The 72,089-nt window shown below is 39.9% G+C and overlaps 3 protein-coding genes across 9 annotated transcripts in view; 1 reads left to right on the top strand and 2 right to left on the bottom strand.

Annotated features, from left to right (window-relative positions):
• rtel1 (regulator of telomere elongation helicase 1) overlaps positions 1-38,786 on the bottom strand; it is a 56,994-nt gene extending 18,208 nt beyond the window's left edge. For both annotated transcript variants that reach the window (XM_029124316.2, XM_010875776.4), the window contains exons 1-23: positions 38,445-38,786; positions 37,778-37,976; positions 37,178-37,271; positions 36,842-36,923; positions 36,514-36,574; positions 36,030-36,105; positions 35,558-35,642; positions 34,602-34,667; positions 33,815-33,968; positions 32,665-32,703; positions 32,448-32,523; positions 31,945-32,042; positions 30,301-30,356; positions 28,168-28,251; positions 27,980-28,061; positions 21,432-21,564; positions 21,026-21,139; positions 19,880-19,920; positions 18,978-19,063; positions 7,241-7,318; positions 6,980-7,057; positions 6,613-6,759; positions 6,037-6,152 (exon numbers count right to left, since the gene is read on the bottom strand). In XM_029124316.2, the coding sequence (XP_028980149.1) occupies positions 6,037-6,152; positions 6,613-6,759; positions 6,980-7,057; positions 7,241-7,318; positions 18,978-19,063; positions 19,880-19,920; positions 21,026-21,139; positions 21,432-21,564; positions 27,980-28,061; positions 28,168-28,251; positions 30,301-30,356; positions 31,945-32,042; positions 32,448-32,523; positions 32,665-32,703; positions 33,815-33,968; positions 34,602-34,667; positions 35,558-35,642; positions 36,030-36,105; positions 36,514-36,574; positions 36,842-36,923; positions 37,178-37,271; positions 37,778-37,976; positions 38,445-38,546 (2,147 nt within the window). In that variant the 5' untranslated portion in view covers positions 38,547-38,786. The remainder of the gene's footprint in view (positions 1-6,036; positions 6,153-6,612; positions 6,760-6,979; positions 7,058-7,240; positions 7,319-18,977; positions 19,064-19,879; positions 19,921-21,025; positions 21,140-21,431; positions 21,565-27,979; positions 28,062-28,167; positions 28,252-30,300; positions 30,357-31,944; positions 32,043-32,447; positions 32,524-32,664; positions 32,704-33,814; positions 33,969-34,601; positions 34,668-35,557; positions 35,643-36,029; positions 36,106-36,513; positions 36,575-36,841; positions 36,924-37,177; positions 37,272-37,777; positions 37,977-38,444) is intronic.
• Positions 38,787-44,087: 5,301 nt separating this feature from the next.
• On the top strand, positions 44,088-60,257 carry gmeb2 (glucocorticoid modulatory element binding protein 2). 6 transcript variants are annotated; one of them, XM_010875770.3, is made up of 11 exons: positions 44,088-44,186; positions 44,267-44,327; positions 50,004-50,153; positions 52,927-53,000; positions 53,195-53,319; positions 53,887-53,990; positions 55,743-55,900; positions 56,175-56,249; positions 56,809-56,946; positions 58,566-58,688; positions 59,104-60,257. In XM_010875770.3, the coding sequence occupies exons 3-11, from the start codon at positions 50,023-50,025 to the stop codon at positions 59,697-59,699; spliced, it is 1,524 nt and encodes a 507-aa protein (XP_010874072.2). In that variant the 5' UTR covers positions 44,088-44,186; positions 44,267-44,327; positions 50,004-50,022; the 3' UTR covers positions 59,700-60,257. The 6 variants fall into 6 exon arrangements, with proteins under 6 accessions (XP_010874072.2, XP_010874074.2, XP_019907683.2 ...); XM_010875772.3 differs by lacking the exon at positions 44,267-44,327; XM_020052124.2 differs by lacking the exons at positions 44,088-44,186; positions 44,267-44,327 and adding an exon at positions 44,751-45,060.
• A 9,136-nt stretch (positions 60,258-69,393) lies between these two features.
• Positions 69,394-71,118, bottom strand: pdyn (prodynorphin). Its single transcript, XM_010875768.4, has 3 exons — positions 71,007-71,118; positions 70,577-70,706; positions 69,394-70,173 (listed from the first exon to the last, which is right to left on the bottom strand). The coding sequence occupies exons 2-3, from the start codon at positions 70,697-70,699 to the stop codon at positions 69,508-69,510; spliced, it is 789 nt and encodes a 262-aa protein (XP_010874070.1). The 5' UTR covers positions 70,700-70,706; positions 71,007-71,118; the 3' UTR covers positions 69,394-69,507.
• Between the last annotated feature and the right edge of the window lie 971 nt (positions 71,119-72,089).

Genomic DNA, 72,089 nt, shown 5'->3' with positions numbered 1-72,089 from the left:
TTTATGGTGACCGTTTGTGGACTGCTGTATTCAAGTCATTCCACAGATTTTCAATGGGGTTTAAGTCCGGGCTTTGACTAGACCATGCAAGGACATTCACCTTTTTCTCCTTCAACCACTGTGTGATCAGTTTTGCTGTGTGCTTTGGGTCATTGTCATGTTGGAAGGTAGATCTTCTTCCCATTGACAACTTTCTGGCAGAGAACAGCAGATTTTCCTTCAAGAATTTGACAGTATTTTGCTCCATCCATTTTTCCTTCTATCCTGACAAGTGCTCCAGTCCCTGCTGCAGAGAAACAACCCCATAACATATTACCACCTCCATGCTTTACTGTAGGAATGGTGTCATTTGGATGTTGAGCTGTATTGGATTTTCGCCAGACATATCATTTGGCGTTGAGGCCAAATAACTAAATTTTAGTCTCATCTGACCATAACACCTTTTTCCACATGGCCTTAGAATCTTCAAGGTGCGTTTTGCCAAAGCTCAGTCGTGACTGCATGTGGCCTTTCTTGAGGAGTGGCTTTTTTCTTGCAACCCTCCCATACAAGCCACATTTGTGGAGAATTTGTGATATTGTTGTCACATGCACACAATGACCACTCTTTGTCGTGAATTCCTGCAACTGCTTCAGAGTTGCTGTAGGCCTCTTGGTAGCCTCTCTGACCAGTTTCCTCCTGGCTCTTTCAATCAGTTTGGAGAGACGTCCTGAACCAGGGAGGGTCTGTGTGGTACCAAATACCTTCCACATCTTAATAATAGACTTCACTGTGCTTCTAGGCACTGATAAAGTCTTTGAATTTTTATTTTATCCATCTCCTGAAATGCTTCAGGAAAAGCATGTTTCATGCTGAGCTAATCAAAATGACCACAGCTGATCACAGTTTAAAGTCAACTGGCTTTGTATGCTATTGAGAAGGTGATTAACAACACCTGGTTGGGTTTACAAGTCATTTTAGGAGGGGGGTGATTCTTTTTCCAACTCAGTGATTCTGTTTTTTAATTTGTAAATTTCTTTCTCTGACAAGTTGGTATTATATCTTTCACTTGGATGTTGTAAGTTGTAAATACAGCTAAATGAATCAAAAATAGTTTTTGTCTGTTTTCATTTCAGGCTGCAAAGCAACAAAATGTGATTATTTAAAAAGGGGGTGATTCTTTTCTATATCCACTGTATGCCTCCCCAGACCATCACTGACCCCCCCCCGCCAAACCGTTCTTGCTGGATGATGTTGCAGACAGCAAAACGTTCACCTTGGCGTCTCAATACTCTTTCACATCTGTGAAGAAAACAGGGCACCAATAGCGGACCAATTCTGGAGTTCTCTGGCGAAAGTTGATCGAGCTGCATGGTGCTGGGCTGTGAGCACAGGTCCCACTAGAGGATGTCGGGCCCTATAGCAGCCAATATGTAATAACTGCCAATAACGTAATAAATCTTCCATTCTTAATGTAGTAAATGTCAATAATGAAACAAAATATCTGAAACAATAATTTTACTTTTTGCCCATAAAGTAATAGGTTTTTACATTTTAAGCTTGCTATTACATTATTGGCTGGGTTACTAAAATATAATAAAAATTATAATAATTGGAGACTATAATGTAATACTGTGTTAAAATGTTGTTTAAGTGTCAAGACTTCCATTCCATAACACTTATCCTTACTGTTGCTTCTTGATTATTATCTGAAAACATTAAAATTATGTAGTTGACATTTACACTTGTCATAGCATGTTTTAAATCATACATCAATATCCAATACAGTTAAGATATTGTTTCAGTTCATTTTGTGAAATAGGGTTAGGGTTAGAATTTAGAGGTCTCAAAGAGGCTCTATTGGGATGTAAATAGAAGATTATCGGACAGCAAAACAAGGATTGTAACTGTCATTCACACTTTACATAGTATATAATAGGTTCTACAGTTCTACAATCAACTTTAAACCTATTTTAGAGAAAACACAGTTTAGACAGTTTTAGTTTTCAATTCTGTAAAATAGCATTAGGGTTATAATCTCCGAGATGCCCTATTTTCTTAAATGAAGTTATTTTCACTGTATTTTTCATAACATAAATATCTATAGTTGTTTGTAATGAATAATTGATTTTGTCTATTAATTTCCTGTATCTTTGGTCCATCTGATAGGGCCTCTCTGCTACCTACAACGTATAGGTTTAAATGGTCATAGATCCCAAAATAAATGACAAAACATTGTAAAACTGCATGCAACTAACAGAAGAGACAAAGAGAAATGTCTGACAGCATCAGGTAATGTAAAAACATTATCCACCTTTGCGAATAGCCTTCAAACATCAGATGGATGTACGATCATGCAATCTACCATGATGATTTCCCCCCGTTTATAACAAAAGAAAATTACCATGAAGAGAATGAGAGAGAACAATCTGATTACTAGCTACCTAGTTATAACAATATTCTCTCTTTTTTTTATGTATTGCTAGATAGGGACGCTAGGTTACCTCTCTCCAGTGTTTCCATGATAAAAAATGAGAGAATATTGTTATTTTCCATCTTTGAGGGAATATAAATGTTTTTTATATTTAAAACATTTTTGTACCTCTGAAAATGGAGGACAACAGCAATAGCCATGTGTTAAGTTATACATATTACATTTTTTATTGAAATATCTATTCAAGAAGGGGGGGGGGGGGTTCTTGGAGCTAAGACTAAGATTAAGGGGTCAGGATTGGTCAGGTTTTTGTGAAGCTATTTGAAAGAAGCAACAGTAAGTATAAGTGTTATGGCCGTTTGACACTTAATAAATACATCTTAAACACAGTGATATAAATATATTATTACATTATCTGCTCGAATTATTATGTTGTCCTTTCACATCTGTTGTATTTTCAAATATGAGGAACAAAAACTTTAAAAAAAAGTGAAATACTGTGGCTCTCAAAAGTATTCACCCGGCTTGGACTTCCACATTTCATAGCGGTACAACATGAAATCAAAATTGATTTAATTAGGAGATTTTGCAGGGTCAACAAAAACAAATCCATAATGTGAAAGTGAAAAATAAATTTGATAATAATAATTAATTAATTAATTAATTACAAATACAGAAAATAACTGATAGCATTGTTATATATTTGCAAATTTAACAAGACTTTCAGATTACATTTTTCACTTTGACATTATAAACGTGACATCCGTAACTCCTAAGTAGATCCGGTTTGATTTCACAGTTTAACACAATAACATGTGGAAAACACCAAGGGGCGTACAGTGAGGGAAATTTTTTTTGATTCCCTGCTGATTTTGTTTGCCCACTGACAAAGAAATGATCAGTCTATAATTTTAATGGTATGTTTATTTGAACAGTGAGAGACAGAATAACAACAACAAAATCCAGACAAACACATGTCAATTTGAGTGAAATAAGTATTTGATCCCCTCCCAATCAGAAAGATTTCTGGCTCCCAGGTGTCTTTTATACAGGTAACTAACCAGGTTTGCAGACATCAAGAGAGATTTTGTCCCACTCCTCTTTGCAGATCTTCTCCAAGTCACTAAGGCTTCGAGGCTGACGTTTGGCAACTCAAACCTTCAGCTCCCTCCACAGATTTTCTATGGGATTAAGTTCTGGAGACTGGCTAGGCCACTCCAGGACCTTAATGTGCTTCTTCTTGAGTCTTCTTTGTTGCCTTAGCCGTGTGTTTTGGGTCATTGTCATGGTGGAATACCCATCCACGACCCATTTTCAATGCCCTGGCTGAGGGAAGGCGGTTCTCACCCCAGATTTGACAGTACATGGCCACGTCCATCGTCCCTTTGATGCAGTGAAGTTGTCCTGTCCCCTTAGCAGAAAAACACCCCCAAAGCATAATCTTTCCACCTCTATGTTTGATGGTGGGGATGGTGTTCTTGGGGTCATAGGCAGCATTCCTCCTCCTCCAAACAGTCCTTCACGGCATAGTGTGTTACCAATTGATTTCTTGGTGACTATGGTCCCAGCTGCCTTGAGATCATTGAAAAGATCCTCTCGTGTAGTTCTGGGTTGATTCCTCACCGTTCTCATGATCATTGCAACTCCACAAGGTGAGATCTTGCATGGAGCCCCAGACCAAGGGAGATTGACAGTTCTTTTGAGTTTCTTCTATTTGCGAATAATGGCACCAACTGCTGTCACCTTCTCACCAAGCTGCTTGGCGATGGTCTTGTAGCCCATTCCAGCCTTGTGTAGGTCTACAATATTGTCCCTGACATCCTTGGACAGCTCTTTGGTCTTGGCCATGGTGGAGAGTTTGGAATCTGATTGATTGATTGCTTCTGTGAACAGGTGTCTTTTATACAGTTAAACTGAGATTAGGCGCACTCCCTTTATGAGTGTGCTCCTAATCTCAGCAAGTTACCTGTATAAAAGACACCTGGGAGCCAGAAATCCTTCTGATTGAGAGGGGATCAAATACTTTTTTCACTCATTAAAATGCAAATCAATCTAAAATATTTTTGACATGCGTTTGTCTGGATTTTGTTGTTATTCTGTCTCTCACTATTCAAATAAACCTACCATTAAAATTATAGACTGATCATTCCTTTGTCAGTGGGCAAACATACAATATCAGCAGAGGATCAAATCTTTTCTTCCCTCACTGTAAATCCTTTCGTGAGTCACTGTACACGTGATTCAAGTAATAATATAAGGATGGTTGATTCAAATTGTTTGGTTGATTTCCCATAGAGTTTAAATCTGTTCTGTTAAGACATGATTCACCAAAACCACGTCACACTTCACATTAATGCTGACAAGTGAAGACTTGTACATTCCAGACAATAGCACACGGGATCCTGTAGACTCATAGAAAATAAGACTGAGTGAGTAGGCAGAGATACCGGTTGTCAATTAACCATTGTCTTGCCTTTTGCCTATTGAAGCACCCTCAGGGCAGTAATCTGACAGTTCAGAGCTTGTTTTTGGGAGCAGTTATGGGGATAAGGAGCAGTGAGGTCACGTCTACTTCTTGGTTTACAAAACATTGTTTTGAATAGTGCCAGGGAAACAGAGTGCTGTCAGTTTAAGCCATGCGTCCCCCTTCATGGTTTAAGGTACAGGCCTAAGGGTTTGTGTTGATTTACAGCCATGGTCTTACACAGACAATGTTTCTTTATTTGCATTTGTTTGAACTTTTGTATCCTGTACCAACAACACTATTTTGTTGTTCAAAGAAAAGAAAACGCGCCTTTATTTGCTGAAATACACTGGAAACATGCAAGTCTCTGGTCCCATTCTTTTACGCCGTCCCGCTTGGATTTGTCTGTACAACCCTATCACTGTGACCACCTGACTGAATCAGTAACCCACACTCCTTTCATCATTTCACATCACTCTTTCCAAATACTCTCCAGCTTCCAAGGGAGGATGAGCCCTTGACCTTGTCTATGTTGTCTGTCAACTAATCTTACTTCAACCGCCTCCAGGTCTATGATTATGTGGTCTCCTTGTCCCTCTCCTCCTGGTCAATGAATACTTTGTCTCTTTGTCCCTCTCCTCCTCCAGCAGTACCTACTCAGCCACTACCCTGATAGTCATGCAGCGTCACAATGTTTCCACTGGTTGGCACGGCTACCTGTCTGTGTTTCAAACACCTAACATTTATCTACAAATGCCCAGGAATTCCATATTTAATCCCACTCCTACAGACAGGGAGTTTGGTTAAACCAGCTTCTCGAAAACCATACGAAATCTTTCTAAGGAGTAGCTAAAATAACACCACATACCTCCCAAGTCCCTCCCATCGTCCCCCACAGCTGCTTTCATAAAGAAATGCTGGCAAATCTTGTTATTTGTTTTTATCTTCCTCTTACCACTGACTTTGTTGATAGCTATTGGGTTGAGTGAAGCGTACTTACTATAACTGGGTTGCGTGGCTATCCGACATAGCCATCTTCAGGTCAATGCACTAACGGAGTTGTTCTGGATACTTTTCTTTGTTACGTGAAAATGAAGTCAATTGTCAGCTAGAATCCTGAAAACACCACTGATGGTGTCTTGAAATTACAATCACTGACCTGTGATCACACAAGAAGATAGCCCCGTAGTCCTCTCGGTGGCGAATGACTCTGCCGATGGCCTGATTCACAGCCCTTGACGCCTGTTGTTTGTACCAGTTCTGCCCCGACAGGTACTACAGACAGAGAAACACAAATGGAAAGACAGGCAGAGAAACACATACAAAAAGGAATGTTTGGAGTTTTGGAATCTACTTCCCCAGACTCAGATGAACTTGTGGATAAAAAAAATGTTGCTTAATCCACATGTTCTGTCTCTGGGCTGATCAAAGAGATACATTTGCAATCTAATGGAGGTAATTGGATCCAATCTCGTTGAAAATGAGAACCAAGCTCCAAAGGGTCGTAATATAGCCAGGATTGGAAAAAGTAGTTCTGGAAGGCAGGCTGAATTATGACTAACTTGATTTAGCTTTTTATCCAGCTAAACATTCTGTATCTAAATTAGGTTTAGATACAGAAATGACCTAGTTCTCCAGGAACAGGGTTGGGTAGTCAGGAGTTAATCTTATTTTGGGAAAGTACATGAAAGGCATCAGCGCAAACATAGGCTATGCCTGAAGGCTTCCTCATCACCTGCACCCCAGGGGTCTTTTTCCGGGACATCTCATCCAGATACTGCATCTTCAGAATGACTCGGGGGTCCATGCGGGGAGGAAACGGGAGGCCTGTGATGATAACGCCACGGCCGTAGGTGTCTGCAAAATCCAGTCCCTCGCTGGCCTGGCAGGAGAAGAAGAACAGTAATCATGCAACACATAACATACCACTTTCCTCAAGACTCAGAAGAGACAGGTTGCACAGATTACAGAATGTTTTATCATTTATTTTCTAGAGTAAGTAAATAGGCATACTAAGCCAGTGCTATAAAGCCATTTGGGCAAGAAAAGTATTTTGGATAGGGCTGGTACAAGACAGACTATGACCAACTAACAATCCTTACCTTTCCTCGACAGACTGCAAAGAAGCTGCCCCCTTTAGATTTCGAGTCATTGACTTTGTCATAATAGCCATGGATAATCTAGACAAAAGGAAGTTAGTGTTGCCAGTACATCTCTGTAGTAATAGTACTGTACATAACATTTAACATACTGAGACTACCTTTGTTCCAAGATGACCATTGTTTTATACTAATCTTTTACGCAATTGCTAAGAGGCTCAGCGTTCATGATGAATTTAGCTTGTGACCACTGGCCACACTGACCTCAGTGAATGTCCCTTTTCCTCTTGGCTCCACAAACATGGGCTTGATATTCTCAATGCGGTCGGCATGCCCATTTGCCTAAAGGGTAGAGGATGTTCCTACATTAGATAAGACCAGAGGTTCCATCACAGGTTTACTCAGATAAAGCAGGACAATTCCCTTGCATACTTGAAATATTGGTTGGAGCAAACTTCATCCCGTGTGCTAGTAACAACAGAACTTTAGAGTTGGCTTCAAGACATTCTGTAAGGGGTGGTTATTTTGTAAACTACTGTAACACAATAAACCATAGTGAAGTTGGCAATTGTCATGAAATTCCAACCAGATAAGGGTCTGTTGGGGGAAGGAAGGTTATACATTTGAATTTAAAACACAATTCAGAAATAATGAAGTTAGTAATAATGAAGAGTTACTCTTTATATTAAATGTTTCTTCTCTTGGTGCAACAAAGCAAACAATTCGTTCATATAGTGGTCAATGTTATCTGACAGCAACAATATAAAGCATTACTGCTTTTAATAATGATTGTATTCATTTATTTAAACACTGCCCTGTACCACATTTATCCAAAAGCAGACATGGTTATCCAGAATACATTTTAATAATCATTCCTAAAACTTTAGTCTGGTCAGACCCCATATCAAAATAAAAAAGTACATTTAAAATGTACATTTGCTATCAGAAAAGAGAGCCAGTGTAGGCAGTGTGAACAGCCTCTGAGACAGAGGATAGCAGACTGACCCATCTTAAAACTTGACTCGTAGTTAGGGTGGAAAAGATTTGTTCTGAGAGATAAAAGAAGAATTAGTCAGAGACAGCACCCTTAAGTGTTTTAGAAGTACACATTACTTAGGAACAGCGTCCTGATTTCCAAGTATGTTGAATGGGTATGCCCTACAGCCAAAAATAATCATATATTACAAAGAAAAATAAACACAGGTAAATTCTATGGAAACCACAGGTTTCAGTCGGTTTTAAACCTGACCCTGGGAGAGGAGTTCACCTTTCAGCAAGACAAGGATCATCAAATGGAGTGTAATACTAGGAATACAGTAAAGCTTTCTACAGAAGCCCTGAAGCCCAAGTAGTAAAAAAACAATTTGGGCCAAGAGACTATGTTTATTTCGTTTGAATGACTAAGTATCCCGTTCGAATGACTTAGTAAAAAAAGTCATTCAAACAAGAGAATAATTAGTATGACTAATTAGGCCAAATTCATTATGCAGCAGCATTAAAAGGCCATGTAATGGTTGTTACAGGCCATCGTTCTTTGATTCCGACCAGTGATGGGCCTATTATTGTTCATTAATAGTTATTTGATACCATAAAGCAAGACAACCTTTGAACTCCAAAGCATTAAGTCAGAACAGTGAGCAATCAGCTGACTAGTAGCATATTGGCAAAAGGTGAGGACTCATCAAGTGTGCCATGACATTTTGCTCAAATTATAAAACATTGTATGTAATACAAAACAGGATTGTTCAATAAATATTCAATCCAGGCAACATTACAACAAATACAAATTGTAGTCTTGTTTAAGTGCTTAAGTTGAACTTCTTGCATTGTATAAAGAGAAAGTGTTGCTCACTAGTTTTGACCAATAGCAGCTAATGCATTAATTCACAACCTAACAACCGTCTGCTATTCAAAATGAACATACTGCCGCGCTTATATGAACTGAGCTCAAGTACACTGTTGTCTATAGAATATGCCTTCTGCATAATTTCACCTCTCTATAAAAAAAAATGTTTGGACCTTGGTCAAATATTACCAAATCAAATAGGTTGGTTATTTTAACGGAGCCAATATGTATAACAATTGGAGCTTCAGTTTGTGGAGTCTATGCATGTATTTTTTCGTAATTTTCCATATGTTTGTAGTCAGCACTACTGTCCAGCGACTGTAGGGTCAGGTCCCTATACTAGAAGCACCGAAAAGGGGTACATTTGACAATTATTTTTTAATGTAAACATAACCACTGGAAAAGCGAATTTAAAGCTATTTTGCCCAGATTTCTGACAGATGCTATTCGCTATTTGTATTTTATTTTTTAAAGCTGTAAGTCTCCTACTCTGTAACTAGGTGGCGCAAAGAAATGGCTTAAATACCACCAACGTATTGGTAATATTGATTAGTGAATGCGTGTGTCAGGGTTTACATTAGCCGGCAAATGACGGTGGTATCACGTGCAGTTGTCCAGAAGATGAAAATATCAACAGCCAAAATGTCTGTTGAAATCTATGCCAAATAAATAACTACATTGATTAAAAGCATATTGAATAACCTAATATTGTTATGACCTATGCTGCCATGAAAATGTGTTTCAATGTTTAATATGCAACGGGACAACATATATTTATATCCATATATTTTAATGGGCATTATCTAATTAGGAAATATGGTTGGAAATGACTATGTTCGACATACAATATTTGCCAAAATATTTTAAACGTTTGGGTCTTTTTCTTTTGTCGATCAGAGTTGATGCAAAAAATATTAGCAACTGAAATGTTTTTGTTGAATAATAATGTTGCGAAGTTAGACTACATTAAGGTACATTGCAAAATAATTCTAAACATATAATAATTAAGCATACTGAAATTAAGAACCAAACGAGTTTCAGTAAATTATCTGAGCATAAATTCCCACAGATTATGTCAAACACGCTTCTGCCGGCATGGGCTGAAAACTGAGGTAATTTGCGTAGTATTTGTTGAGATGTTTCTAACATTGACCTAAAATCCCTTATTCAAATTGTTAACATGATTTTGGAATACAAATATTGTGCAAGAAGATCATTTTCTATAAAAAAGAATTGCGATCTGGCTCAAATAATTGTAATCAGGCAGTTATAGGTTATAATATTGCTTACCCCGCAAATATTGTGAAGAGTTCATTCTCCAGACCAATTTAAATAAAAACTCATTTGCTGGATCATAGCGTTTGTGTTTTATTGCTGATTAAATGTTGTCTATTATTGGGCTATTTAAAAAATGTCCGGTGGGATATGGCCGAATTTCTGGACTTGTAAAGCCATATTGGCCGTCAAAATTTGTAGATCATAAACTTCTAAACTATAGCTATATTATGTTCATCAGTATAGCCTACACCTTACAGTAAGGCTTGTTACTAAAAAAGGAACCATAACGCTGTTAAAATTAGAAGTCTCAAATATGAAGACTGTGCTGCCCGGCTGGTTTTATCAATCGAGTTGGATCTATACCCCACATTTTGCGTCAGCTTGGATGATAGGCTACCGGTAGACAAATGTAGGCTACTGATCTACATCGATTGATCAAATCTTTGAAAATGGTTAATAGGCTATATTACGTAAGGTTAATGTGATTTTCTTTCTAAAAGCAGATTAGCTCATTGTGTAAGTCAATGCGGCACAGATGGCAACAATAATTTACTATTCAATAGACTATAACGTTGATTATAGTGTACATACAGTATAGTGTACATGATAGTTAGATGATACAAATGTATTGTCATTGAACAGTGTCACTTGAATAGTGTACATGATAAACATGTTACTACATGCATTTGCAAGGCTATGATTCATCTTTCTCTGTTCCAAGAAATGTTTTTTATTTAAATTAGTCAGCAAAATGGAGTCTTTGCAATCTCTGCGAACTGTGCTTAGGCTAGGACTGGGCTGTGGCCACCGACCTAGCCGCAAATCTGGGGCTGGTGCTAGCGAAGTCTAAAACTGGCTAGTATAGAGAGTACAGAGATATTGTTATTCACATTGGCACCAATGACGTTAGGATGAAACAGTCAGAGGTTACGAAGCAGAACATAGCGTCAGCGTGTAAACTAGCTAGAAAGATATATCGGCATCGAGTAATTGTCTCTGGCCTCCTCCCAGCTAGGGGTAGTGAGGCTCTACAGCAGACTTGTGCAACTCAATCGCTGGCTGAAAACAAAGTTCTGCCCATCGCAGGAGGTAGAGTTTGTAGATAAATGGCTCTCTTTGTGGGACTCTCCCAGAAATAGGGCCAGGCCTGATCTGCTGAGAAGTGACCGACTCCATCCTAGCTGGAGTGGTGCTCTTCTTTTATCTAGGAACATTGACAGGAGTCTCACTCCTATAGCCTCACCATGAGATAGGGTGCAGGTCAGGCTGCAGGCTGTTAGCCAGCCTGCTAGCATAGTGGAGTCTGTCAATAGCATAGCCAGAGTAGTTAGTACAGCTTTACCTATTGCCACTGTGAATCGTCCCAGGCTGAGTAAAGTTAAAGGTAGTGCTAACAAAAACAACCTTATTAAGATAAAGCCTTCCTCCACCTCGGTCACAAATAAAAATACAAATTACTGTATCACCTCGCATCTCAAAATGGGACTCCTAAATGTTAGATCCCTTGCTCCAAAGGCATTTGCAGTAAATTAATTAATCTCTGATCATAAACTAGATGTTATTGGTATATGTAAAACATGGCTAAAGCCTGATTAATTGATTGCCTTAAATGAGGTTATACTAATGATCATATCCCTCGTGCATCCCGAAAAGGAGGGGGCATTGCTAATATTGTCATGGAAAATCAAGTCCACAACAACTAAAACAAAAGTACTTCAACTCAGGAACTTGTGAATCGAATACTTTAATGAAAATCATAAAACAATGACAGACATCAAAGCCCTTCTGCAGATACACCCAAATTCTAAGTCCAGGACTTTTTATACAAACTTTTACACATCACGCCACCTGACCATCCTTTTTTGGGAGCCCCCTGGGGCGGGGCTCTCCTCTTTGTTCTGTGTCTCTTCCTGAGCATCCTTAATTAAAACTACTAACTCATGACAACCTCATGGTTCATATTTGGGTCATACTTCCAATGAACTCAAAAAAGCAACCTCATGGTTCATACTTGCGTCACTTTTCCAATGAACTCAAAAAGGCCATACATTTCAGGGTCATAAATGTCTGAACACAGGATGATGCTCTATTGAGGAGCCCACTCATGATGGCTCTAAGGACAGGATGCACACACATCATGATGATCATACACTCCCTGAGAGCTCATTGACCCTGTGTGTATGGTTGGAGTCATTGTCTGTGTCTGGATTGCATATCAATATATTTCATAAAGTGAGTGATTATGCATGCATATAGATATATTCATAAAACATGTGATAATATATGCAGTTTACAGAAAAATCCCTCACAATATTTATGACAGTAAATTTACTCTCAAACACATCACTGATTTTCATCCTTTTGAAGTTTTACTCATGAAAGTTAACCAGGCCGATAAATCAATTTACATATCTACTATTTATAGGCCCCCCGGGCCATACACAATGTTCCTCAATGAGTTTCCAGAATTCTTGTCTAAACATGTAGTCATGGCAGGTAGTATTCACATATCTGGCGATTTCAATATTCATATGGAAAGGTCCAATGATCCTGTTTGTCTGTTTGAGGTTGTGGACAGGTGTCTTTTATACTGATAACAAGTTCAAACAGGTGTCATTAATACAGGTAACAAGTGGATTACAGAGGAGCCTCTTAAAGAAAAAGTTACAGGTCTGTGAGAGCCAGAAATCTTGCTTGTTTGTAGGTGACCAAATACTTATTCTACCGAGGAATTTACCAATAAATTCATAAAAATCCTACAATGTGATATTCTGGATTTTTTTCTCTAATTTTGTCTCTCATAGTTGAAGTGTACCTATGGTGAAAATTACAAGCCTCTCTCATCTTTTTAAGTGGGAGAACTTGCACAATTGGTGGCTGACTAAATACTTTTTTGCCCCGCAGTATGTCAAATGTTTATTTCTTTTAATTGTGATGATTATAACTGACAACTATAATCATCAATTTTACAGGGTCTCTGTAAAGCACTTTGTGACAACTGTTGTTGTAAAAAGGACTTTATAAAATAAATTTGATTGATTGACAACTAATGAAAATCCCAAATTCAGTATCTCTGAAAATTAGAATATTACTTAAGACCAATAAAAAAAAAAATTGAAATATTGGCCAACTGATTAGTATGAGCATGTACAGCACTCAATACTTAGGTGGGGCTCCTTTCACCTGAATTACTGCAGCAATGCGGCGTGGCATGGAGTTGATCAGTCTGTGGCACTGCTCAGGTGTTATGAGAGCCCAGGTTGCTCTGATAGTGGCCTTCAGCTCTTCTGCATTGTTGGGTCTGGCATATCGCATCTTCCTCTTCACAATACCTCATAGATTTTCTATAGGGTTAAAGTCAGGCGAGTTTGCTGGCCAATTAAGAACAGGGATACCATGGTCCTTAAACCAGGTACTGGTAGCTTTGGCACTGTGTGCAGGTGCCAAGCCCTGTTGGAAAATGAAATCTGCGTCTCGATACAGTTGGTCAGCAGCAGGAAGCATGAAGCGCTCTAAAACTTCCTGGTAGACGGCTGCGTTTCACTTTGGACCTCAGAAAACACAGAGGACCAACACCAGCAGATGACATGGCACCCCAAACCATCACTGACTGTGGAAACCTTACACTGGACTTCAAGCAATGTGGATTCTGTGCCTCTCCTCTCTTCCTCCAGACTCTCTGATGAAAGGAAATGCAAAATGTACTTTCATCAGAGAACATGACTGGACTGCTGCTAAGTTCTTTTTGTCTTTAGCCCAGGCGAGAAGCTTCTGACAGTGTGTCTTGTTCAAGAGTGGCTTGACACAAGGAATGCGACAGCTGAAACCCATGTCTTGCATACGTCTGTGCGTGGTGGTTCTTGAAGCACTGACTCCAGCTGCAGTCCACTCTTTGTGAATCTCCCCCACATTTTTGAATGGGTTTTGTTTCACAATCCTCTCCAGGGTGCGGTTATCCCTATTGTTTGTACACTTTATTCTACCACATCTTTACTTTCCTTCGCCTATCTATTAATGTGCTTGGACACAGAGCTCTGTGAACAGCCAGCCTCTTTAGCAATGACCTTTTCTGTCTTGCCCTCCTTGTGCAAGGTGTCAATGGTCGTCTTTTGGACAGCTGTCAAGTCAGCGGTCTTCCCCATGATTGTGTAGCCTACAGAACTAGACTGAGACCATTTAAAGGCCTTTGCAGGCGCTTTGAGTTAATTAGCTGATTAGAGTGTGGCACCAGGTGTCTTCAATACTGAACCTATTCACAATATTAAAATTTTCTGAGATACTGAATTTGGGGTTTTCATTAGTTGTCAGTTATAATCATAAAAATTAAAAGAAATAAACACTCGAAATATATCAGTCTGTGTGGAATGAATGTATACATTATACAAGTTTCACTTTTTGAATGGAATTACTGAAATAAATCAACATTTTGATGATATTCTAATTATATGACCAGCACCTGTAGACACGGTCGCACCACTAAAAACTAAAGAAATATATAACAAGAAACTTGCTCCCTGGTATACAGACAACACTATAGCGCTTAAGCCTCCAGAAAATTGGAGCAAAAGTGGCGCTCCACCAAGTTGGAAGTATTCAGACTAGCCTGGATAGACAGTACACTGCAATACCGAAAATCACTCACGTCTGCTCGATCAGCTTATTTCTCCAACCTGATTGAGGTGAACAAAAACAAAAAATATATTTTCAATACAGTTGCAAAGTTAACAAAAAAGCTAAGCTCAACAAGTAAAGTGGGTCTTCACTTAAGGAAGTACTCACTTTTGTTGCCAGTGGTTTAGACATTAATGGCTGTGTGTTGAGTTATTTTGAGGGGACAGCAACTTTACACTGCTATACAAGCTGTACACTCACTACTTTACATTGTAGCAAAGTGTAATTTCTTCAGTGTTGTCATATGAAAAGATATAATCAAATATTTACAAAAATGTGATGGGTGTACTCACTTTTGTGAGATACTGTATATGTTGTCCCACTGCTTAGTCACGCCACCAAACAATCAGTAATGTCTTACTGTAAGAGCGTGCGTAGGCTCGCTGTTTTCTTTGCAACATATCATATAGGTCACACAATATTAGGCTATTTAATGTGCTTTTAATCTACACTGAACAAAATCATAAACGCAACACTTTTGTTTTTGCCCCCATTTATCATGAACAAAACACAGAAGGCCTATTTCTCGCAAATATTGTTCACAAATCTGTCTAAATCTGTGTTAGTGAGCACTTCTCCTTTGCCGAGATAATCCATCCACCTCACAGGTGTGGCATATCAAGATGCTGATTAGACAGCATGATTATTGCACAGGTGTGCCTTAGGCTGGTTGAGGTTCAATTATATTTTGGATTGACTGAGAGCATTGTGTTTGTTCAACAATAAAATAAATCTTGAGGAATACGATTTGCCTAATTATTGTACACACAGTGTACTTTATGATTATCTTAGAATGCTTCTATACTTAGTAAGAATTGCCATTCCCCTAAAGTGGAGGTATTGATGTTTTTCTACGTTTGGACACGCAACTTTCTACAAAGTCTAAGGGTTGGAGGCAGTTAGTAGAAAAGAGGACTCTCAGCATATACTGTCATGGGAAACTTAGGACCAGAAATCAAACTATTTCCTGTGAAGAGAAATTTTACTACACCACTAGTGTGCCACATGCATCTCTAGCAATCAGGGTTATGTTAGACACTGTGGCTCTTGTTCAGTACACATGTTAACAATTGTAAACTGATTCTGGGTCAGTGATCTTCATCAGACACACTACCGTTGAAAAGTTTGGGGTCACTTAGAAATGTCCTTGTTTTCCATAAAAACGTACAACCCTGTTTGCAAAAAAGGTGTGACGCTGTGTAAAATCCAAAGTAAAATAGAATGTAATGATGGGCAAATTATTTATCCCTATATTTAATTGAAAATAATACAAAGACAACATAACTGTTCAAACCGAACATTTTTTTATTTATTTTTGGACATTGGCATGTTTACCATTCTGTTGTATCACCTCTTCTTCCAACAATAGTCTGTAAGCATTTGGAAACTGAGGAGACCCACTGCTATAGTTTCCACTTTCAATCCTATACCAATCTTGCATAAGACTACAGCTGCTCAACAGTTCTCCTTTGTTGATAAATGTATTCAAAGCGTGACAGGTCTGCAGACAGACCAGTTTAGCACTACAGAGCCATGCTGTTGTAATATGAGCAGAATGTGGTTTGACATTGTCTTGCTGAAATAAGCAAGGCCTTTCCTGAAAGAGACATGGTCTGGATGGCAGCATATGTTGCTCCAAAACCTGTATTGTTCAGCATTAATGGTGCCTTCACAGATGTGCAAGTCACCCATGCCATCACGGATGCTGCATTTGAACTCTGCGCTGATGAGAAACCGGATGATCACTCTCCTCTTCAGTCTGGAGGAGGCGACGACCGTGATTCCTAAAAAGAACCACAGGACAGTTTTCGACTTCGCCTAAGTCCATCTTAAATGAGCTCAGGGCCAAAGGCGGCGGCAGCATTTCTCAATCTTTTTTTTATAAATGGTTTCTTCTTTGCATGGTAGAGTTTTAACTTGCATTTGTGGATGCAGCGACGTCCTCTGTCCACAAGTCCTGGGTTTTCGGGAGTATTCCTGAGCCCATGCAGTGATTTCACTACAGAATTGTGTCTGGTTTTAATGCAGTGCAGTCTGATGGCCATCAGATATCTCTGGATCCTCTGAATCATTTAATGATCTTATGTACCGTAGAGATGAGATAAAACTAGTAAGTCATTGCAAAAAAAATTATATATATAAAAATATATAATCACATTATAAACTTGACCTCCACTAGTTGTTTTATATTCTGGCAAATAACTACCCTGCAGCTCTTTGTGCTCTGTGTTGGCCAGTCAAGAGTTGAGTGGTGATGTGACACGTGGCTGTCTGGTACTGTTTTTCAATAAAACATTTAAAAACTTGCTCATGCCACTGAAGTGAAGAAGGCAATGAAGGATAACTACAAATTCAAATGAAAGCGAAAATATTTACCTCAGGGCAAACAATGTTTTACCCGTTTCGACTTCAATGGAACTCAGATGCACTTTGTCGTCTGTCGCAAGTTCCCAGCTAGAGCGGACAAATGTGGATCTTTTTACAAAGGCACAGACAACTTTCGCAAATTGTCCCTGCGCAACCATGCAAATAGCAAACAGCACCTGGTCTTCTGCATGACACCCAAGCAGGTTGCTGACAATCAGTCTTCAGGGACTTTGAGAGTGCTGGTGGAAATTTTTTATGCAGATGCCCTTTGGATGATGGCACAACATATAACAACCTCATACCTAGTAACAAAGACGAACCAGCCATTCACCTTTTCCCTGGGGATAAATGAGTAAGTGTTATGTTTAAATGTCAAATGTTTTGTGATGATAAAAATATTTGTTATTTTATACATCCAGAATGCATTTCATAAAGGATTAAACATGTTCAGTAACAAAAGTATTTGATAATAAGTTGTAATACTGCTAAATTACAACTTTTGGAAGAAGGAGCAATTAAAAATATTTGGGGGCCAGTAAGGTTGAAACCTGCGGGGCCATTGGCAAAAACATTGAGGCCTGTAGTTGTCAATTTGTTCAGGGAATCTGACAAGATTTCACCCCATGCCTCCTGAAACACCTCCCACAAGTTGGATTGGCTTGATGGGCACTGTTGGATACATTCAAGCCGCTCCCACAACTGCTTAACAAGGTTGAGACCCGGTGACTGTGCTGGCCACTCCATTATAGACAGAATACCAGCTGACTGCTTCTTCTCTAAAAAATTCTTGCATAATTTGCAGCAGTGCTTTGGTCATTGTCCTGTTGTAGGAGGAAATTGACTCCAATCAAGAACGTTCCGCAGGGTACGGCATGGCGTTGCAAAAGGGAGTGATTGCTTTCCTTCTTCAAGTTCCCTTTTACCCTGTAGAAATCTCCCACTTCACCACCACCAGACCATCACATTGCATCCACCACGCTTGATAGATGGCATCAAGCACTCCTCCAGCATCTAGCCATTTGGTCTGCGTCTTCCAAATGTTTTTCTTTGTGATCTGAACAACTCAAACTTAGATATGTCTGTCAATAAAAAAAAATATTCCGCTGTCCAGTGTCTGTGTTCTTTTGCCAATCTTAAGAATTTTCTTTTTATTGGCCAGACAGAGATATGGCTTTTTTTGCAACTTTGCCTAGATGGCAAGCATCTTGGAGTCGCCTCTTCATAGTTCACATTGAGACTGGCGTTTTGCAGGTACTATTTAAAGAAGCTATCAGTTGAGGACCTAGTTTCTCAAACTAGTCACTAATGTATTTGTCCTCTTGCTCAGTTGTGCACTGGAGCTTCCCACTCCTCTTTCTATTCTGGTTAGAGACAGTATGCACTATTCTGTGAAGGTAATAGTACAAATCGTTGTATGAACTCTTCAGTCTCTGGTCAATTTCTTACATGGAATAGCCTTCAATTTTCAGAACAAGAATAGACTGACGAGATTCAGAAGAAAGTTCTTTGTTTCTGGCCATTTTGAGCACACAATTGCTGATGCTCCAGATACTCAACAAGTCTAAAAAAAGGCCAGTTTATTTGCATATTAAATCAACAGTATTCAGCTGTGCTAACATTTTATATATGGTTTGCACACTACAGCTTACTATTTTGCTGAACACGTCATTTAAAATGTCTCACTCCCATCTCACACTCAGCTCTGCTTGAGAATGTTAGGATTGATGGGACAAAGAATCAATCGTCAACATGTCTAGAATTCCCCATACATTGCTGAATTAAGGAAGTTCCAACTGTGACAACCTCATGTATGAGGGATCCTTAGAACAGAACACTCACCCTCCAGAACTCGAGTGTCTTGTCCATCACGGGGTAAGAAGGGAAGAACACCAGCAAACCATGAGGGACTACGCGGCTCAGATTCACTGCAGAAAGAAAATGAGAAACATTGAGAATTAAGCAGAAATAGCCAAGCTCACAGTGTTCAATCTAAAAGTGACCTTATCCTGCTTTAGATATCAACGATCACAATCCCATTCAAAAATAGGTATGGCGCAGGTCAATTGGGGAGGGGCAAAAGTAACACCTCAGTGTTATAGACTAGAATTAGTGGTCACTTATAGTTTGTCTTCTGAACCAATGATTGGTTGCAAGGTGGTACATAACCAGGAAAGAGACATCAGGATGAAGATCATTTGACTAGAGTACTGTAACTCTTTAAAATGTATGCCTAACCACTTTTTTCCACTCTGAATCAAATGATACCCTTTAACTACTTAATGACATTGAGCGTTAAGCGTTTGCTGTGCAATATGTTGGATGTGCAAAAGTAAAACAACATGCAATCATTAGGTGTGAAAAACATATTGCACCCCCCATCTCAACACATTTACACAAAACTAGGAATATACTGGTGATTTTAAATTAAACCAAGGCTACTAAACTAATCTAACTGACATATAAAATACTTTGGATCACATCTAAGCATTCATTTCATGCATTTTCAATAACAGACCTCCCTGAATCTCCAAAAGTACACATAACTAATTGGACTAGCCAATGTGATAACTAAGTGAAAAGCAATGTATAAATACAACATTTTACATGATAAAATTACTGCATTATGTTGTGTCATTGCAATATAAACAAAAACTTATAATAAACTATTTGTCACATAATGATTTCTCATGGTATGCAATTGACACCAACATTCAAGATTAAGAAGATTAAGTTTGCCTTACCAACCGTGTTTCCTAACGATGTCATGTTTTCAGGGACAAACCTTTAAAACAAAAATTTTGCATTATAACATTGAATTCCCCATAGTCAGAAAAACTCCATATTCTGAAGTTACTAATTCTCAGTTTTGACTCACCATAATTGGTATGCATGTTGTACTATAATATATAGGATTTAAACCTTATTCAAAAAGACAAACTCACACTCTTACCATTGGTACTGCGACAATCTTTACAGCAGAGAACATATGGCATTACATTCTACTCACCCCACACGTTTTAGTTTGCAGTTACCATATTAGGTATTGTTCTATAACCATAAAACCCTGGCTGAGAGGTGATTTGTAATGTGGAACCTGCCTACATTTCCTCCAACAATTTATTTCAACAATACATGTAATTCTGAAATAGATACACTCAGTGGATAATGAACATCCATATAGTACTGGGTCGGACACTTTTGTCTCCAGTTTCGTCCCCTGAAATGTCGCTCTACACACCGCTGTTACACTGTGCCATTATTTGACTTGTGGCCTACCTGTTAGCTCACATAATTCCTGCCATTCTCTTTCGATCTGTCAACCAACAACCTGTTTTATGACTACAGGATTGTCACTAATTGGATGTTTTTTTTCCTGTCACTTCATTCTCTGTAACCCTTAAGACAATGCTTCAGAACTAATACAACTTTTGTAGATGAACATTACAGGTAACATAGGTTAATTTGATTCAATTTCCAACTTTTTGCAATGTTTGCAATCAAGTATCAGGCACTTAGTGTGACAGGGGTCAGTCACCTTATACGTGTGACAGAGGTCAGTCACCCTGATCCGTGTGACAGAGGTCAGTCACCCTGATCCGTGTGACAGAGGTCAGTCACCCTGATCCGTGTGACAGGGGTCAGTCACCCTGATCCGTGTGACAGGGGTCAGTCACCCTGATCCGTGTGACAGGGGTCAGTCACCCTGATCCGTGTGACAGGGGTCAGTCACCCTGATCCGTGTGACAGGGGTCAGTCACCCTGATCCGTGTGACAGGGGTCAGTCACCCTGATCCGTGTGACAGGGGTCAGTCACATTATCCGTGTGACAGGGATCAGTCACCTTATCCGTGTGACAATGGTTATTTCACAATAGTGATTGAGCCCACCTGCGGTCAAATGCTGAGCTGAGCTGCACGCTATCTGGACCCCGGTCGATGATGCTGACAAAGATCTGGTCATTTTGAATCACATGGGGATTCTCCAGACATACTGGAAAGGGTCTGCAATAGCAAATGGTCATTAGAAGAAGTGAAACCTCCAATAAGGAAACTCAATTCAGTCGAGTACACCAAAAACAGAACTGTCTCTACAGAATCAAGACATGTGTGATTGAATAATAAGAGTGAAAAATGACCATGCATTGTTCATGAGTAAAATCATTCCCTATATATATATATATATATATTTTCCACACCAGCACCTCGAGATAAACAAAGGAAATGGCTCATAAACATGCATGCATGTGGTTGATAAAAAGGAAGGACAACCTCAAAGACAGTGAAAATTACTCACATCTGCATTTCAGAGGTGAACGATGACATGGGGGAGAGCGTTCCACTAGTGAGAATGATGCTGCGTACACCCTGCCTCACCAGTTCCTGCATGCTGAACCCAGGCGAAAAGCACCAGTAACTCAGAACGTTTCCTGTATTACAGCAGCAGAAAACACCATACAACCAGTGGTTAACCAAAACCAGAAACCACTAGGATGTATCCTTGTACAGTTAAGTTCCTGGTAAAATGTACATGCCAGTAAAGTTTAGTAAGACATATGGTCAAAACCAACTAGATGGTTCCTTATTACACTTTTTATTTAATTATATACAACCTAACCTTATAATCCAGATGCATTTGTAGCGTAATCTGAAGGCTAAAATATTCTGTCTACCCATGCAACATGTTCACATTTCTTTTGAAGTTCATTAAGAGTTCATCAAGGAGTCATTTCAATACACAAATCCAATTCTAAACATTTCAGACTGTTAATCATTCATGTCCAGGTTATGAAACAGGAATACATAATGGCCCTCATTTATCATTCTTGCTTAGAAACGGGTGTATATGTTGGCGTAAGATTTTGCTTACACTCCTCTCACCGCCTGATTTATTAAAATCCAGGTGTAGGCAATACCTGCCCTTGATAAATGCCGCGGCTGAAAACGATCGTCATTAGAATAACACGCCCCTATATATTCAAGTCTCCGCTTCCCCCACGCCCTCATTTTACGCCATGGACACACGGAAGGCGCCAAAAAAGAGAAACTTCTCTGACGTGGAGATTGAGACGATCACCAGGGAGGTAGAAAGAAATAAAAATGTTTTATTTGGCAGTTTAAAAAGCGGAATAAAAGATGATGATATAATGTGGAGTACCATTCATTCACATTAATAATTGCATGACAATTTGTAATATTCGTCTTATTATTTTATGATATTTATTATTAATGACGTTTATTGTTATTTAGAAGAAGAATTACGTTATTATTATTATTTCTATAATTATTATTATTTAAAAGAAGAAGAATGTCATTTTTATTATTTTGTCAGTCTGAATTATATTTTGGTCATTAAAAGCCTTTTATTACTGAACCCAGTCTGTGCGCAACTGCCGGGTCTAACCCTGAAACGTCATGTAAAGCGCACAGGCTCGCATCTGAAGGAATACATATAAATCAAATGCTATGGTAAAGTCACACAAATTAAACATTGAAGTCCATGTTGCACAAAAATAAACACTGAAGTTTCTAATTATTATGTTATTGTTTTTTTTACAGTGGGTCATAATATATCATATCTTTTAGTTTGTCAGTGCGTTAGGATTTTTTTTCCTGCGCATTTCCGCACTAACTCAAAACGTGCGTCCCCACCTCCTGAGCTGGCGTAGGATGAGAGTGCCGTATGCCAACGTCCATATTGATTACTCTCAATGTCACCGTGGTTTTGGGTGTACGCTAGGTATACACTGGAAATTTGGTGTACGCACTTTTGATAAATGAGGGCCATTGAGAGGGTTCAGTGACCAACTGAAGGAAGATGATACAACAGCACCCCCCCCAGGGGATAGGCGCTCCTTGCGCTCCCCAATTAAGCACTCCTGCGACCACTGATTACAGTGTTCTCTCTGTCTTACTGTAGGCACGGCTCAAGGGGGGATTTGGGAGGGCAGGGAACAAGTGGACGCGGTTTGAAGACTCAAAGCTGGAGAACAGGCTAGTAAAGTTTGGCAGAGAGAAAGCCTAGTAGCTGCTCCCATCTACAGTAGGGAGAACAAGTATTTGATACTCTGCCGATTTTGCAGGTTTTCACACTTACAAAAGAATGTAGAAGTCTGTAATTTTTATCATAGGTACTCTTCAACTGTGAGTGACGGAATCAACAACAAAAATCCAGAAAATCACATTGTATGATTTTTTAAGTAGTTAATTTGCATTTTATTGCATGACACAAGTATTTGATACATCAGAAAAGCAGAACTTAATATTTGCTACAGAAACCTTGGTTTACAATTACAGAGATCAGACGTTTCCTGTAGTTCTTGACCAGGTTTGCACACACTGCAGCAGGGATTTTGGCCCACTCCTCCATACAGACCTTCTCCAGATCCTTCAGGTTACCGGGCTGTCACTGGGCAATACGGACTTTCAGCTCCCTCCAAAGATTTTCTATTGGGTTCAGGTCTGGAGACTAGCTAGGCCACTCCAGGACCTTGAGATGCTTCTTATGGAGCCACTCCTTAGTTGCCCTGGCTGTGTGTTTCAGGTCGTTGTCATGCTGGAAGACCCAGCCACGACCCATCTTCAATGCACTTACTGAGGGAAGGAGGTTGTTGGCCAAGATCTCGCGATACATGGCCCCTCTCAATATGGTGCAGTCGTCCTGTCCCCTTTGCAGAAAAGCATCCCCAATAAATGATGTTTCCACTTCCATGCTTCACGGTTGGGATGGTGTTCTTGGGGTTGTACTCATCCTTCTTCTTCCACCAAACACGGCGAGTGAAGTTTAGACCCAAAAGCTCTATTTTTGTCTCATCAGACCACATGACCTTGTCCCATTCCTCCTCTGGATCATCTAGATGGTCATTGGCAAACTTCAGACGGGCCTGGACATGTGCTGGCTTGAGCAGGGGGATCCTGCGTGCACTGCAGGATTTTAATCCATGACAGCGTAGTGTGTTACTAATGATTTTCTTTGAGATTGTGGTCCCAGCTCTCTTCAGGTCATTGACCAGGTCCTGCCGTGTAGTTCTGGGCTGATCCCTCACCTTCCTCATGACCACTGATGCCCCACCAGGTGAGATCTTGCATGGAGCCCCAGACCGAGGGAGATTGACCGTCATCTTGAACTTCTTCCATTTTATAATAATTGCGCCAACAGTTGTTGCTTTCTCACCAAGCTGCTTGCCTTTTGTCCTGTAGCCCATCCCAGCCTTGTACACTTTTATCCCTGATGTCCTTACACAGCTCTCTGGTCTTGGCCATTTTGGAGAGGTTGGAGTCTGTTTGATTGAGTGTGTGGACAGGTGTCTTATTTACAGGTAACGAGTTCAAACAGATGCAGTTAATACAGGTAATGAGTGGAGAACAGGAGGGCTTCTTAAAGAAAAACTAACAGGTCTAAAAGAGACGGAATTCTTACTAGTTTGTAGGTGATCAAATACTTATGTCATGCAATAAAATGCTAAATAATTATTTAAAAATCATACAATTAGATTTTCTGGATTTTAGTTTTAGATTCCGTCTCTCACAGTTGAAGTGTACCTATGATAAAAATTACAGACCTCTACATGCTTAGTAAGTAGGAAAACCTGCAAAATCGGCAGTGTATCAAATACTTGTTCTCCCCACTGTACAGTAGAATGTACAAGGTTAGCCAATGATTTACCATCCTTTTTTATCGTCTCATTATTGTTTTGCCGCAGCCCTTGACCGAAGTTCCCTGTCCTAGAACTGTACAAGTGTGCGGCTAATTGTGACAGAAAAGAAAAACAAACACTACTGCTTCCAGTCTCTTTATTTCAAGCCTCCCGCACTAGTGCCTGATAGCTGAACATTCAAACTACTTACAATATCCTAATGATTTGTACGATGGTATTGTTTTTTACTTTTATTATGAATCCAATAATTCTTTGTACAAACCCAATTCCAAAAAAGTTAGGACACTGTACAATTGTGAATAAAAACAGAATGCAATGATGTGGAAGTTTCAAAGTTCAATATTTTATTCAGAATACAACATAGATGACATATCAAATGTTTAAACTGAGAAAATGTATCACTTTAAGGGAAAAATACGTTGATTTTAAATTTCATGGCATCTCAAAAAAGTTGGGACAAGGCCATGTTTACCACTGTGTGGCATCCCCTCTTCTTTTTATAACAGACTGCAAACGTCTGGGGACTGAGGAGACAAGTTGCTCAAGTTCATGAATAGGAATGTTGTCCCATTCTTGTCTAATACAGGCTTCTAGTTGCTCAACTGTCTTAGGTCTTCTTTGTCGCACCTTCCTCTTTATGATGCACCCAATGTTTTCTATGGGTGAAAGATCTGGACTGCAGGCTGGCCATTTCATTACCCGGATCCTTCTTCTATGTAGCCATGACATTGTAATTGATGCAGTATGTGGTCTGGCATTGTCATGTTGGAAAATGCAAGGTCTTCCCTGAAAGAGACAACATCTGGATGGGAGCATATGTTGTTCTAGATCTTGGATATAACTGTCAGCATTGATGGTGCCTTTCCAGATGTGTAGGCTGCCCATGCCACAAGCACTCATGCAACCCTATACCATCAGAGATGCAGGCTTCTGAACTGAGCGCTGATAACACCTTGGGTTGTCCTTGTCCTCTTTAGTCCGGATGACATGGCGTCCCAGTTTTCCAAAATGAACTTCAAATTTTGATTTGTCTGACCACAGAACACTTTTCCACTTTGCAACAGTCCATTTAAAATGATCCTTGGCACAGAGAAAATGCCTGCGCTTCTGGTTCCTGTTTAGATATGGCTTCTTTTTAGACCCATAGTTTTAGCCGGCAACGGCGAATGGCACTGTGGATTGTGTTCACCGACAATGTTTTCGGGAAGTATTCCTGAGCCCATGTTGTGATTTCCATTACAGCATCATTCCTGTATGTGATGCAGTGCCGTCTGAGGGCCCGAATATCACAGGCATCCAGTATGGTTTTCCGGCCTTGACCCTTACATACAGAGCTTGTTCCAGATTCTCTGAATCTTTGGATGATATTATGCACTGTGGATGATGATAACTTCAAACTCTTTGCCATTTTTCTCTGAGAAACTCCTTTCTGATATCGCTCCACTATTTTTGGCCGCAGCATTGGGGGAATTGGTGATCCTCTGCCCATCTTGACTTCTGAGAGACACTGCTACTCTGAGAGGCTCTTTTTATTCCCAATCATGTTGCAAATTGACATAATAAGTTGCAAATTGGTCCTCCAGCTGTTCCTTATCTGTACATTTAACTTTTCCGGCCTCTTATTGCTAAATGTCCAAACTTTTTTGGAATGTGTAGCTCTCATGAAATCCAAAATGAGCCAATATTTCACATGACATTATGTTATCTATATTCTATTGTGAATTAAATATAAGTTTGAGATTTGTAAATTATTCCATTCCTTTTTTACTCACAATTTGTACAGTGTCCCAACTTTTTTGGAATCGGGTTTGTACGTTTTTTAAATAACATTGCTAGGCATTCATGTCTTTATAGGAGGCCCTAGGTCTACACAAATATTTAGGCTTTGTACTTTGTCATTTGTTATGCTAATTAAAATAATTGAAATTGCCTATATTAATAGCCTATTTTACTGTATTTGCTATTGTTGTATTTCTTCAGAATTTCTTTTCCGAAGGAACAGTAAATGTTTTGCTTTTTAATAAAAACCTGTTATATGAACATTGGGTTCCATTCAAACTTATGAACGCCTTGGCTAACATTAGAAGAAATCCATATAATGAACAACATTTTAATTATTGAATGATACTATAGGATGTGTCCAGTACCTTACTGGTAAATTAATATCACATTATCCATCGCCACATTGTCCACAAGAAAACACAGATTCTAACAGCCACAAATATGTTGAACCTTTATGTTATTCCAAATAGTGACTAAGCCCTTTGACATGCTAGTTGCGCAGAGCTGCACGGTTGTGTGGTGACAGACTGCGGCGGTGTGGGTCAAGTGTTAAGCAATATAATGTAGCGCTGCGTATCTGAACATGTATTTCCCCCCTTCTGTGGTGTTACTGGTTGCAACCTTGTCCTGACATAGCATCTCCTAATATGCTCGACAGTCGATTATCAGAACATTCAGAAATCATACCGGTCGTTATGTTTATTTTTACACTACCGTCTCTACACTGTGTTATGGAAATTTTGAACTAAAGTACATTTGAGAAATGTCTGTCTTTCCATTGGCTGGTATGTAAATCTTTACTTTGATTGTGACACACGTCTGTATAATATCAGAGGATTATTAGGTATTTGGGCCATGTTCTCCTGCCTAGACAAAGAAGGGTGTCAGTCCTTTTGCTCCTTAAGAATGTGGTCCTTGGGGGTAAGTAGGAGCGATTGGCTTGTTTAGGTAAACGCAACAGTAAACATTATGGCAGGAAGGATAAGGTGGGGGACAGCCCGTCCTTTGGGTAAAAACCTGTGTGACACGAGACCGATGGGCAACAACTTATCACACCCCTTTTAACTCTAATAAATACGGACTGTTCATGAATTAAGTTAGAGACTCCTCGGACCATTATGTTTGTAAGCGTTTGACGCGTCTCTCTTATTTGCTAATAATTAATAAATGGTTAAATTGTGCCAAGAGAATTTTTTGTCTCTGTTATTACTCCTTTAAGAGTTCTGATCAATGGAATTGCCATCACAACTGTCAACCAATATTCTGGGTTTTGAGCTTTAGCTCAAGAAAAGTTCCTCAGAAAGTTGCTGAAGCTCATTGAGCCAAGGAATGTTTCTTGTATAGCTATCCGAGGTCAGTATCCAATGTATTCCAATTAACTGGAGTCTTCAGATTGGACTGTTACCTTGTTTTTTTGAAGAGGATGAATTCCACACATCTGTATTTAGTTTTTTCTTATGATAACTGGTGTCTTTATGGATATGGACCTGTGACAGATTCAGAAAACAGCTGTAAAATACCACCATGTGCCCACTTCATGAAATGCATTTTACTATACAATTTCAGTTGCAAATACAGATTTGGACTACACACTTTAAATTGAGTGGTGTTGGGTTTCATGTTGGGGGGAATGTTGGCACCTTTGCCCTCCTCCTGTGAATCAATGCAGAACACCAGCTAGATACAAAATTAAAAAACAAAATTAAATAATGACAACACTGAACTTTGTTTAAAATTGAGGATTGTATCCCTTTTTCCCTTCTTAATGCATATCAGACTGTCCAGCTCATTCATGTTTTTCCTTCATTTTACCCCTCTGGAGTTCAAGAGAATACATTAAAAATATATATATATATATCTTTGATCCTCTGCTGATTTTGTAAGTTTGCCCACTGACAAAGCAATGATCAGTCTATCATTTTAATGGTAGGTTTATTCGAACAGTGAGAGTCAGAAAAACAAAACAAAAAATTCAGAAAAATGCATGTCAAAAACTTTATAAATTGATTTGCATTTTAATGAAATAAGTATTTAATCCCCTCTCAATCAGAAAGAATTCTGTCTCTCATAAAGGGAGTGCTCCTAATCTCAGCTTGTTACCTGTATAAAAGACACCTGTCCACAGAAGCACGCAATCAGAATCCAAACTCCCCACCAATGCCAAGATCAAAGAGCTTTCCAAGGATAACAGGGATAACAGGGTCAAATTGTATGATTTTTTTTATAATTAATTTGCATTTTATTGCATGACATAAGTGTTTGATCACCTACCAACCAGTAAGAATTCCAGCTCTCACAGACCTGTTAGTTTTTCTTTAAGAAGCCCTCCTGTTCTCCACTCATTACCTGTATTAACTACACCGGTTTGAACTTGTTACCTGTATAAAAGACACCTGTCCACACACTCAATCAAACAGACTCCAACCTCTCCACAATGGCCAAGACCAGAGAGCTGTGTAAGGACATCAGGGATAAAAGTGTAGACTTGCACAAGGCTGGGATGGGCTACAGGACAAATAGGCTAGCAGCTCGGTGAGAAGGCAACAACTGTTGGCGCAATTATTATAAAATGGAATAAGTTCAAGATGACGGTCAATCTCCCTCGGTCTGGGGCTCCATGCAAGATCTCACCAGGTGGGGCATCAATGATCATGAGGAAGATGAGCGATCAGCCCAGAACTACACGGCAGGACCTGATCAATGACCTGAAGAGAGCTGGGACCACAGTCTCAAAAAAATCATTAGTAACACACTACGCCATCATGGATTAAAATCCTGAGGCGCACGCAAGGTCCCCCTGCTCAAGCCAGCGCATGTCCAGGCCCGTCTGAAGTTTGCCAATGACCATCTGGATGATCCAGAGGAGGAATGGGAGAAGGTCATGTGGTCTGATGAGACAAAAATAGAGCTTTTTGGTCTGAACTCCACTCGCCGTGTTTGGAGGAAGAAAAAGGATGAGTACAACCCCAAAAACTCCATCCCAACCGTGAAGCATGGAGGTGGAAACATCATTCTTTGGGGATGCTTTTCTGCAAAGGGGACAGGACGACTGCACCGTCTTGAGGGGAGGATGGATGGATGGGGCCATGTATCGTGAGATCTTGGCCAACAACCTCCTTTCCCCAGTAAGAGCATTGAAGATGGGTCGTGGCTGGGTCTTCCAGCATGAAAACAACCCGAAACACACAGCCAGGACAACTAAGGAGTGGCTCCATAAGAAGCATCTCAAGGTCCTGGAGTGGCCTAGCCAGTCTCCAGACCTGAACCCAATAGAAAATCTTTGGAGGGAGCTGAAAGTCCGTATTGCCCAGTGACAGCCCGGTAACCTAAAGGATCTGGAGAAGGTCTGTATGGAGGAGTGGGCCAAAGTCCCTGCTGCAGTGTGTGCAAAACTGGTCAAGAACTATAGGAAACGTATGATCTCTGTAATTGCAAACAAAGGTTTCTGTACCAAATATTAAGTTCTGCTTTTCTGATGCATCAAATACTTATGTCATGCAATAAAATGCAAATTAATTACTTAAAAAAATCATACAATGTGAATTTCTGGATTTGTCACTCACAATTGAAGTGTACCTATGATAAAAATTACAGACTTCTACATGCTTTGTAAGTGGGAAAATCTGTAAAATCGGCAGTGTATCAAATACTTGTTCTCCAAACTGTATATATAAGAAACCAATGGGGAACCGTTACAATGAAATAGCTTCAGAAAGTGCACAAAACCTGAATAATGTCTGCTAATTTCTGTAATCCAGTGGTATTCATGAATATGCCAGGTTCTGTAAAAAAAAAAAAAAAGTTGTGTTAACTTTTCTAAATCTATCCAGAAGTTCACAGATGTTGAATGACAATCCCAAAGCATGTCCATCCCAACCACACCCCAACCCCATTTGCGTTTTTTCAATATGAACAATATCTTATTACGCTCTATACAATACCCCATATAATGACAAATAAGAGAATGATTTTCAGCAATCCATAACCACCTGACTTCATGGTTAGTGAAATTCAGAACTCTGCAACCAACCCTAAACCTGCGAATCCAGTAAATGCTATTGTAACAGTTAACATGGCATTTTATTTTGATCAAGCACTTTCTATGAAATACATTATCTATGAGAACTAGACCATAGTATTGCAAAAAAAAATGGGTTAGGTCAATCAATGTCATTCACCATTCAACCAGGCCACAACTGACACGCCTTTAATTAAAGTAATATTTCAGAACCGGTCTGAATGGGTTATGAAATGAGTCAACCGGGCACTTTCATACTAGGCAGCTAGACCTGTTAGAGCAGCCCCGTGTCTGCCAAGATACACACTGCCACATAACCACTGAGCAATAGGAAAAAACACACTGCACACAGAGCTAATGGTCTTCCAGATTCACAGCACTTTCAGGTAGGCAAAATGCACTGGTAATTATTACAAACTCCAGACGTGCTTTCAGATATAATTTTTTGAGTAACTATTTCTTACTTGCCACCCTACAAGAAATGATACATTTTGTTTTCCAAGTATTGTTGGTTAAAAGACAATATTATGAATAATGTCAGACATGATTTGTCTTGATTCCAGCCTTTAGCAAGCAAGCAAGTTTATTTATATAGCACAATTCATACATTGAAGCAATTCAATGTGCTTTACAAAGAAAAATATATGAAAACAGTGACATAAAAACAAATACTCAAATGAAAACATCAAAGCAAATGAATACATAATAATAATAAAAAAATACAATAAGAAAACATATAAAGATTAAAAGTGGGAAGCCATAAGACTAAACAGTGTGGTTAAGTTAAAGTGCTCAGTCATAGGCACGTGAGAAGAGAAGTGTTTCTAATCTGGATTTAAAAATGTATATGTTTGGGGCACGTCTAAGATCTTCTGGTAGTTTATTCCAGTTTTGTACAGCATAAGTGCTAAACGCAGCTTCTCCATGTGATGTTTGGACTCTGGGCTCTACTAGCTGACCTGAGTTCATGGATCTAAGAGCCCTGCTCGGTTTATATTCTGCAAACATATCAGAAATGTATTTGGGTCCTAAACCATTCAGAGATTTATAAACTAAAAGCACCACATTGAAATCTATTCTGTAACTGACTGGAAGCCAATGCAAAGATTTAAGAACCGGAGTGATGTGCTCTGTTCTCTTGGCCCTGGTTAACATTCTAGCAGCAGCATTCTGAATGAGCTGCAGTTGTTTTACAGTCTTTTTCAGGAGTCCAGTTAAGAGGCCATTACAGTAGTCAACCCGACTAGTGCCCTTTAAAACTACAAAAGATGCTTTTGCAATAAGGGTGTATAAATGTTGATACCCATTGTTTAGTAACAGGAGATACAATGAAAGCAAAGAAGGAGACTCACTTCCAGCCAGGTATCCTGTGATCTGTTCAAGGGCTTCAAAAATGGCTGTCTTGGTGTCAAACGTGAGGTGTGCCCTCTGGAACAACTCAAAGATGAAGCTGAGAGAGAGAACAGCAGGGATGATTAATTGTTTTAGAGCATGTGGACGAGTGCTTACGAGTGCTTTCAAAGTACATGCATGAAACTCTGGAGAACATGGCAAAAGGATACACTACGATGTTAAGTTTAAAGGTGATTTAGACCATAAAAAGAAAGCATATTGTAATTTGTTTAAGATGTATTATTTATTGGCTTCATTTCCAACATTTAATAAGATGAAATTCAATGAACGGTTTGTTTGGCAATACAAATTAATGTTTTGGAATGACCATTGTAAGCAATAACATTGTTAAGTGCTTTTAAAATGCTTGCATGCCTGCGTAATAAAATGTTGGGCATTCCGAGAACAAATGCACTGAGTTTTTAACATTAATAAATGCTTTGCAAAACCTAACAGCACACACCTTCCAGGTTTGGTGATCCCCTTGTCACCTGGAACCTCGTAGGAATCTATGGCCATTTCCAAATCCAGAAGAATCTCTGCGAAAGCAGTCACGTCAAATGGGAGTTAGACTTGGGAAGTTCAACCGCTACAAACTACATCATTGAAATATTGGGAAACATTTTTGAAATAACATGCTTTTAAAAAAGTGTAACTAATATTAACATAAAATAACTTACGTTTTATTTTAGCAATGGTTGTTATGTCCAGTTTCAACCCTGGAATAAAAGAGTTTGCTGTTACAAAAAGCATAATTTCCTCTCCCTACAAGTAACCTGATAGAAAGGTGTCAGAACACACAGTGCATCGCAGTTTGTTGCGTATGGGGCTGCGTGGTCGCAGACTGGTCAAGGTGCCCATTCTGACCCTGTCCACTGCCGAAGGCGCTTACAATGGGCACGTGAGCATCAGAACTGGACCACGGAGCAATGGAAGAAGGTGGCCTGGTTTGATGAATCACATTTCCTTTTACATCACGTGGATGGCCGGGTGCATCGCTTACCTGGAGAACACATGGCACCAGGATGCATTATGGGAAGGAGGCAAGCCGGCAGAGGCAGTGTGGTGCTTTGGGCAATGTTCTGCTGGGAAACCTTGGGTCCTGCCATTCATGTGGAGGTTACTTTGACACGTACCACCTATCTAAGCATTGTTGCAGACCATGTGCACCCTTTCATGGCAACAGTATTCCCTGATGGCATTGGCCTCTTTCAACAGGATAATGAGCCCTGCCACAAAGTATAAATGGTTCAGGAATGGTTTGAGGAAAACAATAACGAGTTCAAGGTGTTGACTTGGCCTCCAAATTGCCCAGATCTCAATCCGTTCGAGCATCTGTGGGATGTGCTGGACAAATAGGTCTGATCCATAGAGGCCCCACCACGCAACTTGCAGGACTTAAAGGATCTGCTAACGTCTTGGTGCCAGATACCACAGCAAAACTTCAGAGGTCTAATGCAGTCCATGCCTTGACAGACTTTTTGATAAAGTATTGTACGTACAACAATATTCCTTATCCTGATTTACATTAATTAAATCCATGAACAAATCATATTTTGCTCTTAAAAGGTCCCTCCTCACAGTGTTAATAAAACAGAAACTAAGATTGCATTGTCATCACACCTTGCAATCCAATATGTAATTTTGTACATTCAGTTAACAAACTAAAAAGGAAAACTGTTTCTGTTCTACCTTTTCTATTGTGTCGTAAACTCATAAGCCGCTAAAAAACTATTAACAGAAAAAAAATACTTCTAATTAATATATGCATATGTATATTAGATGACTATCCAAATTAAGTGTAAAATAAGTGTGTGTGGGAATTCTGACCAGCGTTTAAGGATTCCACATTGAAGTCCTCTGAGACATCTCCTCTCCCAGCCTCTTTGGCCTGCTCTGCTAGCAGCTTGTCCACAGCGTCAATGGCTGATGCCAGGTCATATGGAGTGAGGTCAAAGGAGGTGGACTCCTCACACATTTTCTCCTGTTGAATAGCTGAAGTTCATTCAAACACTACTGACAGCTAAAACTAATGTTTTAAATAATATCAAATAAATAACAACATTACACTAGCTACAGCAAACCAACAGTGTCAGGGGGGTCTGACAAAGAGTTCTTTAAAACTCAAAACTCGACAGTCATTATCAACCATTAAAGGAAGAGACCAAAATGTTTGGTCACCGGTTGTAAAATACATACATAATGACAAAACAATCAGAAGTTAATCAGCTATATTTACTTCGCCATAATATGGTTTCTTCGTCTACTTGACGTTGTTTAATAGATAATAATGTGAGCCACGCCAAAGCTTAGATTATAATTAATCCCAATTATGTTTTCCAAACAACAGCTCATCAAACGATAAAATGACAAATGTGAAAAGTACATGCTGATTTTACAAATATATAAACTAAGTTGTCTGAAGTCATGCATGAAATACGTTTAAGGGATATAAAAATAAATCATGTGAATTTGCCATTTGATCTGTCAGGACTATGGTAATTGACTACTTCGTAGTCCAGATTAAGAAGATTCTGTATTTCTGTAAGGAACTTATATTATAATGGAGGTGGTTGAAGTGGATCATCAATTACCAACAAGTTTAGGAGTCCCTTACCACATTGTGAGCTTCGTCGAAAATAATCACTGCCCCTTTCAGCTCAATGTTGTGTGCCCTGCGACTCTGTCAAACAGGAAGAACAAGTCACTGAATTGTTATTAAGAAACACAAAAATGTTAAAGTTAAATAAAATCTACTTTGAAAGTCAATACATATTCTGTTGTCATTTCCAAAAAGATGAAATAAACAACACAGCTACATTTAAATTTTTCAACATGTGGAATACAGTGCCCAAGGTAAGTATTACAGCAGTAACAAATTCTTTATTGTAAGTACTATCTCTGTTGCCTTAAATCTCATCTTCCAATTCTTTTTGCATATTTTTTGGCACTGAATGTTAACTGATCTTATTTGATCTCTAAGTAAACGGTATACTTGGACCCCTCTGAGCCTCTCTAGGTTTCTTCCTAAAATTCGGCCTTCTTAGGGAGTTTTTCCTAGCCACTGAAGTCCAACACTACTGTTGTTTGCTCCTTGGGGTTTAAGGCCGGGTGTCTCTGTAAAGCACTTTGTGACAACTGCTGTTGTAAAAAGGGCTTTATAAATAAATATGATTGATTGGTCACTGTCAATTATTTCATGTTTATTGTCCAAACTCAAGCAGTTTCACCAAAACCTAAAAGCAATTGGGTGTAATCGATATCAAAACAATTCTATTATAAGACGCATAAAAATTAGCAATTCAATTTTAGCCAACAAAGCCAGGTTTATAAATCTAGTATTATAAAGCTAAGGAACATGAAATTACCAAGGAACGATATATGCCTCCTTATGCACAAGGATATTTACTAGCTAAAAAAAAGAAAACATGGAGAGACTACTTGAAGCTCTCCAATAAAAAGTTATATTTTTCTGTTCTGGTGCAAATGTTTTGCCCGGGGGGTGCACTAACAAATATGACCTCAGCATTCAGCTGCTTCATTCATATAATCACAGAGGAAACTGGAGCTCACCTTTGGATCCAGAAGGTAGTTGTAAGGCATGAATATGATGTCTGCTTGCTGTTTCAAGGAGCGTGATAAGTAGTATGGACACACCCTAGAAAAACAAGATATCTGTGAGACAAAACTATTTTGATGCTACAGTGAAAAAACATTTCAATAGAGACCTTTCCAACAACGAGCCAATTGTTATGAAAAACGTAGAGTATGTCAATTGACATTTGACAAAGAGAAAGTCAGAGTCGAGTCTAGTTACTAGTACTGAGCAAACATGATGGGAGCAAATTAAAGATATAAATCACTACATCTAAAAGGCTTGATATAGCCCTCATATCCTCTGAATTCATAACCATCTTACTTCATCCTGCTTCAGCCCATTTTCCAGGATTCTATTAGATGTATGGGCAGACTAAATGTACACAATTGCAGATAAGTGGGAAAAACAAGGGACTTGGTACATGAAGAATGGTTGGGATGGTAAAACCTTTGCTTGTTGCCAGCTTTCACCAGATCCTCTACATCCAGAATGGAGTTCACCAGGTCTTTATCTGTGCTCTTTTCTGGAGAAAAAAATAAAAACATTTTGATGAAGATATCAAAGTCAAATAAGCCCTGTAAAAATGTTGCTTATTTACAATAAGCTACATTTTCGGAGACATTTCAAGATGTTAGACTATTTTGTTTTAAACTTGCAGATATTGGTAGCGTGTCAATCCTGTATCAGGTGTCTTATCAGTGTGCATGCCTATCGCTCAATTTCCCCTCGACTGATGCACTTAATCCTGCATAAAATGTAGTTCAAACTTTAAACGCTATTATAATGCAAATTAAGATACGTTTATCCAGCTATTAATTTTCTCTCCTGTAAAGTAAACAAGCTCTTACTATAATTTAATTGATAACAAATTATAATAATAGCCATTGGAACTATTATTTATTTGACCTACTCCCCAGATTAACATGCATACCTTCAACATTGTTGTAGAACATGCATGACCTGGTGGATATCTTGGCTCTACACATGTGAACCTGAGAAAAAAGGTCATAACAACACATTACACAATACATCCAAAATTGCGAAATTCAGAATTACAATCTAATGATTTAGGGTGCTAGAGATGGAGGGGAAAAAAAACCTATGAACAACATGTCATTTAACATCACACTAAAATGTAACTTTAATTTTTTTTTTTTTTTTAAACATCTAGACCCTCATAGGGTAACAGAAGCTCACTGCGTAGTTCATTCATAACAAGCATTTTCACTTTTCAGAAACTAATGCTATTCCTTCTGTACCTTAATGTGGTTGCTTTCCTGACGCATCACCTCTGGGTTAATACAAAGCTGCTCTCTGGACCCTAACACACACACCTTAGGCCTGAAAGAAAGAAAACCACCATTCGAAGAAATAGTGATTGTTAATATTTTTATTGAGGCTCTTTATACATCAGTAGTGGTCACATACTGCTTTATAGATAAACAAGCCTAAAACCCCAACATTTCTTTTCCACATAGAATATAGAATATTTGCATGACAATCTGCTGGTAGTTGGTTGGAAACCGAGATTATGTTAGTTTTGTATGCAACGTGATGGTTTTGTCAACAAACTGCTCAGATATTAATGGGCTTACCTGTAGGAAGTGTTCTTTAACTCATTAATAACCTGGGTGAGCTGTGAATGTGTCCTGGATGCATAAATGATCTTTGGAATGTCCGTGTAATAAGCTAAAAGGGGCAAAAATGATAGAAGTGGTCAGAAATTTGTGAAAATACAGTAAATTAGTAAGGTCAACATCATACATAGAATACACATGTATATTCATAAAAGCCTAAATCTAAATATCCATGAGTCAAAATTAGAATTATAATGAACTGGAGTATTCAGGAAAATATTAACCCTACTCAGAGCAGACACTGCATACAGACCACATTAGAGGAATGTACACAACCACAGGAGGGATATACGTACTTAGTCATTAGCACAGATGAAAGTATTCCCCATCTACATATAAGACCCAGTATGTACAAAAATACACTCAATTAAAAGCTGACAATCGATACTTTAACTTAATAACAATTGTTTGCTTTAAATCAAAATGTATTAGGACAGGGCCAAAAGAAGAGTAAATGCTTCAATGAACAACCATTAAGTGCACTTTAGTTTAAAGTTGTTTTTTAGTAAAAAATAAATGAGTTCAAAATGTACAATTACTCAACACTAATGCCCATACTTGTTGTTTCGCCATCGGTTGCAGCGGTTCCCCAAGATGCCATTGGTGTGTTGGGGAAAAGCTCTGCTCCTCCCATCTTCTCAGCTATCTTCCGGGCAGAGATGGTGTCTTTAAAGTAGTTTCTCCAGGCAAGGGTTGCACAGAGGAGACACATTGTTTTACCGGTGCCCGTCGGACTCTCCAGAACCCCATTAACCTTCTGAAATAGAAGTAATTTCTTATAAATATCAAAATGATGTTGGACCAACAAAACAAAAAAAGTCTACAATATTATTTCATTTGGACAACTGCAGGTCTGTGGAGGTTTAAATTGGATAGTGCCCACTAACCATACATGGGGATTGAGAGACTGAATGTCAGTGTCAGACTTGCAAGCTCATAAGTGTAATTTCCATAAGCTTAATGTAGCATGCGTGTAGAGTACCAGATATTTTGCGATTTTGCAAGCATTGTACTTGCTCGGCAATTTATGAACTTGCTCAAGCCACCCATTATTTGAATGAGCAACATCTGGCATCAACCAAACATCATATGTAGATTTTCATTTGGAGGAATGCAAAGTGTATTTGGCAGCAGATAAAGGAAAATACGGTTGGGAGTGAGTGAAAGGTTTTTAAATCACCCAAAGTTCAGTTTTGTTTACAGACTCATAAAAAGAAACACTTACATTTTGAAGACACTCAATCACTTTGTTCATATAATCCTTCTGACATTCATATGGGGTGAAAGGGAAATCCACAGTTATCCCCTTCAAAACCAATGGAGGCATCGCGCAAATTGTTAGCTAGCTGGCTACTGTTATAATCGCTAATTTGTAAACTATACTTGCTAGCCCGCTAAAATGTCTAATAACTAGCAGATGTCAGATAACAGAACGGTTTGGACACTTGGAACATTGAGAAAGTACCACTAAAGATGTTTGGGGTTGCCTCCATAAAGTTTCACTCCAAATTCACTTAACCGGATTGATACAAGCGTCTCATCCGCACCACTAAAAAGTTATTCCTGGAGACGACATTTCAAAATAAGGGTTCCCCATGTAAAAGTGGAAACGCGTCAGTTCCCTGGCTGAATTAATGATTTACAAAGAAAAATCTATTGACGATGTTGGGTCACCTGGTCATTGGTTTTTGTTAGAGCAATCCGACATAAGTACAGTAAGCCTTTTCCTAAAATGTTACATTTAAAATGTTATCTGTGAACAACAGCATAAGTATAATAACAGTATTCAAACAATCAAAATTAGTTATCAGAATGTTATTATCTATAGTATTTATTTCACCAGTCAGTCTGTCTTTCTTATTTCTTTATCCAGTAGGCTATTGTTTTCTTTACATTCATTTGAATATGCTCCATCCATTTCTCTGAGCTCTGCTAATATAATATAATGTATCCCACAAGTATAATTTGTCTTCAGATTTTTCCCTTATGTGATTATAATTATGTAACATTACCGAAAGCCAAAGCATCAAAAGAACGCATTTTCTAACATATAGCGTTATACCACACTTGTACTCTTAAGGGAAAATACAAAAACCGGAAGTCTTATTTATGCTCGCTGGAAGCAACTGTTGCTGCAGCGACGCTAATTTAGAACGAAACCCCTCAAGTTTCCTCAAATGGTTGGTTTCATGCTTGGCGCCAAGCCTCTGCTTTCACACATGCGCACTTGAGCAGGAAGTGATGTTCCTTATTTGCCGGACCGGGTAAGCGAGCCTCTGTGAGCGACTGACTGACTCTTGTTAAATAGTGTAGTGGTTAGAGAAGCGAACGTGTCCCGAGTTCTTGTCGAAGCGAAGTACGCATCATATTAACAGGTATTCATATATTTGCTTGGTTAACTGTCTGAATAGCTAGTAATATAAAATGACAACACAAGCCTAGGTCAAAATATCACTGAGGCGAAACATACACTCTCTATTAATTAAAATACTAAAGAGTAAATGTTACAGAATACAATGAAATGTACAGTGATCACTGCATATTTACAGCTAAATCCAATATCTAAATATCTAGTAAAGCAGTAATCAGTCGATGTGAAGTTCACATGTTTAGCCACATGGTGGTATCAGGTAATTGGCACATAGCGTTCTTTATACCTACTTTCCATGGAGCAAGTAGTAAGACTATTTTAAAACATATTCCCAAACATAAAATAAGATACAAATTTAAAATAAAACAATACACCAGAAATTGTGTGGTATTACTGTGGATCAAAATACACTGTTGTTAATATCTAACCTGCATTGCTGTTTTTTAAAGATATATTTTTACTCATGGTTATTCAGAATTTATACTGCTAAAGGTGCATTTGTATGTAAGTATGTACACCCCCAGAAAAGTAGTTTTTTCACATTTGTACACTGAACAAATAAATGCAACAAAATTATAAATGCAACCCTTTTGTTTTTGCCCCCATTCATCATGAGCTGAACTCAAAGATCAAAGACTTTGTCTATGTACACAAAAGGCCTATTTCTCTTAAATATTGTTCACAAATCTGTCCAAGTCTGTGTTAGTGAGCACTTCTCCTTTGCAGAGATAATCCATCCACCTCACAGGTGTGGCATATCAAGATGCCTTAAGGCTGGCCACAATAAAAGGACACTCTAAAATGTGCAGTTCCATCACACAGCACAATGCCACAGATGTCGCAAGTTTTGCAGGAATGTCGACCAGAGCTGTTGCCCATGAATTGAATGTTAATTTCTCTACCATAAGCCGTCTCCAAAGGCGTTTCAGAGAATTTGGCAGTACATCCAACCGGCCTTAAACCGCAGACCATGTGTAACCACACCAGCCCAGGACCTCCACATCCAGCATCTTCACTTCCAAGATTGTCTGAGACCAGCCACCCGGACAGCTGCTGCAACAAGAACCTGACTGCAGTTCGTCATCGTAACCGACTTGACTGGGCAAATGCTCACATTCAATGGCATCTGGCACTTTGGAGAGGTGTTCTCTTCACCGATGAATCCCGGTTTTCACTGTACAGGGCAGATGGCGTTGTGTGGGTGAGCGGTTTGCTGATGTCGATGTTGTGGATCGAGTAGCCCATGGTGGCAGTGGGGTTATGGTATGGGCAGGCATGAGTTATGGACAACGAACACAGGTGCATTTTATTGATGGCTATTTGAATGCACAGAGATACTGTGACGAGATCCTGAGGCCCATTTATGCGCCATTCATCCACGACCATCACCACATGTTGCAGCATGATAATGCACGCCCCCATGTTGCAAGGATCTGTACACAATTCCTGGAAGCTGAAAACATCCCACTTCTTGCATGGCCAGCATACTCACAGGACATTTCACCCATTGAGCATGTTTGGGATGCTCTGGATTGGCGTATACGACAGCGTGTCCCGGGTCCTGCCAATATCCAGCAACTTCGCACAGCCATTGAAGAGTAGTGGACCAACATTCCACAGGCCACAAACAACAACCTGATCAACTCTATGCGAAGGAGATGTGTTGCACTGCGTGAGGCAAATGGTGGTCACACCAGATACTTACTGGTCTTCGGACCCCCCAAACCCCCAAATACAGTGAAACTGCACATTTTAGAGTGGCCTTTTATTGTGGCCAGCCTAAGGCACACCTGTGCAATACTCATGCTGTCTGATCAGCATCTTGATATGCCACACCTGTGAGGTGGATGGATTATCTCTGCAAAGGAGAAGTGGACAGATTTGTGAACAATATTTGAGAGAAGTAGGCCTTTTGTGTACATAGAGAAAGTCTTAGATCTTTGAGTTTAGCTCATGATAAATGGGGGCGAAAACAAGTGTTGCATTTATAATTTTTTTCAGTGTAGATTAACATACATTTCTTTAGATCATACCGTTTATTATTCTTATCTGCACTGTTGCGGAGTATAGAAACTAAGCTCTTCATAAAACGTAAACACTTTGAACAGATAAAGGTAACTTAATTCAACGACTGACACTGAAATATTAATACATTGCAATCACTTACTTTCCAAAAATAAACAGAAATGCAATTTCAGTCAGGACAAAATAAGTACACCCATAGCTTCAATAATGTTACAATAATAAAAGTGTCTGCTGCATGATGTAAATGTGAAATCCATGACTGACTTCATGATGGCAGGTTAGCCCGGCCCTGACGCATGAATGCCACCCCAAACCATAACGCAACTTCTCTTTGCTCTTTCTCTGTTTTAAGTGGAATTATAGTAAATCGGTATAGGTAAGGAATAAGGCACAAGCGGGTTTGGTATATGGTCATGGTCCCACGACTAAGAGCTTAAGCGTGATGCAATTATCACAAACCTCAGAGAAACCTCTTATAAACCAGTTACCAATCTAGTTAGACCTGGATGGCTCTGTGCATGTCTGGCTGACTTTGGCAGTATATGTAGAACTGGTTACCTTAATATACCTCTGCATCATGCCTGCTCCAGATTTGGCTGATATTGCTACAGTTGTTCTGGCCCTTGGGAGTTGATTTTGTGTTTTTTACCATTGTGCATGTTTTTAAATGACCTGTTTTGTATACGCATTTCTGTGTTTTTCAATGTTATTTCTCATCTGAAAATTGGAGTGCAATGATTCCTTGAATGTATTATTATTTCCAAACTAATTTGAGCGCAATGTTCAGAAAGCATTTTGTTAATATTTGAGCAATGGTGCATTTTGGAATGCTGTATTAAAAATGGGCAAGGATTTATTCAATCTCCTAAACAGATTTTCAAGTCGAGCACAATCTTACAGACTACAAAAGATATCTGTGGTGGATGACAGAATAATTATTTCCCAGGTCAATAAAAAAACCTTCTTGGCCAGATCAATAAACCCTCCGGGATTTAAAAGAAAGATAGGAAGGGAGGAGTAATGAGAAGGTGAGCAACTGCTTATGATCCAAAGCATACCACCTCTTCTGTGAAGCATGGTGTAGGAAGTGTTATGGCACCTCTTACAGACTCTACTTCATTTGGTATTTTTGTACTCTGTGTTCTCTATGTGTAACTGTATGCTGTCCTGCACGTTTGCACTTTGTCTTGCCGTTGCAAATGAGAATCTGTTCTCAATCGGCCTTGGCCTGGCCTGGTTAAATAAAGCTTAAATTAAAACATTTAAAAAACTCTTCTGTGAAGCATGATGGAAGAAGTGTTAAGGCATGGGCATGTATGGCTGCCAATGATGTGACTGTAGAAAAAAGCACCTGTCAATCACCTGACCTGCATGGATGCTTTTGCTGAGACAAGCCTGAAGGCAAAAGGCACAAAGAACAAGCAGGAACTGTAGGAGGTTGTTTCCACATATGGGGAGGGGGATTATCCAGTGATATACATTCAAACATGGCTTGACTGGTGACCCCAGGCCTTCATGGAGGCTCCAAGAGATATTTGGGACAGAAAGTGTTATCTCAGGAACCCTCTCTCCTCCAACTGGTAGTTATTCTAGTAGAATGGTGATAGGAAAAACTATTAGATGCGCCTGTATACATTGCATAAAAAGGACATGTAAATTACACCTGCCCAATAATGGCTGATCGTCTGGGCTGTGGTAGATGGGCCATCATTTGGAGTTTCAATACCTGGATCTAGATCTTTAATGCAGACTCCACCCCTCATACAAGGTTTCCGAGCAGAACATTGCCCAAAGCACCACACTGCCTTTGCCGGCTTGCCCTTCCCATAGTGCATCCTGGTGCCATGTGTTTTCCAAGTAAGTGACACACACCCGGCCATCCACATGATATAAAAGGAAACGTGATTCATCAGATCAGGCTCCGTGGTCCAGTTCTGATGCTCATGTGTCCATTGTAAGCGCTTTCGGCAGTGGACAGGGGTCAGCATGGGCAACTTGACTGGTCTGTGGCTACTTAGCCCCAAACGCAACAAACTGCGATGCATTGTGTGTTCTGACACCTTTCTATCAGTACCAGGATTAATTAATTAATATGAGCTACATTAGCTCATCTGTTGGATCGGACCACAGAGGCAAGCCTTCACTCCCTACATGCATCAATGGCCGCCCATGACCCTGTCGCCGGTTCACCGCTTTTTTTTTCCTTGGACCACTTTTGATCTGCAGACTGGGAACACCACACAAGGGATGCCGTTTTTGGAGATGCTATGACCCAGTGGTCTAGCCATCACAATTTGTCCCTTGTCAAAGTCGCTCAGATCCTTAAATCCATTTTTCCTGCTTCTAACACATCGACTTTGAGGACAGAATATTCACTTCCTGCCGAATATATCCCACCCACTGACAGGTGCCATGATAACGAGATTATCAGTGTTATTTACTTCACCTGTCAGTGGTCATAATTTTATGGCTGATCGGTTTGTGTGCGTTTTGTCCGTGTACACTTCAAACCATTAACTAGATTCTAACTACTTAAACACTAGCTTGCTTGGCAATCTTATGTTACACAAGGTATGGTTTGGAATAACCATTTTTATTGCATATCTCGTCTGTGGTATGACTAACCAAGCGTGTCAACACTTTTTGTGAAGTTGTTCTAGATTAGTTCCGCAGGACAAGTAGGTTTCCAAGGTTTAGCCTTCGGCACACAAGGTAACAGCTAGCTTGCTTTGTACTCTAGCTAACATTACACAACGTGTTTGAGTTGCTATTTTTCTAGCCAATCGTGCCTTTCGTGGGATATATAATGGAGTGAAACATATTTTAGGCTAGTAGCACCAGACATCGATGCATGAGCAACACCTGTAGTAAGCCAGCCACAACATTGAAATTCTAGTTTTGCCTTCAAAATTAAAGTACCACATCCTGCTTGGATATAAATTCATTTCGTTTTTATTTAAACTTAAATACAGGTTGTCTCATTGTAATGAATCTCTTTTTTTTCAAAAGAGAACTGTTTTGATCAAGACACTGGATTGAATAAGTATTTACATATTATGGATGTCAGGAATGTGACTTATGCAATAGTATTGAGAAAATAACGTTCTGACCAAGGGATGGTGGTGGATTTACGACAATTCTAACATGACAGTAAATTCACGTTTCAAGGGAAAATATGGACAGCAGCTCGTTTTGAAGTTCCATATCAGTTGCGGTGTATAAAAGTTTCCATATTTAGTGAAGTTTTCTCTAGAGGTGTATGCTAATTTCGTTGGACTGGCAGAGTAAATACTCGGGAAGACGCGGAATTTGTTGAGCGTGTATACAGCGATTACTAATTATTTGAGAAGTACTGTTTATACTATAGTTAGCACTGGAAATCGTAATGGCTCCTTTTAGACCACAATCTATATTGTACTTGGTGTTGATATAGATTCACCTGATGGTAAGTGACTAGCTACTTTGCAAATGGAGTTCAGCCTTAGTCATAGTTCCTTACCCATCATACATTGCAGTTTAATTCTCTTGGGCACAGCCCATGTTTCCAAGTTGTTATATTATACAGCCAGATACACCTATGGGTGAGTGAAGCTTATTATGAAAAATAAACGGTCATTACATTATTCTTTTTTATTTTATTCTTTTACTAACACAGGAAGTAGGCCTAGAGCTATGCTATGCTAGCAACAGCAGCATATGATTGCTTTGTCAAGCTGAACCTTGAGTCTTTTGTAGTCTTCACTGCTGAAAAACAAGTGTGTACCCACTGTCACAGATCTGGCAGCAGTCATGCGAGGTAGGGTCAGGCGCAAAACATTTGAGCTGAATCTAACCAATGCCACATTATCAATAGCATTGACAACTTGTGTAGAAAAACAATGTCCCTCTGTTCAGTACTTCACAACTGTTACGGAACGATACCGCGCAAATCCACACTCGTGAACATCCCGCGAGGATTGGGTAACGTTATCGAAAGCAGCTAACTAGCTAGTACTAGCTCTATTTTTGCCCACTGCAACATCTGAAAACAAAAGGTAAGACACGACATAGTGGGGTTTTCTTGCGAACGGGGTGCGGAAGTCCAATTTTCTATAGCTCTGTGACGTAAAAAAATATCAGATATCAAGCAACAACACACAACAAAGCCATCTAGCAACTGAACATAAACGCTGGGCGGTCCGCGGTAAATTGCGTGCGGTACTGCTCCCACGACGTAGCTAGCGCTCGGTTTCTGTGCGTGAACTGTGACACTTACCGTACTGACTGTAAAGTCGACATCCTATTTGATGGTTCAAGTAATATTGTGAAATATATGGGTTAAGTGTTAGTGGTTATCACTACCGTTATCTACATGCATTGTTTGGGCCTAATATGGTTGTCAAAAAGCTAGCTAACCTACCAGGTAGAATTAAAATTTATGTTCATGGATTTTTTTTAAGTCGTCAATACCCGGCCTTAGTTACAAAAATGTAAAACGGTAGCACAACAAAACATGCCATGGTACTTTAATCAAATTTCAGCGGAAGTACAGCATATACTCCATTGAATTCGCGTTAACAGGTCTATACCGAGTGTACATTACACACATTGAATTATGGTACATTAGTTGTTTAGAATGTGCGATGATGCGGATTGGCTGATAGCCATACAAGCAGTAGTGCACGACGGGTTGTGGTTTATGGCTAATAAACCACGGCTAAACTACACAGTGCTTTTTGTCGAGGCTGATGTGTTAACACACGTTTCAGACCAAACCTGACCACGTTTTTACTCTTCTAGGAAGAACCCTTCCCACTAAGGTGACAGATGGGCCCAAACCATGCAAGGAAAATGCCCTACACAGAATTAGACTCCGGAGCCTCTCATTGTAGGGATTAAGCATTCAGGCCTGTACCATTTTGTGTGTAACCCACAAATGCATTCAACCCACTTGTTGAGAATATGGTGAAGGATGACTCATCTGACCATATCGCTTATTTTCTATGTCTCTTTAGATCAGTGTCTATGGTTTTTACACCATTGTACTCTTAAATGTGCATTTATCTTTGTAATGAGGGGTTTATGCGCTGCTACCCTACTATAATATGCCTCTATGTGTTCTCAATGGACTGTTCTTGCTGACAATCTGATCAGGTCCTGCATTGACATTCTCAGTCACTTGGGAAAGCGTTGGTCTTCTGTTTTTCCCTTACATGTTGCAATAATGTACAAGGAGTGATTCCTTCTTCAAGATCACTTTTACCCTGTACAAATATCCCACTTTACCACCTCCAAAGCAACCCCAGATTATCAAATTGCCTTCATCATGCTTGACCGATTGTGTCAAGCACTCCTCCAGCATCTTTTTCATTTGGTCTGCGTCTCACAAATGTTCTTTGGGTTCCGAACACCTCAAACATAGATTTGTCTGTCCATATCACTTTTTCCAATCTTCCTCTGTCCAGTGGCTGTGTTCTTATGGCCATCTTAATCTTTTCTTTTTATTGGCCATTCTGAGATATGGCTTTTCTTTGCAACTCTGCCTAGATGGCCAGCATCCTGGAGTCGCCACTTCACTGTTGTCGTTGACTGGTGTTTTGCAGGTACTATGTAATGAAGCTGCCAGTTGAGGACCTGTGCATGTGTTTCTCAAACTAGACACTAATATATTTGTCCTATTGTTTCTTGACAATTTCTTGCATGGAATAGCCTTCATTCCTCAGAACAAGAGGAGACCGACGAGTATCAAGAGAGAGTTATTTGTTTCTGGGCATTTTGAGCCAATAATTGAACCTACAAATGCTGATGCTCCAGGTACTCAACTATTCTAGAGGCCAGATTTATTCCTTCTTCAATCAGCAACATAATTGCATAAGGGTTTTCTAATGATCAGTTAGCCTTTTAAAATTTTGAAGTTGGTTTAGCAAACACAACGTGCCATTGGAACCCAGGACTGATGGTTGCTGATAATGGGCCTCGGTACCCCTATGTAGATATTCCATAAAAAATGTTTAGTTTCTAGCTACAATAGTCATTTACAACATTAATAATTTATACACTGTTTCTGATCATTTCAAAGTTATTTTAATGGACAAAATTGTCCAGCTTTTCATCTAGATGACCCCAAATCTTTGAATGGTTGGCTGTTGTGTATACATTTGTGCTCAAAGTTTGCATATTCTTGGAGAATTGGTAATCTATGTACCATTTGTAAAGACAACATGTGTGCAGCCAAAATACTTATTTTATTTCTTATGGAATTCACATTCAACTGTAGTTCATAACAGAATGGCACAATCATAAAACAAAACATGGCAACAAAGAAAAAGATTAACTGACCCCTGTTCCAAAGTCTGCATACCCTTAGTTCTTAATACTGTGTATTGCCCACTATAGCATCAATGACTGTGCAGTCTTTTGTAATAGTTGTCTATGAGGCCCCGAATTCTTGCAGGTGGTATAGCTTCCCATTTGTCTTGGCAAAAGTCTTTGGTCGACTTGCATGGACTGCACATTTGAGATCACCCCAGAGTGGCTTGATGATATTATGGTCAGGAGACTGTGATGGCCACTCCAGAACCTTCACTTTTTTTCTGCTGTAACCACTAGAGGGCCTACTTGGCCTTGTGCTTAGGGTCATTGTTGTGCTGGAAAGTCCAAGAGTGTCCCATGCACAGCTTTCGTGCAGAAGAATGTGAATTGTCTGCCCGTATTTTCTGATAACATGCTGCATTCATCTTGCCATACATTTTCACAAGATTCCCTATGCCTTTAGAGCTCACAGACCCCCATCAGTGAGCCACCACCATGCTTCACAGTGGGGATGGTTTTCTGTTCACTATAGGCCTTGTTGACCCCTCTCCAAACATAGCACTTATGGTTGTGACCATAAAGCTCTATTTTGGTCTAGTCTCGGCACAAATTAATGTGCCAGAGGCTGTGAGGCGTGTCAAGGTGTTGTAAGGCATATTGTAACCAGGCATTTTTGTGGCATTGGTTCAGTAAAGGCTTCCTTCTGGAAACTCGACCATGCAGCTCATTTTTGTTCAAGTTATGTGTTATTGTTTCCCTTAAAACAAACATTTTCCAGGGCAGCCAGTATTTCTCCTGGGGTTACCTGTGGGTTTTTCTTTGTAACAATTCTTCTGGAAGTTTTTGCTAAAATCTTTCTTGGTCTACCTGACTTTGGCTTGGTATCAAGAGAGGCCCCTGAATTTTCCACTTTTTAATAAGTGATTAAAGAGTACTGACTGGCATTTGCTAGGCTTTGGATTTCCATCTTTATAAAGTTTCATTACCTTGTTATGCAGGTCTTTTGACAGTTATTTTCTGCTCCCCATGGCTCAGTATCTAGCCTGCTCAGTGCAGTGAGAGCTAACAAACTTATTGACAATTTATACACAGACACTAATTGCATTATGATTCTGTTCTTATTATGATTTAAAAAGGAGCCAAACAACTGTATGATAATTCATATTTTCAAAATCAATGCCAAAATGTAACAATTTCCGCCAGGGTATGCAAACTTATGAGCACAACTGTGTGTGTGTGTGTGTGTGTGTGTGTGTGTGTGTGTGTGTGTGTTTGGGCTGACTATCCTTGGGCACATGCAAGCAAAAAAATGGATAATGTGCGACTGTCAAAAACAATGTATTATTCATAGTTCTCATGTCAGTACAGCCTTTAGGCCGGGGAACAAACTGAGAAGGGCAATGCAACTCACCCTGGCAGGAATCAAAAAAACATTCCCAACAAGAGCTGAGCAAACTTAGTGTTTCCTGGCCAATCTGCAGCCGTCAGTGATTGCTAGTGTAGGTTGTTGGGGCACCTGGGTGACATACAGCCTGGGCTTTGTAAAGGGGGAGAGTAGGGCTTTCCGCTATTGAGCCTAGTAAAAACAGGATTAATGCTCTTGTACGAAGACGGTGTCGATAGTCAAGGCACCTTGGCCCACTAGGGTTCTTGGCACTCTACCCGTATCAGCTCACTTCCTCCCTTCAGCCCGTGTCTTCAACCGTGAAATGGAGCGCAAACAATCAGTGAATTCAGCTGCAATTAATTAGACATACCTGATCCCCACCTCACTGGAGCGGTTGGTCTGGCTTTCCTTAGGCTGGCCACTGAGCTTCCACTATATATGTATGTATATTAGGTTTTTATTCAGATTTCAAAAGGCTCCTACCAAAGAATGTGCCTTGACTACCTTACCACCTTCACAATACACACCATTTATGGAAATATTTGCCTGGCCAGAAATGTCAGAAGATGTATATATGCAACCATGGTGTTTTCAACTAAATTAAATGATCATGCTTTCAAGGTAGATGACCATTCAGAATATCCCAAGTTGAGGGAAGGAACATGTACTCTTGAATCACTACTACGCTATTGTGTATTTTTATTACACAGTGTGACGTGAACCTCCCTCATGGCATCGTCTGAGGTCAATGTTCATGTGGAGGAGGTGGTAGTCGTGACAACGCCAGATGGAGCAGAGGAGGGCTCGGCTTCGGAGGTGGTGAAGACTGTGCTGGTGGCCACAGAGCTGACCCATGCAGGGTGAGTGGCGATAGACAACCGCCGGAGCTATGGGTGTTGATGAAGTCCCAGGAAGACTTCCAAGCCAAGGTAGTCTTTGAACTCAATCTACCCCCTACCCCCCCCACACAACCACACACACACACCTCTGTCCGTTGAGTCATAGATCTGCCATGCTTTGTTACAGAATCATTTTATTTATCTTATGGATTGCTTTTCAAACATGTTATTGAAGGTAACATGTAAGAATCTGGATGTTGTTGGGTGAGGGTCTTCCACAGCTTTAGATGATAAGCGGTTTGGATTTGAACATACAGTGGGGAGAACAAGTATTTGATACACTGCAGGTTTTCCCACTTACAAAGCATGTAGAAGTCTGTAATTCTTATCATAGGTACTCTTCAACTGTGAGTGACGGAATCTAAAACAAAAATCCAGAAAATCACATTCTATGATTAAGTAATGAATTTGCATTTTATTGGATGACATAAGTATTTGATACATCAGAAAAGCAGAACTTAATATTTGGTACAGAAACCTTTGTTTGCAATTACAGAGATCATACATTTCCTGTAGTTCTTGACCAGGTTTGCACACACTGCAGCAGTGATTTTGGCCCACTCCTCCATACAGACCTTCTCCAGATCTTTCAGATTTCGGGGCTGTCGCTGGGCAATACAGACTTTCAGCTCCCTCCAAAGATTTTCTATTGGGTTCAGGTCTGGAGACTGGCTAGGCCACTCAAGGACCTTGAGATGCTTCTTATGGAGCCACTCCTTAGTTGCCCTGGCTGTGTGTTTCGGGTCATTGTCATGCTGGAAGACCCAGCCACAACGCATCTTCAATGTTCTTACTGAGGGAAGGAGGTTGTTGGCCAAGATCTCTCGATACATGGCCCAATCCATCCTCCCCGCAATACGGTGCAGTCGTCCTGTCCCCTTTGCAGAAAAGCATCCCCAAAGAATGATGTTTCCACCTCCATGCTTTACGGTTTGGATGGTGTTCTTGGGGATGTACTCATCCTTCTTCCTCCTCCAAACACGGCGAGTGAAGTTTAGACCCAAAATCTCTATTTTTGTCTCATCAGACCACATGACCTCCTCCAAATCCTCCTCTGGATCATCCAGATGGTCATTGGCAAACTTCAGATGGGCCTGGACATGCGCTGGCTTGAGCAGGGGGACCTTGCGTGCGTTGCAGGATTTTAATCCATGACAGTGTAGTGTGTTACTAATGGTTCTCTTTGAGACTGTGGTACCAGCTCTCTTCAGGTCATTGACCAGGTCCTGCCGTGTAGTTCTGGGCTGATCCCTCACCTTCCTCATGATCATTGATGCCCCACGAGGTGAGATCTTGCATGGAGCCCCAGACCGAGGGAGATTGACCGTCATCTTGAACTTATTCAATTTTCTAATAATTGCGCCAGCAGTTGTTGCATTCTCACCGAGCTGCTTGCCTGTTGTCCTGTAGCCCATCCCAGCCTTGTGCAGGTCTACAATTTTATCCCTGATGCCCTTACACAGCTCTCTGGTCTTGGCCATTGTGGAGAGGTTGGAGTCTGTTTGATTGAGTGCGTGGACAGGTGTCTTTTATACAGGTAACGAGTTCAAAAAGGTGCAATTAATACAGATAATGAATGGATAACAGGAGGGCTAGTTAAAGAAAAATGAACAGATCTGTGTGAGCTGGAATTCTTACTGGTTGGTAGGTGATCAAATACTTATGTCATGCAATAAAATGCAAATTAATTATAAAAAAAATCATACAATATGATTTTCTGGATTTTTGTTTTAGATTCCTTCTCTCACAGTTGAAGTGTACCTATGATTAAAAAGTACAGACCTCTACATGCTTTGTAAGTAAAAAAACACTGCCGATTTTGCAGGTTATCAAATACTTGTTCTTCCCAATGTGTTCTGAGCTGTGGGAGGATTGATGTTGTGTCCTGGCATGGAGAGACAATATACCTGATGCAGTGTTTTCAAAAGTATTCCGCCCTTAGATTTTTCCACATTTTATTGTGTTACAACATGAAATAAATGGATATAATCAGCAGCAGATTGTTGCTGATTAACACAAGATCAGTCCACAATGTCAAAGGGACAAATGTTTAACATTTATTACAAATACAAAACTAACTGGAAATAATTGTATTCACACCATGTTAGTCAATCATTGCTAGAGGCTCCTTTGGCAGCAATCATAACCCTAACCCTGTTAGGATAAGTTTCTACCAGCTTTGTGCATTTGGACATTTTTTACTCATTCTTAGCGAAATTGCTCACGAATTGGGTGATGACCTTTGGATGGGGACCTCCAAGGGGAGGTGAATTCTTATGAACCAATCTGTGGGCCGCTTGTCGTTTTGGATGTGCACAGCTCCTACTCCGTAGGTAGGCTGAATCGTCTGACACCCCCTGGGTGATGATCTGGTGGAAGTAATAACGACCACATCCCTTCAGCAGTACTTTGGAAAAGCACCCTATCTGGTGAGCCTGTGCGTTGGTTAGGTGTTGCCAAGTTTCATTCCGGTCATATAAACTAGGTAGGCAAAACAAATATCTATTTACTAGCATTAACTAATCCTGCGGTTTCGTAGGTCTTTCAAGGCCTCCTGAAAGCGCCATGGCAACAGCACAACACAGAGTTTTTCCTTGTCAGGTTGCTGGTGGTCAGTAGGTTTGTAATCATGTGGGACTGTAGCCCCTATCTATCCACTGATTATTTATTTTTTTGGTTAGGTAACATCTCACTGGGATTTATGTACTCATTCAAGTTTTCTTCTGCCATTCAGAGAGGATATTGCAGATGGAAGCATGGAGCCAGAAACCAACACCATCACCACTATGTCAAAAGAGGCTGTTATAGGTAAGGTTTGAATGTACAAAACACTCATCCATTCAAAATTCAAATTGTTTAATTGGCCATCCACAATGGCTTTTTTTACAATTTCAACAACAAACCCCCTTCATAGCATTGTCTCCCAGAGCAATGTGCAGATGTTCACTCAGTGTTACAACAATGCGTGTTTTGAAACGATCAAACGTTTTGTGCCTGAGCAGTAAAGCTGTCAGAAGAGATGGATGTGGAGGCTGATGTGGTGTACCCCATCACCTGTGGAGATGTGAAGGCCACCTTGGTCTGGAAGAAGTTTGTTTGCCCTGGCATCAATGTTAAATGTGTCCAAGTATGTTGGATTTAAATCACTTCAGCCATTTTCCAGTGTTTTTCAGTCGTTTTGTATAATCATTTAATCATTTATTGGCCCCATGATATGTACACATTTCATTCACATTTTACAAACATTGCTGAATGTTTCTGGAGCAATTAAATGTTTTTTAGGAATGTCCATGTTGCAACATATTTTAGTGTTTCAGGTTTTATTAATGTTATTGATGGCAGATACATTTGTCAGATTAATCAAAAGTTTACTTTGACATTAACCTCTCTAGTCCTTAGGTAACTGAAAAAGTGTCAAAATGAATCGAGTGTTTGTGTGGATGCTAATTATGTTAGCTAGCAGACTGCAAGGTCTACTTGATAAAAATACATTTGATGGTGAATAGCTATAAAACAAGCACATTTCTTCAAATTGAGGATATCATTTTAGCGAAAAGAAATTGCGCTTTAAATTTGCTTGCTTATGCAATGCTGAAGAAATTAGCTAAATCTAGGGTTGATTTACAACATTGTATATTGTCACAAAAATGTTTTCTACTGGTAAAAACCTTAAGGGCATCTATCTGTGTTCCAGTTTAATGAGCATCTCATCAGTCCTAAGGAGTTTGTCTATCTGGCCGGGAAATCGACACTGAAGGACTGGAAAAGGGCCATTCGTGTGAATGGCACTATGATCAGGTCTGAGGCTTTGAATGGATGCACACCAGTGTTTAGCTGTTTATTATTTGAACCACTATTTGTGGTCCTTCATGCAAATAATTTTGTAGAATCCTGTTTCTTCTCTTTGACAGTCTGCTCTAACAGAAGTTAAATTTGGAATGTTTATGTAGGACTTCAGTTACAAGATTTATTGCCCTAGTTATTAACCCATTTCCTCAATTGTCAGGTGTTGTGCAGTTCTCAAATGCACCACAAGATGGCACTTTAGTATAAAATGTGATATACAGTGCATTGATCGGGATATCCTGGGTTGTGTTTATGAGCCAGCAAACAGAAAATGGTTACAGGAAAAAGTGCGCATGCTTTACTAGTCCAGTTAGAAATACTGAATCCTACTCTTAGCCCAGCGCTCATTTTATTGCCTTGCCTTGTAGCACTTGCCTAGAGACTCCTTGTCCAGGCTTGGGTGCCTGTGAGCTTAATTGAGAGCCTGACAGTGCTTTCTTTCCAGTGTATAATGATACTGGTCTAGACATCCTTATTGAGCCATCAGGCTTGATAAGATTCCAGAACAGTATTGGATGTGCTTCAGAAGACACATTACATTGAATATCATTGAATATCCCACCTTTCCTGGAAATTGATGAGATGAAGCAGGGCTTCAGAGTTGGATATCATGTCATTGGGGGGAAACACTGGATAAAGATAAAAGAAAAAAGGAAAATCTCCCATTGAAGTGAGCTGGCTACATGGTAAACTATATTGGTTAATGATGGTATGTGAAGTCCACTGAAATTACTTAATCAGACTCTTAACATGACAGCATTGAGTATGTAACTGTCCATTCGCTTAATCCCATTGAAAACATGTGGCTTTATTTTAGGAGGGGAATCCACAGCCCCTGACCTTCCCATGAATCATTAACTAATTTATAATCCACATTTTGGAAAATTACAATATAGCTCATCCATGTTTTTTTTTAATATAGGCTTTTCTGCTAATCTTTATTGAATGTGACAATCATTTTGGAATTGACTAACAGGAAGCACTTTCTTTACCGGTGTATTTGTGTTCGTAATTGGTGATGGACTGCCTATAAAGAAGTTTTAAACCCAGTGGATTTCACGCTAAACCTCACAGTAGGATCAGCTTGTAAAGGGCCTCCTTCAGACTCTAACCGGGGTGTATTGGTGTCCCTCTTCTGTGCATAGTTCCAAGGCATCCCACTCCATGCTTTCAGTTCAACGCCTCAGTTCCCCCCTAGTGGTTAAAGGATTTACATCCCCATCCTTAGAAGCACATAGAAGACCCTGTTGGCCATTTACATTCTACTGCATTTACCCTTTTTTGTAAGATAGTAATCTTGTTGCTGTATTATTCTGTGTTCTCACTTGGTTTATATCTTTTCTTGGTCCAGTATTTCCTCATTTAATTAGATATCATACATCATAAATTATTTACCATGTAGCCATACTAGCCAACTACTTTGCAGTAGGTGAATTTGTCACTCTGATCTTGTGTTACACATGCTGCACATTTGCAAACATTTCAAAACAAGGGGGTATGAAGACTTATTGGACAATCACCGTAAGACAATAAGACAAATTGAGCGTTATTTAATTCCAAGGTCTTGTGGCAATGCATATGTTAAGTCTGTTCACCAGATCGCTGTACTATTTGTCTTTGAATTGCTTCCAAGTATTTGGCGTCCAATCTATTATGTTTATGTAAGGGGGTGCACATTGTTTACTTTGTATAATATACCCACAGGAAAATCATGGACTCCGGTGAGCTGGATTTCTACCAGCACTCTAAGGTGTGTTCCAACACCTGCCGTAGTACCAAGATTGACCTGGTGGGCTCCAGGGTTTCACTCAGCAGCCAACAGTCCACTGAATATGTCCCTGTCACCACTTCCTCAGCTGATGGTAAACACACACACACACACATACACACACACACACACACTAAAAGAAAGCATCTCTGGATTTAGTTGATCAGGTACTCATAGCCACAGTGTGGTGTCTGCCCCACTAGCAGTACTTTAGGTAGATTAAGGTTTGACCAGAGATGGTAAGCACCACTGGAAGTGGGAATTATCCACACAGTTATATTCGCCATGTTCCCTCAAACCCCTGTCACTTGTGGAAAGAATAGTGTAACATCTGAGTGTGTTCAAAGCTTATGACCCTGTCCTCCTAGTGAACGGGTCCCCAACCACAGTCCCATCCGAAGCATTATCAGACGACACCACTGAGTGGGTGACTGCCATAGGAGGTGAGTGGGAACTCTTTAAGGTCTGGTTTTAACCGGACTTCTTTCAAGCTGAAAATGTTGATTCTGATGATGTTACTTATTTCAGCAAATTTAATTAAATCATGCAAAAGTTATCTTGTGCTGTGTGTCAGTAACCTATAGATTTGTGCTGTAACCTGACCGATGATCTATGTACCAAAACAATGCAATTCATTTGTCAGACACAAGGTTTATGTCAGGAATACATGTTTTCTCTTGCTGTGGCGGCTATGGTTTTGACTTCTTGGAGCACGTGGTAAAATGAACGCAGCGGAAAGCACAAGTGTGTTACCAATTTAGTTGGCTGATATATTGGTGCATCCCTACTTGTGTACAAATGTTCTGCAGAAGTTATTTGTTCAATAAAAGTGCTCAACACTTTGACAGTGCTAATTTTGACCATGTTGTTCACTGACAATGTCTTCATTCCCAACTTATCTGCAAGTTATGTCTGGTCATGTGGTTTAAACAAACTGTAAATACACAGCTTCTGGAGTATTTTGTTGATTTCATAAAAGTGGCAACCTGATGTGTGTTCCAGAGGACTCTGTGACATTCTGGAGGGGTCTCAAAGAGGCAGGGCTGTTGGAGGAGGTGGTGGAGGACTTCCAGAAGGAGATCCAGGAGGTGTTGAAGGGCATGCAGAACCGAATCACAGAGCCTCCACTGGAGGTCAACGGTCAGTTTGGTCTTTAAGTAATAGTAAAGCCTAAGTAGAGGGGAGTTATGTAATTATTTTTTATGTTCTTAAAGTTTTAGGTTTTACAAACCTTTAGGTTAAGGGACTCTGCTGATGATTCTGCTTGTTTGGTTTGGGCTGAAACTGTTTTTTAATTCCAATGTTTCCCTATGTCAGTAAACATAATAATGTGGGAGCTGTTGTTTCCCTATGTCAGTAAACATAATCATGTGGGAGCTGTTGTTTCCCTATGTCAGTGAACATAATCATGTGGGAGCTGTTGTTTCCCTATGTCAGTGAACATAATCATGTGGGAGCTGTTGTTTCCCTATGTCAGTGAACATAATCATGTGGGAGCTGTTGTTTCCCTATGTCAGTGAACATAATCATGTGGGAGCTGTTGTTTCCCTATGTCAGTGAACATAATCATGTGGGAGCTGTTGTTTCCCTATGTCAGTGAACATAATCATGTGGGAGCTGTTGTTTCCCTATGTCAGTGAACATAATCATGTGGGAGCTGTTGTTTCCCTATGTCAGTGAACATAATCATGTGGGAGCTGTTGTTTCCCTATGTCAGTAAACATAATCATGTGGGAGCTGTTGTTTCCCTATGTCAGTGAACATAATCATGTGGGAGCTGTTGTTTCCCTATGTCAGTAAACATAATCATGTGGGAGCTGTTGTTTCCCTATGTCAGTAAACATAATCATGTGGGAGCTGTTGTTTCCCTATGTCAGTAAACATAATCATGTGGGAGCTGTTGTTTCCCTATGTCAGTAAACATAATCATGTGGGAGCTGTTGTTTCCCTATGTCAGTAAACATAATCATGTGGGAGCTGTTGTTTCCCTATGTCAGTGAACATAATCATGTGGGAGCTGTTGTTTCCCTATGTCAGTAAACATAATCATGTGGGAGCTGTTGTTTCCCTATGTCAGTAAACATAATCATGTGGGAGCTGTTGTTTCCCTATGTCAGTAAACATAATCATGTGGGAGCTGTTGTTTCCCTATGTCAGTGAACATAATCATGTGGGAGCTGTTGTTTCCCTATGTCAGTGAACATAATCATGTGGGAGCTGTTGTTTCCCTATGTCAGTGAACATAATCATGTGGGAGCTGTTGTTTCCCTATGTCAGTGAACATAATCATGTGGGAGCTGTTGTTTCCCTATGTCAGTGAACATAATCATGTGGGAGCTGTTGTTTCCCTATGTCAGTAAACATAATCATGTGGGAGCTGTTGTTTCCCTATGTCAGTGAACATAATCATGTGGGAGCTGTTGTTTCCCTATGTCAGTAAACATAATCATGTGGGAGCTGTTGTTTCCCTATGTCAGTAAACATAATCATGTGGGAGCTGTTGTTTCCCTATGTCAGTAAACATAATCATGTGGGAGCTGTTGTTTCCCTATGTCAGTAAACATAATCATGTGGGAGCTGTTGTTTCCCTATGTCAGTAAACATAATCATGTGGGAGCTGTTGTTTCCCTATGTCAGTAAACATAATCATGTGGGAGCTGTTGTTTCCCTATGTCAGTAAACATAATCATGTGGGAGCTGTTGTTTCCCTATGTCAGTAAACATAATCATGTGGGAGCTGTTGTTTCCTGCCCTTTCAGACGCGGTGCTGCTGAACAACATAGTGCAAAACTTTGGGATGCTCGACCTGGTGAAGAAGGTTCTGGCCAGTCACAAGAGCCAGATGGACCACTACAGGGAGCAGTATTCACGCAGTCTAGTCGGTCGGTTAGACACAATAACACTCCACTACTGCGTCTTTGTGTTGTTATCTGGACTTCTCTTTTTGTAAATCCTTTTGGTTGTATCTGGTTGAGAAGCCAGTCCTGAAATATTATTGTTTTGCTTCTTGTGTTGTTCTGCTGGTAGCAAATGGAGCTTTCAACTCCAGGCCTGTGGATTCTATTCCCATGGGGTCATTATGAAAATGTATAACATATGTATACTCACTACTGTAAGTCAGCCTGGATAAGAGCATCTGGAAAAAGACTGCAATGCAGTGTAATGACCTAGCTAGTGTATTAATGGAGTAGTTCATGATTTTGTCCCATTATCTACTTCCCAGGTTAACTTGCATAGCATATGTATTAGAGAAGCACCTATATTACAGCTTTTGATGACCCTTTTCTCTCATCGTAGCTCTGGAACAACAGTGTGACGAGCACAGGAAGCGTGCCAAGGAGCTGAAGAACAAATCCCAACACCTCAACAATGTCCTCATGAACCTGAACCCTGTGGCCACGCCCCCCACACCCAAACGCCCGCGCCTCACCCGCGCTGTCTCAGGCCCCGCCCAGATCACCTTGCCCCTCAACCAGTTAACGGCCCTGTCCCCTGGTTGCAAAGTGCTCTCGGTGGGGGGCGCCGCCGCCACCGGCCAGCAGACCTACACGGTGCTGGCATCCCCTGCAAGCGAGCTTGGGCCCGACGCCTCCAATCTGACAGTGCTGTCCACGGCCGCCGCCGTCCAGGAGGGTGCCGCTACAGCCTTCGTCAAGATGGTCAGCCCAGGCTACCAGCTGATCACACTGCCTGCCGCGCTGGGCGTCCAACTACAGGGCTTGGCGGGGGGCACTGCCCCGGGTACCACCACCATCATGGCAGTACCCGCGGGTAACAACTCCCTGCAGGGCACAGCGGAGGACGCCACAGGGGCGGAGACACCGGTTGACGTGAAGGAGGAGGTGGCTTCAGAGACTGAGGTTCAGGAGGTCAGGGAAACGGACGAGAGCTAAAATGTACTCCTGTAGGGTTATTGACATGGCGAGGACTGAGGCTCCATTTGTCCTTGCTGGTTTGGAGTGAAAACTACACTTAAGCGGTGGAAGCTACCGCCTGTAAAGGGTGTTCAGGGGAACTTGTCTGTTAAGCCATTTTCACCATATGTATCTAGTCCTCTGCCCCATTTCAAGAAGTAATGAGTTATTTGGACTAAATGCGTAAAGTGCTTTCCTTTTTCAATGGTTAAACAGATGTATGCAGATGCATTTAAATATCCTAATATAAAAGGTAATGATCTGTACTGTTGCCTTTTATTCAAAACCTCCAAAGTTCTGGAGTGGCCTACAAATTATAAATGTTTGGCTTTGTCCAAATAAATATGGCGGGGAGTTTAATGATGAGTTTTGCTCTTCTCAGATGTTAATTTAGACAGTGCTGTAGCCAGTGCTGTGTTTACATTCTCATTACATTAGGGTCAGTGTACACATCTGTCATTGTCAGAATGTTTTCATTAACTGTATATTACTTTTTGTTGGAGATTAGATAGATAATACATGATGGATTTCCTTATACCGGGTTCTGAATTTATTGAATTGTTTTGATGAACTTATAAGTGAACTGGTTGTTTTTTGCAAGCTTGATAGGTAATATTTTAAATGTTTTCTGTTACTAGCTACCTATCTGGAATTGTAATCATGAATGTAAGTTTTGGATTACCCAATCTTGCTTATTTGATCTGGGTACTATTACGAGGCATTACAAGAAGACAAAAAGGAATATTACTAAGTAAACAACCTCTATTGCAGGATCAATACATTTGAGGTTACAGTCAGTAAATTGACATACAGTTGTGCTCAAAAGTTTATATACCCTTGAAGAATTGGTAATATGTACCATTTGTAAAGAACATGAGTGAGCAGGCAAAACATCTTTTATTTCTTATGGGATTTACATTCAACTGTAGGTCATAAGAGTCCCATGCGCAACTTTCATGCAGAAGATTGCAAATTGTCTGCCAGTATTTTCTGATAATATGCTGCATTCCTCTTGCCATCAATTTTCACCAGATTCCCCGGATCTCACATCAGTGAGCCACCACCATGCTTCACAATAGGGATGGTATTCTGTTTACTATAGGCCTTGTTAACCCCTCTCCAAATTTGTGGTTGTGACCTTTAAAGCTCTATTTTGGTCGTCACTCCAAATTACAGTGTGCCAGCAGCTGTGAGGCGTGTCAAGGTGTCGTCGGGCATATTGTAACCAGGCTTTTTTGTGGCATTGGCACAGTAAAGGCTTTTGTCTGGCAACTTGACCATACAGCTAATTTTTGTTCAAGTAACGTCGTATAGTGCTCCTTGAAACAACCACACAATCTTTTTCCGGGGCAGCCAGTATTTCTCCTGAGGTTACCTGTGGGTTTTTCATTGTATCCCGAACAATTCTAGCACTTTTGACATCTTTCTTGGTCTACCTGACCTTGGCTTGGTATCAAGAGATCCCTGAATTTTCCATTTCTAAACAAGTGTTTGAACAGTATTGACTGGCATTTGAAAGGCTTTTGATATCCTTTTCCATCTTTATCAAGTTACCATTACCTTATTACGCAGGTCTTTTGACAGTTCTTTCTGCTCCCCATGGCTCAGTATCTAGCCTGCTCAGTGCATCCACGTGAGAGCTAACAAACTCATTGACTATTTATACACAGACACTAATTGCAATGTAAAAAGCCACAGGTGTGGGAAATTCACCTTTAATTACCATTTTCACCTGTGTGTTTGTCACCTTGTGTGTCTGTAACAAGGCCAAACATTCAAGGTTATGTAAACTTTTGATCAGGGCCATTTGGGTGATTTCTGTTCTCATGATTTAAAAAGGAGTCAAACAACTATGTGATAATAAATGACTTCGTATGATCAATATCCTTCAATCCTTAAACAGTTTTGCATGATCAGTCGTATTTACATAATCAATGCCAAAATTTCACAATTTCTGCCAGGGTATGCAAATGCTTATGAGCACAACTGTAAATAAATATTGCATTTGGCATATTAGCTGTTCTATGTCCAGACCAGACGTTCTCAAACTGTGGTAGATGGAACACCCCCTGATGGAACATCATGTTTCTGGAATTTTGTCTGCACTGAACAATTTGAAATTAATACAAATTACTATTTAAATCTAAGAAGCCAAATGCTGTTTTAATATTTATTTTTTTATAAAAAACCAATGTTTTTGCGACTAACATGTAGTCCACGTACTTACGTTAGAAATTCCGGTGCAAATCGGCTACTGTACTTGGGTGCTAACTGTACAAACAGGCTAACGTTTGAGGAGCCACATTTATGAAGTGGTACATACACATATAAAGCGGATCCTGCCGTAGATTAACCTACCAGTTGTGATAACAGCATAGAAACACGATATAAAATAAAAATACTAGATTTTATGATAGAGGCGAAGCTTGGGCCCCCCAGATGTTCTTGTGCAAAACAACAATCTCCCTTAGGCAATTACATTTGATGATCAAATATGCCTGGCAAATAAGCCTACCTGGCAGATATATTTGAATGTTTAAATGAGCTGAACACGAGACTGCAGGGGCTCTCTTTAACAGTTTTTGACATGTGTGATTAAATCACAGCTATAAAGAAAAAGCTGCAGCTTTTTTGTAATTAAAGTCAATGCAAGAGATGTTTCTACTTAACCTTGGAGAACCATCTGCACATGTTGGATATGACCCTTGATGCTGCTATTCAAGATATGTAAGAACAGTTCCCAGAATACTTCCCATTGGAGGCCAGACCAAAGTCTATCTGGAACCTCTTTTACTGTTGATGTCTAAGCAATACCTTGGGATCTGACCTGTGCGCAACAAGAAAAGCCAGTTGTTATCCTCTGACAGAATATAAACGACTGTTGTTGAATTTCTGGATCCGGAGACACTTTTTTCATATCACATGATAATTGCCTGTTGTGTTATGTTGGGTAGCATATTAGAAGCAATACTTCTGTTAATGTGAGCAAGCTAAATAACAGTGCTAATTACATATTTTGTGTTTGCAAACAACATTTTCTCAATTATATTACATCCATAAATACAGGTCCGGAACATATTAAGAGACCACTGCACCTTGTTCTTTCCTTTCAAAATAAGTAGGAAGGTTGTGAGGTACACAAGGGTTAAAATTAAGAGACCACTACAAATTGAACTCTTCTGTTCCTAACTCAGAACTTTCCTTTGCAATTTCTTTGGAAAGGAAAGAGAGTGCAGTGGTCTCTTAATTTTTTCTGGAGCTGTATACTAACAATCAAGAAAGTACATAATTTGATCCGCCATTGATATTTTAGATTGTTTAGTTTGATCAGATTTGGTACTTGGTCTGAAAAGTTTGAGAACCCCTGGTCTAGTATGCCTGGCAAAATTAGCCTACCTGGCAGATATATTTGCATGTTTAAATGAGCTGAACATGAGACTGCAGGGGCTCTCTAACAGTTTTTGCTATAAAGATTGTATTCAGCAATACAGATAATATCATATTTGTTTTCATGGATGACAGAGACATTATTGAAAAGTATCTGCCATTCAAAGGGAAGGGACCTGCCTTTAGCACTACAGAAGGGCTATTGGGATGTAAAGTAATTTTTTTGTTGCCAAGTCAAATGTCAGTTTGAAGTGTACAGGTTCAGATTCGATCATGGTAGCCATTATGAGTTGGATTAGAATGGTGGTCCACTGAAATGAAAGAACTTTAGACTGTAGACTCCAAACTAGCGTTGGTATTTATATATGGGCTGTGATCCAAAATAGTCTGTTACAGGAGTGTACTGAGCTTGCAGGGGCCCGACCAACCACAAGTCGGACATCCCCAACACCCAACCAACAGTGCTGACATCATAAACACCCACCTGCAGTTTGCACCACCCTCTGAGTCCTTACTGTTGCTTAGCTGTGATCCATATTCAAATCCTGTTTCTAATGGGGGAGCTGTACCATGGGGAGACCCCTACGCTATTCAGGACACCTCATTTTAGCATTTTTAATTCAGCATGATGTTGGCATGTATAGAACTCCATAATCTGTAGACTGTTACCAATACAATACTACAGTGCTTGTCAAATAGCACAAAGGCCTGTTTGGAGAAACAGCGCTGCCAGATTTAGATGCCTGTCAAGGGGCTGCTAGAGAAGCATATCAGGAGGAGCCCTATCCAGATGAAGAGGCAGGTATTGAAACCCTCTCAGGAAGCTGTTAAAAGACCAGTCGCTGACACTGTGGGATTAGAACCAGGAACCAGGAACAACCTGCAGCTGAGCAAGAAGATGGCGGCTCCCCTCATGCAACATCCCCTCCGTCCACCTGAGGATGACGCCAGACGTTGCCGAGCCACCGTGCTGCGCTCCACACAGGACAGGTAACTGCCTCAGTCGTGTCAATAGTATCAATGACAGGACGTGTGTAGGTGGGGTCTTGGAGAGCTGAAATATGTTGACAACATAAGATCTTAGTAGTTAGGACGGTTTCCTTCCCTTTGGTAAAAGGAACAGGCTGCTTGGGATATTGACTTCTAAATTGTCGTGGGTTTGTGATGTTTGAACACACATTTCCCATTGGGATAACTGACTGCACTCCATGAGTGCTGGAGAGACAAATCGACCCTTGTGTTTTATTACAGTGATATAGGATATGGTGGCACTGGGATATACATGTCCTGCAATCCATTCGCTGTGCTCCATTAACTCGCTGGAAGTGATCGGTCGCTGAGACTTTTAAGGAAGGCCCTGGGAATTGACCTCTGACCGCTGTGTGTTGTCTACCCATCTGAACAGTCTAAAGATAAGCTGAAGTTTGAGTTAGTGTGTTCTCATCACTTCTCTGGTTAGGTGGGGGACATCCACGGCTTGCTAGAGGAGATGTGGGGAGGTGCTCTACGGAAGGCATGCAGTCTGTCTGCCTGTCACGTACCCTAACACTTATCTAATAAATACTACATCCACTCCAGCCCCGGTGCTCTGAGTCTAATCTCTTCCCACTGAAAAGGAGGAAGTGAACAGTTGAAAGATAGTCTGGGCAGCCTAGGTAGCCCATGGGTAGATGGTATGACTATTCATCGGGCCCCCAGGTCACTCTGTAGAACCCTTCTGGCTTCTCTCCTGCCCTCATTCAAAAGGACCCTCTGTTTGCTTTAGTCTCAGGACCAATGGTCCTTTTAATTTATTGGGTTACTGAGCAAATGCCTTGTCTCCCGATTGGAAACTTTGAATTTGTGAAAATGCTTTGCAACTTCCAACACACAATTACTGTGAATACTAAGGCGGTACACACTTAAATGGTTTTAATTAGTAGCCAATTTTATCATAATGTAGGCCTACTGAAACAAATCTTATAGCATATTCATACAGAACTAGCTCTAAATGTACAGTATATAATCAAGCCTCGCTTTAAATTACTGTCTCCTATTTGGGGCAGTATTTTAGCTAATTTACAGATATGAAGCAAAGACAATAATATTTAATGGAAAATACCTGAAACATCTCTATTTATTTACCAACTTTATATGAGATAAATAAACTATATTTAAATATTTTATATTTAAATTATATTTATAATTAAAAAATTTATGGAATAGTAAGGTATAATTGGCAGAATAGATTGATGCAATTATTAATATATTTTGCCAAAAAATATGCAGCCTGAATATTGATAAAAGGTTTTTAATGAAAGTAATTTGATTGACGCAGGCCATTGGGATCATATGCCATATATATGTTTAAATTGGTTAACTACCTATCTAGAAAGTTTAATCACTTTACTATCTAGCTTCTCTTGGTGTCAATCATAATAATTGGCATCAATGAAATGGACGCTGTGGTCAGACATGCAAGTTCCTGTTGTTTTACATGAAGTGCAACCAGGTTTGTTCCCAGTAAAATTGGATGACCAAATGAAAAAGAGAATTTATCTAGTTTTCCCTCATAAAATACAAAAATCCCAGAATCCTTCATTAATCCATTTACTGTAGTCAATACACTTATATAACGTCCTTCATTAATCATCTGAACTAACTGTATACCCAATAAAACATTTCTTTCCAACTATTAATCTGACCGTCTGCTCTAAATCCTGTTCATAAGTCCTGTATTACTAAGAAATTTAAGTGCACAATCAAACACACAATCTTTGAAAGTTCCTACTTTCAAAATAAAAAATAAACTGTCTCCCTCTATTGGCAATTGCTAGATAGAGCCCCCGTGTGGCAAAGGTGCTCAAGAGCTAGAAAAGCCTTTGTCCACTACTTAATAAGACATACAATATGACTGTCTTTGTGTATGCCTTTGTGTATGAAACAGTTGAGACAACAGATCAGACTGACAGGTTTGCTACTCGTGGTTGCCATTTTTTCCTTGCATGCACACCCCCGCCCCCAACCCATCCACAGCATTTCGATTTCAACTTAAGCTTTTTGACACATGGCCTCACATTCTCCAAAATAATTCTCTGTTACAATAAGGACTTCATGGTTTACTTAAAAATGACAAGTTGGCCAGGCCCTAAGACAGCAAAGCAGCCACTTCATTCTAAAGCAACGATCAACTGAAATTTTTTTGTATTGTTGTTTAATTTCCTAATATCAATCAATCACATTTATTTATGAGGCCCTTTTTACATCAGCAGATGTCACAAAGTGAACCCCAAGGAGCAAACAACAGTAGTGTTGAATATCAGTGGCTAAGAAAAACTCCCTAAGAATGCCAAAATGTATGAAGAAACCTAGAGAGAACCCAGGCTCAGAGGGGTGACCAGTCCTCTTCTGGCTGTACCAGGTGAACATATTTAGATTACAATTGTAATAATTAATAAATGTGTGCTGAGTCTAGAGTCTATTTAAACTTCCAGTCCAGGTCGGAAGCATGACCTGATGGACAAGGACAGGGACAACACAGGGGAGGTATCAGCAAAGTGACAGCTGAAATCGTCAGGCATCGTCTCGATCTGCAACACAACCAGGAGGACTCTGGACAGGGACAGCAATGGGTCCCACAAGCCAGGTACTCCGCAGATGTGGGCCAGGACCTCATGCCCTCCTAAGTTCAAAAAATTCAACAAGGATTTATAGTGGAGAAGGAGAATTAAGTGGGGAAGGAGAACTGACCCTACTCACCCAGCACAATAATATAGCAGCGTAAGACCTTGGGACTGAGACAGGGGGGTCTGGCACTGTGGCCCTATCTGGCGGAGGCCCCGGACAGGGCCCAACAGACAGGAAATCAATCCACCCACATTGCCAAGCATCAACCAAAGGGACACCCACCAACCGCAACCACCCTGAATGAGGGCCAAGTATTGCCAGCAGAGTACAGCCCAATTGCACAAGTACGCAACAGAGAGAGAATAACAAGCCAATGACTCAGCCGCCGAGAGGCATTGGAAGGAGGGCATCTCAGTGGCGATGAGAGCCCACCTGGCAAGACAGCAAGGGTGGACAGTATCAAGCCTACTGGTCACCTTCACGCCCCTGGGCAAGGCTACACCTAATCATAGACTGTGCTGTAGAGATGAGTCTTTAGTAGACACTTGAAAGTTTGCACTGAGTTTGCATTTCTAACCTAAATTGGCAAATCGTTCCACAGTAGTGGAGCTCCATGAGAAAAGGCCCGGCCTCCGGCTGTTTGTTTAGAGATTCTGGGTACAATTGAAAGGCCTGCATCTTGCAATCGTAGGTTATGTGTAGGTATGTATGGCTGGATCATTTCAGCGAGGTAAGTAGGAGCAAGTCCATGTATTGATTTATGGGTCAACAATAAAACCTTAAAATCTGACCAAACCCTAACAGGCAGCCAGTGTAAAGAGGCTAGTACGGGAGTAGAGTCCACATTTTTTTGTTCTAATATCAAAGTGATTAGGACCCTGGCTAATATCAAAGCTACAGAAACCTAGCTAGTTGACAGTGGTGATAGTTATCTAGCTATATACTATTGTAGCTACATTTACGTTGAGCCTCAATCAATGAAATCCTGACTGTTGACTGTATTCCAGTGAATTACCTGTTATAAAGATGTTTTGTGAAAGACTTTCCTTTATATCAATACAGTGATGTGGGATTTCCTTTCTTGTCTGAAACAGAGGAAAATGGAAAGATCGAGCCAAACAAAGCTGTATTTTCGGAAGGCAATTGACAATGTAGACACAGAAAAAGAAAAAGAGGGAAAAGAGAAAAGGTGAGGTGATGTAGAAGAGAGAGAGCGCATATTGGCAAGGAACAGACACTTAGAAATGTAGACTAGCCCTTTCAGTCATGCTCAAATGTTCATCAGTGGAAGTGACCATTAGGTTTAATCAATACAACAATATTGTTTGGTGAGAACTGCTCCTATACTGTTTTGATAGTGTGGGAATTTGTGCCAAAGGGCTTTTTAGATTTAAAAAATTGTGCAATAGGTGTGAAATATCAGTACACTTGTGTGTTCACAGTAATTAGGCATTTTGAAAATGTGTGTTTTTTTATAGAGCAGAATTCCTTACATATACATGGTCTTCCTGGCAGAAAACATACTGTCTACATCTCACATTTGAATTATTATTTTTTTTTATATTTTTTTTTAAATCAGGCAGGGGTGCAAAGAGTTGAGGGAGTATAACCCAGGCCCAGCGCCACGGGGTAGGAGCAAAACGGGGCATTGCCCCTCCAGATAGGGCCTAAGGTTTTGACTTGCCCAAAGAAATATTTCAGTTTGTATTTCCTTCAAGTGAGCAAAGAGTAGAAGTTGTTGTCCTCTGGTTTTGCTGCGACCTCAGTATTTCTAGAGTCTTCAAACCTGAGTTGATTGTACTAATATGCTATTCTAGGCTCTCACCTTGATAACAGAGATGCCTATAGGGGACGCTGAAGTGTTAATTTTGCATCTCCAGATTCTCTGGGGAGCGGCTTGCGATCACTGAGCTTATAAACGTATTGCTAACAGGTGGGGGCACTAGAATAGAGCAAATGTAATAGCTGGCATACAACTTTAAATTACTGGACTCACCATTCAAGTGTCAGTTAATATTTGAACTGTAATTATCTGTGCCATTGATTGAGTGGAACTGTATGTAAAAAAGTTTAACGTTTGGTGGATTCTTAAAATGGGATTTTAGATAATTGATTTTAAAGTCAATGATTTGCGTATCAGATTTTAAGTGGCTACTAAACTGAAGTTTATTTATTGTGAATCATTCCAGTAGACCGTGAATGCAATAACCATGAATGCACTGAAAGCTCCTCTTGAAAGAGAAGCGCTCTCCGTGGTGCTGGAATGCAACACGAGCCAGAACCACCACAGTTTATCTTGGCCATGTGCTTTTACTCATTCGCAAGTTGTTGCAGTTGTTTTTTACTTTGACACCTGAAGACGTTTAGGATCACATATACGCGGTGTCAGAATAAACGCGCTTGTTCCATTTTTGCAATTGATAAATTGCAATATGTTGTTTGGTCTTCATAGTTAGGCTATAGGCTATATGTGCACATACATCAGACAGGTGTGTGCACGTGAGTAGCTGAATAGGTGTATATGCAAAAGGAGCACATTTGAACTGAATCAACCGTTCTTCTTTAAATCTTTTTAATTTAAGCAACACAAAAATGTTAAGTTGCGACTTCGACAAATAAAGTATTTATTCATTGTTTTATTAAACAAACATCATATAGTCTATTGTAATAAATAATATTTTACTAATTAAACACAAATTAATTGGTTCGTCATGTAAATCCGTCACACAGAAGAAGGCAGCACACATATGGATAATATCGTATAATCGTGGTATGTTATTTGCCGGATAAGTTTCTATAGACTGAAGTCATCATATGAATAAGGTTCCTCATCTGAACGAACGGATAATTTGTAATGGCGACGTAGAAAGCCACCATATCGCTTCTGATTGTCCCACTTCAAGTTATTTAAGTTGTTCAACTTCGGCCGAATCCTTCGCATGAAACCCCCATATCGCTTTTGCAGCTCCTCGTGACTACCTTCCTCCCTGGAGTCACTTCTCTTTGACTTTGTCTTTGGACCAAATTTGCGTAAGAACCCTCCGTAACGTTTTACTTTATTTATTGCTGCGTCATCGTTGTCCTCTACCACCTCGTTTTCAGCACCCGCAGCCTGATCGTCTTCCAAAAATTCCGGGAGGTCTCTCTCTCCAAATTTTCTAAGCAGGTCCTCATATTTCGTAGGAAACGCGTACGATCCTTTAACAATGCCGTTTTCGCGCCAAGGAAATGTGAACAATTTGTTTTTGTTTTCATCAATTCGTTTAATGAATCCACCGAATCCCTTGACCTCGTTTGTAATTGAAGCGTCTTGACCATCCTCCCACTCCGGCGCACTCCGTGCACCCGCATGCTCATCGCTGAATTCAGGAAAGCCTACAGCGCGCGTCTGTAGGGTCTTCCCGCATTTGTGTAACTCGGCGGTGGTCAGGAGAGTTCCCTCACACTCCAAGGTACAGGTCTGGAAAGTAAATGCAAATGGGAGTGAGCACCTGAAAATGTATTGACAACATTATAAAGGTAACAAAATGAAAATGGCTGGAGAAGGCAAATCTTCATGCGCACACCAAGTTTTATGATATTGTTTAATATAGAAAAATATCAATTTGTTGTTGAAGTCACAAGCTATTGTTACTCCAGGCTTATGTTTTTTTGTTTTTGTTTTACACCATTCACAACTGCGCTTCCTCAAGCACGGTGCGCTCTCCATGGTGCTGCAACGAAAATTGGAGACCACAAAATGTTCAACGCACCGCGCATTTTGATAAAAAAAAAAGGGGGAACATCATAGAAACATTAAAAAAATAGAGTTAAACATAACTATCTACATACGCAAAGTAGCCATTATGTAAGACGAATCTTACCAGACTGTTGACGGGGATGTCTGTATTGAGTATTTGCAGGGCGCATTGCAGACACTGGGAGGAACAGTCCGCTTGGGTTGAAGATGGTAAGCTAAGTACCAGCACTAGGACATACCACTCCATTCTTCCCCTTAAATAAAAGAGACAACGTGAGGAAGATGTAATATTCACATAATTAAGGCAAATTACTAAAGCGCCGGGCGATATGGCGTGGCCACCAGATTTGCCAAAAGCTTATTAAAGTAGTTACATATTATATATATTCACATTTGCAAGTCTGATTACAAAGCCCATTAATTCCGAATACATGTGTAACGCAAAACTGTTCAGTCCCACTAACTAGTTAGTATTTGATAATATTTTATATATTTTATAACACCAGTAACAATAACAACCATTTGTATAATAATCCAAATATAATATAATGTACCTTATTGACGTTGGAGAAATGTAGTTCAACCGGGCGTGGAGAGGTGCAGGAACAAGTGCGCATATGATGAGTCGGTGTATGTTCTTCCCCAAAAGTTTTTCTTTCGACTGGCTTGTCGCCTTTCTTTTTATTGATGGAATCTTCGTTGTGTCACTGCTGAACATCAGAATAACGTCTATGACGTGACCAATAGGAGAAATATTGCGCAAATAAGCCCACTCGTACCCGTATCTCTCCTTGCCTCTCTCCTTATTATCTAACGCCCACTCAACATTCGCTTTAGAAACTTGGCAACTCAATAATCACACGCGTTCTATTGCATTCCCAAGTTACTGGGTTACAACAGGTAATTACGATAAATTGCACTTTCATTAGGCTTCATTAATTGTGTAATAACGGAGTGGTAATTGCATTATTAAACGAAAGACCTAAATATATATTTTGTAAAATATGTACGTTTAAAATGTTCAATGTAATATTGGCCTTGGCATTAATTTTATAAAAATCATGCAAGTCTTTTTCCTTTATCACGAAAACATTGATCCAAATAATCATAATTGATGATTTGTAAATCCAAGTCAGTGTGTTGTCAGGAACTTATGAGCCAAACAAATAACAGGCCTACAGTTTTCTCATAGAAATATTTGATGAAAGCTACCGTTTATTCTTTTACAGAATGACCAAACAAGAACATGATTAAAAAAATACATGTATGCTCATTAATGTTTTCTTGTTTCATCCCTGGATAAAGATGTGATTTGTCATTTCATTTTTTTATGAACTCCAATCAAATTGGTAAAGTGTTCCCTAGGCAACCTTGAGTGGGCATTTTGTGTTTTCTCTGATGTCTTGATCTGCTGTTTAATTTGCACCACTGCTTTGGCTGGGCTTTAGTGCACCTCCACTTCGCAAGCTGACGTTATCAGGAAAATGTCTGAGCAAGAACCAACTGATAAGCTCCCTTTTGTCCAACACCAGAGTCCCAATTTAATCCTTTCTCTTTCAAAGTCGCCTACTCTTCATGAAACAACACGTTTTTCTACTTTAGAGGCACACATTATGTCATAATTGGGTCTACCATTG

Source organism: Esox lucius, chromosome 12 (genome assembly GCF_011004845.1).
Source record: "Esox lucius isolate fEsoLuc1 chromosome 12, fEsoLuc1.pri, whole genome shotgun sequence".
Classification (NCBI taxonomy): Eukaryota; Metazoa; Chordata; class Actinopteri; order Esociformes; family Esocidae; genus Esox; species Esox lucius.
The sequence above is the reverse complement of the archived record's forward strand: the minus strand, read 5'-3'. Positions and strand labels throughout refer to the sequence as shown.

Excerpts from the sequence above, each read along its gene's own strand:
- gmeb2 (XM_010875772.3), top strand. The coding sequence starts at position 50,023 with ATGGCATCGTCTGAGGTCAATGTTCATGTGGAGGAGGTGGTAGTCGTG. Across the intron at positions 55,901-56,174 it reads CACCACTTCCTCAGCTGATG|TGAACGGGTCCCCAACCACA; the intron begins GTAAACACACAC and ends CTGTCCTCCTAG. Across the intron at positions 58,689-59,103 it reads GTATTCACGCAGTCTAGTCG|CTCTGGAACAACAGTGTGAC; the intron begins GTCGGTTAGACA and ends CTCTCATCGTAG.
- pdyn (XM_010875768.4), bottom strand. The coding sequence starts at position 70,699 with ATGGAGTGGTATGTCCTAGTGCTGGTACTTAGCTTACCATCTTCAACC. Across the intron at positions 70,174-70,576 it reads ACATCCCCGTCAACAGTCTG|ACCTGTACCTTGGAGTGTGA; the intron begins GTAAGATTCGTC and ends TTTACTTTCCAG.